We start from the raw sequence: 57430 nt of genomic DNA, 5'->3' as shown, positions 1-57430 counted from the left end.
TCAGGGATGAGCTATACAAAGCTATTTTTGTTTCACAGATATCCAGTCGGGTCACGGAGTTTGAACGTTACAGCCATGCACGATAGGAGAGCAAAGTATAGGAAAAGTTAACAAATAACTTAAAATATAAAATAAAACTAAACTATTGTTTTTATCTTGCCAGGTAAAACCGATTTCAGTTATTCACTTATTTTTTCCAGAAGCGACGTGGCCACAAATGACAGCTCCACAAAGTGGCTTATTGTGTGGAAATATATAGCAACAAAATATTCCAATTTTACACATTATTTATTTAAAATGTACGCATTGTTTACTAACCGTGCATATTATTTACTACAGTAAACAACGCGTAAATCCTACCAGGCAGTGATTCACGTTCGCTCTCAGTGCGTGTGCAGTGCACGAGCCCACGACTATCTGTGGCGGTGCCGCAGCCACCTCGCAAAGATGGAGGCAGCTTCAGTGGTTGCTAGGGATTACGTCATCACTCCCGCCCCACCAACCAATCAGCCGCGAGGAAACCAACCCGACGCAACATGGCCGCCGTTGTGTGCACCGAGTCCCCGGTGCAACATGGCCGCCGTGACGTCTCGCTCCATGCCCTTCGCAGCTGGCTTGCCTGTCACTTCCCCTCGCTCTCCTTTAGATTTGCTCTCTCGCTTTCCTCTCGGTTTCACGGCCTTTAACTCCCTCCCCGCCCTCTCCTCTTCGTTCTTCTCCGTCTCTATACCTGACAACCCCTTCTCAAAGCCTACCTGATTACACACCAATTCAGACCTTATTGGTCACCCCGTGTCCTCATAAATATCAACGTGAGGGTCGCCACACATTTAGAACCGTTGGGGGGTTGACAGCAGCAAGCTGATGGTGGGGGGTGTTGTCACATTGTGGATTGTTTTGGGGGCTCACGTCAGGGACCGCTCGAGAGGTTACCAGGGGCCACCAGTACACTAGGCCATGCCTACACATCTACATTCATACAATTATAGGTTACAGGCACTCACTTGATGAGGCCCATAAAAGTCAAAACCGATTAAGAATGTGCCCGCTTAAACAAATGCTGTTGGAAAACGCAATGCGAGTCCAGAAGGTTCTGAAGTTGATCTCAATGTTGTTTTTAAAAAGCACGTGGAAATGAAACTGGAAATGAAACGGATCAATTCATGAAATGTATTTTAAAAATGCTGTTTAAAATAAACATGTCCTCTTGTACACATCTACATACCCACCCTGACATGTCACGTATAACAACAACAAATAACCACACCTATGACTTACGAACCTTGTCCCCTGCAATCTGACGACACCCAGACACCACACCAGCATGACATTCACATTTAGCTTGGCGTGACGTGACTGTGAAATGTCAGAAACCCCTGGGTCAGAGAAAGAGACAAATAACATTCCTGTTGCCATGTATGACGAAGCAAAGCTGGTCCGTTGCGTACTTTGCAGGCAACTTGAGCATGCATATGTCACGTTGCAATGGCATGCCTGTCAACCCCTTATCAGTGCCCACCTTATTAAAGACCAATGCAGACCTTATTGGTCACCCCGTACCCTTACAACTCTCAACGCTCATGGACTTTGTCCATAAGTAGTCCCATGGACTTTGTAGGTACGCCGAATGGGCCTGAAAACTCAGTTTGTACAAGAATACGGGTAAACCGTATGGGTTGACAGGTATGTAATACACGCATGAGTTATACAGTATCTTCAAGTAACCACATGCACAGTGACATGTCTTATTACATTCCAAAATATGTATTCATCTTGGAGAAATCCGATGAGAAACAAAGCTCTTCATCACATGTGTCCAGTAGGGGCGGGTCAGAAAGTTCCAAACAGTGGACTAACACGACTATTGCTGTTTTAAGTTGGGGCATCGGTCTGGATGACGCTGCTGCGGGGAACACATTCCTGCGGAGGGAGCTGGTAGGAACGTCGGGTTGCCCGGTCAATGGCCTGCAGGGTCAACGGCGGCGTGGTGTATTCCGCAAATATGCCCGACTGTGAGGGCAGGCACAAGCCGGCGTGAGTAGGTGAAACGTTGAGTTTTATAAGGGCACCACGGGGTGAAAAGCCCCTCCCCACCCAGCCTCTCCCCACCCAGCCCCTCCCTCCCAGCCCCACCCTCCCCACCCAGCCCCTCCCTACCCACCCAACCCCTCCCTACCCACCCAGCCCCTCCCTGCACGACGGACACAATAATCCCCTGTGGGCTATTGTAACCAGGAGGTTCAGTACCAGTATAATGTACTTGAGACATTGTTGGTACAAACGGATGGGTTTTCAAAACACATTTTCGTGCAAATTATCTGGTGGTCGAGACAATGGGGCTGGCAGCCAAGTGAGAGAACGCGTGAGAGACCATGGACTGGACAAGGTTAAAATGAACACTCAATCAGGTAGCACGCAGGTGTGAATATGGATACATTTTAATGCAAGCTACAGCTCTCAGATGACACTGGCCATTGTAGTACAACCAAGTTTGAATTCATAACTGTATACATTTGCATAAAAATATGGAAATCTGTATTTAAATCACATAACAGTAACAAAAATAACAGGATAGACTCAAGCTAAAAATTTACATTTACTATAAGGTAAAGTTTAACAAAACTGTTTTTCCATGACCAAATTCTCTAGTTTATACACAAAAAATATCTTCTTAAAAACAACTAGTTGTATTAAAACTGCTAACAATTTTTCTTTTTCATCTATGGTATTGATATTAATAAGTAAAAAACTGTAAAGAACACTTCCACAATCCGACAGTTTAGCGAACCGCTGCGAATTAAAACTATTTAATGAACCACTGCCAATTAAGACCAATCGCTTGCAAGTGAGCAATCACGGAGCATTGTTAACTCACAACACGCCCGAACACGCTTACATCACGTTACTTATTCTTTGGGTCTTTCGGTAAAGTCATCGATAGGTTCAAATAAAATAACAAAAAACTACGACTTTTCGACCGCTTGTGTTGCGATCGAAACGTAGTAATTTGTTATTTTCTTTGAAACTACTACCTACGTGACTTTACCAAAAGAATATGAATTCCTGCAGTTACAAAAGCTTTAAGTCAGGATTCTATCACGTTATTTCCCAACGTGTGTGATTTACAATTGTCATTGAAATTAACTCCCAAGCGTGCCGAGGCTCTGCATTGCAGCTAAACCTCAACGTGTTCTTTGTGAATACATGGGGCTCCAGTCGCTCTTCTTTCTGACTCGCGGCAAAGATGAGAGTACACATATGGCAGACAAAATAGACCAGCTTAATTATCAAGAAAATGGAAACGAATGTATCAAATAAAATCACAATCTCCATTTTTTTTTGCTAAAATATCGTTTTATGGTCATATTGTTTTCCAAAAAATGTGGTAAAACACATCGAATATCGACTTAAAAAAACAATGTATGTTCTTGTTTAGAGTAAAATATGGGTAGTAAATATTTTAAAATGAATGTGACGATTTGAGGAATTCCCCTGTCAAACTAAAAAATGGTCTTCTTAAATTGACTCGAACGTGTTCCTTGCATGATAAAAACTACAAATTACCAACACTTAAAGAATACTGCTGTCACGTTCCTCTTTTCAATTTAAACCATCTTTAAACACTGTACACAATCAACTATGACTTCAAATAAAATGAAAAACAGCATCTCCATGCTGGCTTTTATTTAATTTAAGATGCCCAAGTATGACTCAACATCAATGGCGTATTTGAAAATAATCCTCTGGAAAACACCTCCGCCCAAAAGGTTCCTGAGTCGTTTTGAGTTTGATGTAACGTTGGTTCTCCCCTCTCATTGCTGTTTGTATTCAAACTCAATTTTTTAAAAAAACAACCCGACATTTTTGTACATTTGTACACATTTTTTTTTACTTTTTGTACATAAACTGTATAAAATTAACAAAGTTGTGTTCTACAAGATACCAACAGTTCACAGCCACGTACTTATTCTGGCATGGAAGTGTGAAACAGCAAGTCCGCTGCATAAAACGTTTTTAAACTGGCAGGCTTGGCTGGGTTTTTTGTCAAGCGAGTGTGAATAAAATGCAGCGTCCCAGGCCCCTTCCAGTAAAACGCATCTTAGGGTTGTGTGTGGCCTGATTAAGGTGCTCAATGGTGTTCATTTCCCAAAATAACAAATGTTGCCAGAAGCTTGGGCACCAAGAGCTGGTGTCAGCTCTTTGTGTGCTCGTCACACATGCTGCCAACGTTATCGGCGTCAACTGCATGTGCACTTGCACACACTGGGGGAATTGCACCGTGGTCAACAGGGGAAGACCAATTTTAGATAGCCAATCACCGCAATTCTCAAATTCACTTGTGTACCACCCCTCCATAGGAGACATACACAACCAAACGAGGGTGACTGCACAGCATACACAGCTGCTGAATACAATATCCTGTATGACACTGAATAACACAAGATTTATCAAACCACAGCCTCTGCCCAGAGATGCTGCCATCTAGAGTTATGCTGCTGTACTGTTGGGTCGTATTCTTGAGCAGAGGGCATTGGTATTGTATGTGGAGCGGCGAGCTTAGCATCACTTAACTCTGCTGAACATTAAAGGTTAAAGACTAAGAGGAGGATATCACACCAAATATTCAGCAAAAAAAACCTTACTAGATGCTTAAATTCTATTGAAAATTCATCACATTTTGGACGAAATTTTTTTTTTGGGTAAAAATAAAATAAAAATCCTCCCAAAATCTGTAATGTTCCAAGTAGCTGCCGAAGGTATTTAACAGAGAGCTCGGTATTTATGACATGGAAAAAGCTCCCAAAACTGTGAAACTAAGATGCTCTCACCTGAGTTGTTTACATTTTTTAAGAGCGGTCTTTCGCCTGTCTGTGGCTGAAGAAAGGCCTGGAAACAGCAGTTCTCAGTAGCCACGCGGCAAAGGTTAACAAATTAACTCCACACGCTCGCTACAACCTAAGCACATGCATCCACCTAGTACATAGGTCCACGCCACTGCTGAAATGGTGGCCTCTGCTGATAAGGATGCTGCTGCTGTTGCTGGTATGATTGATGATGTTGCTGCTGGTAGTGGAAGGGTCCAGGCTGGGCCCACTGGTTTCTCTGCCATCCCCAAGCGTCGGAGGGATTCCGTCTCTGTTGCTCACCGACTCCCACGGCCCTGCCACCACCGCTGGTCGACAAACGAGCCTCATTCTCGGCCAGCACGGCCTGCGACGGCAGCTGCTGCTGCTGCTGAAGGTGTTGTAGGGGGTAGCTAATAGCATGTTGCTGCCTGTTGGACTGAGGCATGTTAAAGTTGCTCACCTGGAGAAAAGAAGAAAGGACAACGGTCCCCCAATTAGTCTTGTTGTCAAGGAAAAGTGTTGTTAGCAATGCAAATTAAGACCACACAGTATATCAAGGGATGGTCGAGCGAGAACCATAAATTATATACTCTTGTTAATATCCCCCCCCCTTTGCACTTTCCCTCCCCTCCCTCCCAAATATATTTCAAATGTGGCACTGGTGTCATGTAATGAGGCAGAGAATATCTTTGTATATCTCACAGAAGTGTGCAAACCCAGGTACTTGGGGGTATCACAACACCCTCCACTAGTGACTACAGTGGCAACACCACTGGACCTGGTATTCATTCGAGGCCGTGTCTATGCCATGTTCAAATGCCAATTGGCTTTCGTGTTGTGCGTGGCTAGAACTCTTGATGACGTAAGGATTATGTCCGTGTGCCAATTTGACCATTGTGCGCAACTGCTACCCACAACACGGACAATCCCACACATAGCAGACATACTAAGTCGTTCGAGCCACATAGCCGAGTCTTAAAAACTCAAGTTTTGCAGCGGCATATGAAGGGTACCCAAGTATCAGCAGTTATGTTACTCACCGAAGCCTGCAAGTGTTGTGCAGGGTTTGACAAAGGCATCTGATAAAAGTACGATGGATGCAGCGCATTTCCATTGGCTGGGTTCCCATTGTACCTGGAAATGATAACTGTGTTAAAACACATGAGGCCATTTGTATGAATGTTGAACTTCTTTCGCACCGTACGTAGCCAACCGTGCTAATCGGAGGTGCGGTAGCGGGACAACAAACTAAACACATAAAGCAGTTCTAAAGAAATTATCTTTCAATCTAGATTTAAACGTGCACAGCTCCAATGGCTTCCAAATATCGGAAGAGCGTTCCAGACGGCCACATTAGCGCATTGTCCACGTTGAACATTTCCTGTTGCAAATGTGTAAATGACAACATGATCCAGCAGATATAAGTTGACAATTGTTGGTGTAATGGTCGCTCTTGCAAAAGAACAAACAATATTTGGTTCATATTGTTTGTAATACATCATGTGTTTATTTATCCATTGTTAGATGGTGAGCCTCACCTGTTGAGAGATGGGTTGGCTGCTCCGTTGGTATTTTCCTGCTTGTGACCGGTTCCCCACAGCTCTGCCTTCTCTTCACTGATATGAGTGCTCCCTGCAATCCACAGCCCAAAGGCGGCATGAACCAATCAATGGTGCAAATATTTTCAGGGTCTCCCAAAAGTCCCACCGCAATCAATCACTCCTATAGGCCAAATCCACAAATGGAGATGTTTTGCCGACACAAAACTCGTTTCCCATGTGTTATCACCACCCAATTGAATATTTAAACTGCTTGTCTCGGACACACTAGCAGCCTTAAAATTGGGGAAAATTATAATAAATAACGAGACTACATTGGCTGTCATGCAAAAGCACAAATAAGAAAACTCACAATTCATCAATACCATTTCCTTTCTTATGAAACATTACATAAAACAATACATTTTTTGCAATCCCTTCATAGCAGAGATATTGATGTTGATGAATGTGTTGAGTTTTTTTCACTTTAGAGTAAGATAGAAATAGTTTAGCTTTATTTGGATATTTCTAAGTGCTTTGCTTACCTTTCTTATACTTTGCTGCACTATTGTGCTGTTGCATTGTTTGTTGTTGTATCGTTCTGACTTGCCCCTTAATGGGCATCTGTGAAAAAGAGCTTTATAGCTCATCGGATTCCTCCAGCATAAATAAAGATTCTGATAATTATATAAACTTGCAAAAATTCGCTATTATGGCAGGTTTGAAATTGAGGAGTACGAAGTCCTGCATTTCATTTCCCTCAAAACTAAACTATTAAACTATTATAATCTCTGGTTCTTTCGGTAAAGTCACGGAGATAGAAAAAATAATAAAATAAAACACGACGTTTCGGTCGCAACACAAGCGTCTGTCTTCAGGTGAGAAAACTATCTGCTGTTGTGTGGCTTTACATAGGCAAGGGAGGGGGGGGTTGTCGAGTCGAGGGTTGTGGCGTGCAGAGAAGGGTGGGGGCTGTCACAGGGGGGAGAGGGGGAGGGAAGGATGGGGCTGGAGAAATGATCAAGTAAAGGAGCTCGAATTAGTAATCGGACGACAACCTCCCGTGCCGATATGAAGCCACAACAGATCATTTTCTCACCTGAAGACGGACGCTTGTGTTGCGACCGAAACGTCGTGTTTTCTTTTATAATGTTTTCTTCTACCTACGTGACTTTACCGAAAGAACCAGAGAATATGGATTCCTGCAGTCACGAACGCTTCAAATCTAGACTATTAAGCTATTTTTTATTTCACTAGCTAAGGCCCTCTGAGCTATATAGCTCTTTTGCAGAAGTGACCTGGCCACAAATGATAGCTCATTGAAGTGGTTCATTATGTGGAAATTTATAGCAGCCAAAACACTCTGAACGCGTGATGTTGATTCTAAATGTGGAGGGAAAAACCTGAGGACCTGGAGAAAAATCCACGTGACCACAGGCAAAGAGACATGCAAACTCCAAATATACAGGCGTCAGTATCGGGATTGAACCCACGACCTCCTGCATACCAGGCGAGGCAGCTAACATCTTGCCACCGTGGTGCCCCAGTCCATAGGAGTGAGGCGAGACATCCGTCTGCCTGGGAGACCGTACCTGTGCGATACTGCAGCTTGAGCGCGCGTCCAAAGAGGCGGATGCCGTTCATGAGGCTCATGGCGTATGGCACCGACTCCTCGTGCTTGAACGTTACGAAGGCAAACTGCTTCAGCTTGCCATCCTTGTCCTTAGCAATCCACACCTTGACCAAGGGACCCGCCTGCACTCATCAGAATGCGCGGAGGAAACGCACACGTGATAACATCACTGAACAATATCGCAGCTCGAGTATACGAAAGTAACGTGTTGGTTAATGTCATCAACCCCTTGTCCTCACCACCCCCGAGTCTCTGTATGTCATCATACTGGGCATTTGTGAAACTACTGGACATCTGTGAAAGAGCTTTATAGCTCATCGGATTCCTCCAGAGTAAATAAATATTCTGATCCCGATACAGTTGTCCTATACCCAACACACCAGCATCTCAACTCCCCTCCACTTCACCTCAATCTCTCGTGCCATCACAGATAAAAACGCACACTAACAAGCGTATTATTACTTAGATGATCATGTTCGTGATGATTCTGATCCAAGTGTGGTTTTCTGAGTTAAGTTGTGTGTTGATTAATTATCATCTCAAGTGTTCACCACACACTACTTGTCTTTAACTCCTGTACTTCTCGGCTTTATTTCCTGACGATGCCCGAGGCCTTTTTCCAAACGAAAAAAATGCAGGAAAAATAACACGTTTGTCGATGTTTCATTTTCTCTATGCAAGCCACCCACTTTAATTCAGCACATCAAATGTGATTAATTCCGTGGTCTAAATAATTTATTCTGTATTTTAGAGTGCAAATAAAAGTACGTGCATTGAAAAGCTTTTTTTTGGACTAATTTATGTATGATCCTGTAGAGATGACAATGATGGCTTTGCTACCCATGTCAACCCTTGACCCTACAATAAGTGAAAGCCTGCGCATTGCTACACAACAGTTTACGTAATAAAAGTTTGATATCTCGCATCACGGCTATTACAATTAGAATAACGATCATGCCTCGTGCAAAGTCGTCAAATGCCATTTAAAACAAGGCGATATGTATGTACAACGTGTTTAATTGTCGAATTTCCGATCATTAAGTACTATACAGTATGAAAGACGGGAACACAGAATGAAATTCTATAACAATGCGCGCATATGGACAACAGTGCAGTTCGCGAGACCGTATTCAACACGCACATATTTTGTACTTTAATTCAAAGCATTTACATCACCAATCATCATTAGAAAATTGTGTCAATCAAAATAGGGATAGCGTGAGGGCATTCAATTTTAAATCATGATCACGGTTCTCGACTGCTCACTCAACTTGAGCGTGGCAAAACAAGCAAAAATACTATTTATTACGAGTATAACTATGTACGGTAAATATTTTAGCAATAGTAATTATTCATCATAATACAGGTTTTTTTGCGTTAGTTCGTGTAAGTATAAATGTGTCGTTAAACCCGCCATCACCCGACACAGCCAATTAGTAAAGTTTGTCACGTAAACAGAACATGGCCAAGTCGTTACTCTCCAGCACACCGGTGTGCTGGAGAGTAAATACACAACGTTTCCAATCTGAGTATGACGATTCGCCAGTAATTATTACAACCGGCATCATTGTTAATGTTGCGGGTTTTACTCTGCAACACACCCACCGGGGTGCTGTACTCGTAACGAATTGGCACGTTTTGTTCACGTGACAAACCTTCCAGCAACAAAACAGGTGTTAAGATGATAAAACACTAAACTGAAACCTTTTAAAAGGAAATATGTGTTAGACCAGAGGACTAGGCCAAAAAGAAAGCCGTCTCTGGTGTGAACCAATCAGTTTCAAGGACAATGCATATATTATCAGTGTGTTTTTTGTTTGTATTCTGTCCACAAGTATTGTGGTTAATGCAGACATGATTCCTTGTAAAAGGTTTCAGTTTGGTGTTTTAACATCTTAACACCTGTTTTATTGCCAGAAAAAAGGGGAAAACCCTATTATCATTATTTCTTGACTTAAAGCTTTCGTAACTGCAGGAATTCATATTCTTTGGGTTTTTCGGTAAAGTGACGTAGATAAGTAGAAATAAAATAACTAAAAATAACTAAAAACGTTTCGATCGCTTGTGTTGCAAGCGAAGCGTCGTAGTTTTTAGTAATTTTTCTTTCAACCCATCTACGTGACTTCACCGAAAGACCAAAAGAATATCAATAATATTGATGTTATTCGTATATTTTCTATTAGTTACCATTTAGAAGTTTGTGGTTATTTTGCCAATTTTGATGATGCCGATGATCATTTAATTGGCCATCACCATTAAAGGCGATTATATTCCGAGTTGATTGATGAATCAACTTTCAATAATAATAACTGCCGTTGATATTGTATTTGATCACGTCCGTTGCTTATACAAAGTGTTTGTGTGTTCATTACACACACAGTGCTTTCCACAAATTAACCACTTTTAAATCCAGATTGCAAACTTATTTCTTTACAGCTTTTTGTGTTTAGTTTGTTGTCCTTCTCCGGCACCTCCAATTAGCGCGGTTGACTACGTACAATGCGAAAGAAGTTTAACACGTAGGCTTTCGCGACCCTGCTGCTGCTCTCTATAAGAACGGGAGACACAGCAGAGCCTCACCATTCTGGCGAATTGCCCGATGATACTGGTTGCAATTACCAGCGAAACGTCGTACTCAAATTGTAAATGTTGTGGCTTCAACACACCGGTGGGCTAAAGCAGTGAACTATTTGTCTTTGTCAACGTGACACTTTTTTACTGATTGGCCGTGTCGGGTGGTGGAGGGTTACGACACATTTATAAATAAACGCGATCTAAACCCAAAAACGTTGATTATGAATGCGAAATAAGTTCAACATATAAATAATCATTAGTGTCGTACCCAGGGCGCGTTACCTGCACGCAGAACAGTTGCTCCTATAATTATTGTTCGTGTTGTTATGCATTACTATGACTAGAGTAGAATAATGCGACCTCCGATGATACGCGAACCCGAATGATCGTGGCCTTCGCGGCCGTGTTTTCTCCTGCGCCGAATTCAGTGGCGCGACAACTTTAAAACAAATAAAGCATCAACACCGTCAACACCATCAACAGCGTGTGTATGATGAGTAGATAACACATCAACATCAAATTTCGATTTAAAGCTTTCGTGACTGCAGGGTTCTTTCGGTAAAGTCACGTAGAAGGGAAGTTATAAAATAATAAAAATAAAACATAATAAAACTATTCTCACGACGTTTCGGCCACAACGCAAGCAGCCGTCCTCAGGTGAAAACCAGGTCCGTCGAGGCGACAGAGTCTGAATGAAACAGCACACGAGCTTGGAGCATATATATAAGCTGGGCGCATTGACAAAGGAATTTGCATATCAAAAGGAATTTAGCATATTTATGGGAAATGCAGGAATGTGATTAGTACTGCAGCAGCAGAAACTGCAGCTCCCTTTGATGCTGTTAATCCTGCATAATGCACATGCATATGCAGTACTAATCACATTCCTGCATTTCTCATAAATATGCTAAATTCCTTTTGATATGCAAATTCCTTTGTCAATGCGCCCAGCTTATATATATGCTCCAAGCTCGTGTGCTGTTTCATTCAGACTCTGTCGCCTCGACGGACCTGGTTTTCACCTGAGGACGGCTGCTTGCGTTGTGGCCGAAACGTCGTGAGAATTGTTTTATTATGTTTTATTTTTATTATTTTATAACTTCCCTTCTACGTGACTTTACCGAAAGAACCAAGAAGACACATCAACATCGTCAACAGCGTGTGTATGATAAGTAGGTAACACATCAACACCATCAACACCGTGTGTATGATGAGTAGATAACACATCAACACCATCAACAGCGTGTGTATGATGAGTAGATAACACATCAACACCATCAACAGCGTGTGTATGATGAGTAGATAACACATCCTCAATGCCGCGGCACACCGCGCAGGAGCGGACATCTCCCCCCACCTCTCACGATGATCCGCGCCCGCGGAGCGACAGGCTCGGGCGAGTTGGTTCCCCCTGGGCCCCCCCAACACTACCACCACCACAGCAGCAGCAACAACAACAACGACAACAACGCGGCGGCTTTGTGTAATCGACCTCTCCAGGGTCGTCACCTGCAGGAAGAGCTCGAAGAGGACCTCTTCAGTGGCGCGCGGGTCCAGGTTGCCCACAAAGAGGCAGCGGTCCACATCGTCGCTCGAGCCCATGTTCCGCCTCGGGTCTACCTCGCGTTCTCTCCGGCTTCTCACCACCACCACCAAATCGTCCTCCTCGTCGTCGTCGTCCTCGTCGTCCTCCTCCTCGTCGTCGTCGTCCCGCGCGCGGGGAATCTGCGACGCAGGCCTCACAGAACGCGCGCCGCCATGAGGGTCCTCAGCCTGCCGTAAAGCCTGGGTCGTAAAGCAGCTGCATTGGTCGTAAAGCAATGGCAGTGGTCGTAAAGCGTTAAGGCGGGGGGGGGGCTGTCGTAAAACTAAACACGTGACGTGACCGAAACTTGAGTTGAAGCATTCTATTTTTCGATTTAAAGCTTTCGTGACTGCAGGGATTCATCTTCTTGGCTCTTTCGGTAAAGTCACGTAGAAGGGAAGTAATAAAATAATAAAAATATATATATTATATTATTATATTCTTTTATTTTATTATGTTTTATTTTTTATTATTTTATTACTTCCCTTCTACGTGACTTTACCGAAAGAACCAAGTAGTTGAAGCATTCTCTTAGCTTCTTTCAATAAAGTCACGTAGGGGAAAAAATAACAATAAATGTAAATTTATTTCAAAATATAAATAAATGAAAATTGATATATTTTAATGTAGTATATAATTTGTATTATTATTTAATAAAAAAAATGAAATTTATTTATTTTCATTTATTCTTATGTTTTTTATCAATTTTCATTTTATTATTTTATTTCTATTAATATTTTTTTTACCTACATGACTTTACCGAAAAAACCTAAGAGTATGACTCCTTGCAGTCACGAAAGCTTCAAATCTAGGATTGAGTTGGCGCTTTCGTGACTGCAGGAATGACCACTCTTTGGTTCTTTCGGTAAAGTGACGTTAAAAGAGAAAATAATGAATTAAATAATACCACACGACGTTTCGATTACAACACAAGCAATCATCATCAGGTACAAATGAAAGAGAAAACAAAACCTAGTAAACTTAGAAATATAATGTAATACAACACATATAGTCGGCTAACACAGCCGTCACCACCCTACCTGGTTGATTACGTTCTTCCAAAGATTGCTAAATTTAAGAGAGAGATTAAACACAGAACAGGAGACACCAGAGCCGGCCCAGCCACTAAGCGACCCTTGCAATTGCAAAGGGCCCCGTGGCCAGCAGAGCCCCCCCCCCCTAGAGTCACTGCTAGCTCGTGGGTGAAAAAAATCATACATCAAAGGGGCCTCCAACCAAATTTTGCTTAGGGCCCCCAAAGGTCGGCTCTGGGAGACACACAGACAGACACACAAGTAGAGAGAGACACACAACATAGGCACACAGAGAGAGACAACACAGAGACACAAGCAGAGAGACAACACAGAGACACAAGCAGAGAGAGACAACACAGAGACAGACAACACAGAGACACAAAGAAACGACGCCTCTGTGTCGAGGCCTTAGATATTATGTTCTCTCTCTGCGTGACTTTACCGAAATAACCAAAGAGTGGTAATTCCTGCAGTCACGAAAGCGCCAAATCAAGTTTGAACCACCTCTACGGTGAGGTTTTAAGTTTGTTCTCTCTCTGTGTCTCTGTGTGTTGTCTCTCTCTGTGTGTCTCTGTGTGTGTCTGTGTGTTGTCTCTGTGTGTCTCTCTGTGTGTGTCTCTGTGTGTGTCTCTGTGTGTGTCTCTGTGTGTCTCTCTCTGTGTGTCTCTGTGTGTGTCTCTGTGTGTCTCTCTCTGTGTGTCTCTGTGTGTGTCTCTGTGTGTGTCTCTCTCTCTGTGTCTCTCTCTGTGTGTCTGTGTGTTGTCTCTGTGTGTTTCTCTCTCTGTGTCTCTGTGTGTGTCTCTGTGTGTGTCTCTGTGTGTCTCTCTCTGTGTGTCTCTGTGTGTGTCTCTGTGTGTCTCTCTCTGTGTGTCTCTGTGTGTGTCTCTGTGTGTCTCTCTGTGTGTCTCTCTCTCTGTGTCTCTGTGTGTTGTCTCTGTGTGTCTCTCTCTCTGTGTCTCTGTGTGTGTCTCTGTGTGTGTCTCTGTGTGTGTCTCTGTGTGTTGTCTCTGTGTGTCTCTCTCTCTGTGTCTCTGTGTGTGTCTCTGTGTGTGTCTCTGTGTGTTGTCTCTGTGTGTCTCTCTCTCTGTGTCTCTGTGTGTGTCTCTGTGTGTGTCTCTGTGTGTTGTCTCTGTGTGTCTCTCTCTCTCTGTGTGCCTGTGTGTGTCTCTCTCTGTGTCTCTGTGTGTTGTCTCTGTGTGTCTCTCTCTCTCTGTGTGCCTGTGTGTGTCTCTCTCTCTGTGTCTCTGTGTGTTGTCTCTGTGTGTCTCTCTCTCTGTGTCTCTGTGTGTGTCTCTGTGTGTTGTCTCTGTGTGTCTCTCTCTCTGTGTGCCTGTGTGTGTCTCTCTCTGTGTGTCTCTGTGTGTGTCTCTCTCTGTGTGTCTCTCTCTCTGTGTGTGTGTCTCCCTCTCTGTGTGTCTCTCTCTGTGTCTCTCTCTGTGTCTCTGTGTGTTGTCTCTGTGTGTCTCTCTCTGTGTGCCTGTGTGTCTCTCTCTGTGTGTCTCTGTGTCTCTCTCTGTGTGTCTCTGTGTGTCTCCCTCTCTGTGTGTCTCTGTGTGTGTCTACCTCTCTGTGTATCTCTCTCTGTGTGTCTCTCTCTGTGTCTCTCTCTCTGCCCGTGTGTCTGTCTTTGTGTCTCCGTGTCTGTGTTTGGTCTCTCAAATTTCACACTTAACTTCTAATTTAGCAATCTTTGGGAGAACGTAATCAACCAGACCATGCGTCAATTGTGTGTTGACCGATTCTCTGTGTTGCATTGCATTACATTTCCAAATGTCACTAAGTTTGTTTGATTTAGTGTGGTTTCTCTCTCTCTGTCTCCCCTCGTGTTGTTGTTTTGTTTCCTGCTGTTGCGCCAGGTCTCTCATTGACATGCTGATTTCTCTAACCCCCCCCCCCTCTCTGCTTACTTGTCTATGTCCTTTTTTACAGAAAAATATTGGAAATAAATTGAGCGTAAAGTCTATTGATGTTTACATCGACCTAAATGTTTCATTCATTTTTTTTCTCCGAGAGAGAAAAAAATCCAATTGACAGTTTCGCCAATTTCAGAGCTGCAAGCGATGTGCGGAGCTCTCCGCAGCTGACAGTCACCACGTGGCGCGCGACGCGAGGCCGTCGATTCCGAATCGCTTCTTTTTATTCAGCGAGGAGTCGCCGCGCGCAGGATCGACTCCCGCGGCAGCGCTCCCCCCTCCTCCCCCACGAGCCGCTCGGGCCGCACTCGCTAACGCGGGGAGGAGTGGGCGGGGCCGCGTGGCGTGCTATCGATTCTAGCGCAGTCGACTCCCGGTAATCGATTCCTCGCCGATGCGTCCTGCGGTGCTGATGATGACTGCGCGGGCCGCGGCGGCGGCGGCGAGTCGGAGTGCTCCCCATGGCGCCCTCTCCACCTCCTCCACCTCGTCCACCTCCTCCGTCTCCGCTTCGCGTGGGCAGGGGGAGACCCAAGCGCCTCCATTCGCGCGCCACGCCCGCAGGAGCGCGGCCCACTCCGCTGCGACGGCGGCGGCGGCTTCCGAGCTGGGGAGTCGCGTGGTGTGGGTGGACCTCGAGGTGAGAGGCCGAGATGGGGGGTCGTGGTGTGGGTGGACCTCGAGGTGAGAGGCCGAGATGGGGGGTCGTGGTGTGGGTGGACCTCGAGGTGAGAGGCCGAGATGGGGGGTCGTGGTGTGGGTGGACCTCGAGGTGAGAGGCCGAGATGGGGAGTCGTGGTGTGGGTGGACCTCGAGGTGAGGGGCCGAGATGGAGGGTCGTGGTGTGGGTGGACCTCGAGGTGAGGGGTCGAGATGGAGAGTCGCGTGGTGTGGGTGGACCTCGAGGTGAGAGGCCGAGATGGGGGGTCGTGGTGTGGGTGGACCTCGAGGTGAGAGGCCGAGATGGGGGGTCGTGGTGTGGGTGGACCTCGAGGTGAGAGGCCGAGATGGGGGGTCGTGGTGTAGGTGGACCTCAAGGTGAGAGGCCGAGATGGGGGGGTCGTGGTGTGGGTGGACCTCGAGGTGAGAGGCCGAGATGGGGGGTCGTGGTGTAGGTGGACCTCAAGGTGAGAGGCCGAGATGGAGAGTCGTGGTGTGTGTGGACCTCGAGGTGAGAGGCCGAGATGGGGGGTCGTGGTGTGGGTGGACCTCGAGGTGAGAGGCCGAGATGGGGAGTCGTGGTGTGGGTGGACCTCGAGGTGAGGGGCCGAGATGGAGGGTCGTGGTGTGGGTGGACCTCGAGGTGAGGGGTCGAGATGGAGAGTCGCGTGGTGTGGGTGGACCTCGAGGTGAGAGGCGAGATGGGGGGTCGTGGTGTGGGTGGACCTCGAGGTGAGAGGCCGAGATGGGGGGTCGTGGGTGGGTGGACCTCGAGGTGAGAGGCCGAGATGGGGGGTCGTGGTGTAGGTGGACCTCAAGGTGAGAGGCCGAGATGGGGGGTCGTGGTGTGGGTGGACCCTCGAGGTGAGAGGCGAGATGGGGGGTCGTGGTGTAGGTGGACCTCAAGGTGAGAGGCCGAGATGGAGAGTCGTGGTGTGTGTGGACCTCGAGGTGAGAGGCCGAGATGGGGGGTCGTGGTGTGGGTGGACCTCGAGGTGAGAGGCCGAGATGGGGGTCGTGGTGTGGGTGGACCTCGAGGTGAGAGGCCGAGATGGGGAGTCGTGGTGTGGGTGGACCTCGAGGTGAGAGGCCGAGATGGGGAGTCGTGGTGTGGGTGGACCTCGAGGTGAGGGGCCGAGATGGAGGGTCGTGGTGTGGGTGGACCTCGAGGTGAGGGGTCGAGATGGAGAGTCGCGTGGTGTGGGTGGACCTCGAGGTGAGAGGCCGAGATGGGGAGTCGTGGTGTGGGTGGACCTCGAGGTGAGAGGCCGAGATGGGGGGTCGTGGTGTGGGTGGACCTCGAGGTGAGAGGCCGAGATGGGGGGTCGTGGTGTGGGTGGACCTCGAGGTGAGGGGCCGAGATGGAGGGTCGTGGTGTGGGTGGACCTCGAGGTGAGGGGTCGAGATGGAGAGTCGCGTGGTGTGGGTGGACCTCGAGGTGAGAGGCCGAGATGGGGAGTCGTGGTGTGGGTGGACCTCGAGGTGAGAGGCCGAGATGGGGGGTCGTGGTGTGGGTGGACCTCGAGGTGAGGGGCCGAGATGGAGGGTCGTGGTGTGGGTGGACCTCGAGGTGAGGGGTCGAGATGGAGAGTCGTGGTGTGTGTGGACCTCGAGGTGAGGGGCCGAGATGGAGAGTCGTGGTGTGGGTGGACCTGGAGGTGAGGGGCCGAGATGGAGAGTCGTGGTGTGTGTGGACCTCGAGGTGAGGGGCCGAGATGGAGAGTCGTGGTGTGGGTGGACCTGGAGGTGAGGGGCCGAGATGGAGAGTCGTGGTGTGGGTGGACCTGGAGGTGAGGGGTCGAGATGGAGAGTCGTGGTGTGTGTGGACCTCGAGGTGAGGGGCCGAGATGGGGAGTCGTGGTGTGGGTGGACCTGGAGGTGAGGGGCCGAGATGGGGAGTCGTGGTGTGTGTGGACCTCGAGGTGAGAGGCCGAGATGGGGAGTCGTGTGTGTGGACCTCGAGGTGAGGGGCCGAGATGGAGAGTCGTGGTGTGGGTGGACCTGGAGGTGAGGGGCCGAGATGGAGAGTCGTGGTGTGTGTGGACCTCGAGGTGAGAGGCCGAGATGGGGAGTCGTGTGTGTGGACCTCGAGGTGAGGGGCCGAGATGGGGAGTCGTGGAGTGGGTGGACCTCGAGGTGAGAGGCCGAGATGGGGAGTCGTGGTGTGTGTGGACTTGGATGGGAGAGGCCGAGATGGAGAGTCGTGGTGTGTGTGGACCTCGAGGTGAGAGGGCGCCCGGGGGCCTCATTCACGCCTCCCCCATCGCAGGGACGAACGCGCGTGGAAGAGTAGGCCGAATACAGAGCATGAGGAGAGGGGGGGGGGGGTCCTCCCTCTTGTGGAGGAGCTTCACACGACAGTGGTGTGAGCAGGCAATGTCCAGCCCTGCTGCAAATTTACCTAGGCGAATACAGGATCACGAAATCACTGCAGTTTATAATTACAACGATAAACCCCGACGTTATTTGTATTTGACTGTCTCTCCCGATTTAGCCAGACCTTTCTTTACAAACACAATTCTGCGTCGTACGGTATGAGTATGATATAACATGTTCCACAGATTACAAATACCACCACGACCACCAGTGCTTTATTGCAGCCGGGGCCGAATTCCGGAAAATATATCCCCCTCCTTCAGGCTGGCTGAAATCAATCTTGATGCTATAATAATAAGAACTAAGCCATAACGCTGCTGGGGGAGAGAGGCAGCCCTGCACATGCTTGCGAAAGATTCTCCACTAGGGGGAACTCCGGCTGAATAGACAGAGCCTCTGGCTGAGTAGATAGAGCCTCTGGCTGAGTAGATAGATAGAGCCTCTGGCTGAGTAGATAGATAGAGCCTCTGGCTGAGTAGATAGATAGAGCCTCTGGCTGAATAGATAGATAGAGCCTCTGGCTGAGTAGATAGATAGAGCCTCTGGCTGAATAGATAGATAGAGCCTCTGGCTGAGTAGATAGATAGAGCCTCTGGCTGAGTAGATAGATAGAGCCTCTGGCTGAGTAGATAGATAGAGCCTCTGGCTGAGTAGATGGATAGAGCCTCTGGCTGAGTAGATGGATAGAGCCTCTGGCTGAGTAGATAGATAGAGCCTCTGGCTGAGTAGATAGATAGAGCCTCTGGCTGAGTAGATAGATAGAGCCTCTGGCTGAGTAGATAGATAGAGCCTCTGGCTGAATAGATAGATAGAGCCTCTGGCTGAATAGATGGATAGAGCCTCTGGCTGAGTAGATAGATAGAGCCTCTGGCTGAATAGATAGATAGAGCCTCTGGCTGAGTAGATAGATAGAGCCTCTGGCTGAGTAGATGGATAGAGCCTCTGGCTGAGTAGATAGATAGAGCCTCTGGCTGAATAGACAGAGCCTCTGTACTCGCTACGTATTTGGCCCACGCTGCTGGCCAGACGTCTTGCAAGAGGTGGGGGGGGTACCCACACTTTACCCCACCACTTGTGAGCTGTACTATGCCCATTCATACAGTGTCTCGGGGCTTTACAGGCGCTTGTGTGCACGTGGCGGTGTGGGGAACTTCTTTCGCGCCCTGCGTAGCCAACCGTGCTCATCGGAGGTGCGACCAAGTAGTTGATGAAACATGTTTAAGAATGGGTCGAAAGAGATGACGATTAACGAGGTGAAGACGAGAGCCAAACGGAAGGGCAGCAACTAGCGACAGATGTAGGTGGCGGTGCGATTAAACCAACCGCGGGGTAACAGTGCAAGTCATTTTATATTCAATACCCGGGTGAGTTGGATGTGTTGAAGAGATGGAGCGAGGAAATCCGTTCGGGATGCGAGGTGGATTATTTACGTCGCAGGAGCATGTGAGAAGGCGGCTTGGGGTTGGCTTCATCCAGCAGTGGATTGACCATGGCTAATGATGGTGATGGCCGCTGTATTGATTGTGTGCGTGGCATCGTACAATCCACATCACCGAAATGCCAACGTGTAACGGGTTGTACAGAGAAGCCGTCACGAATTGAGACACTCTTTAAACTTCAGAGTCATTCTGTCTTGATGTGAAACATTTCAAATATTTGTGGCTCATGGAAATTCCGAGGAAACACACAGCGAGACAGTGTTCGTTGTTGTATCAATGTTCTCCATTTCCCAAGTGTAATTGCAATCATGCTGTCGGCATCACGTCATGAGAGGATAGGTATGAAATAATGTTTTCAAATATTATTTTGTTTTTATTACCTGTGCATTTTGTGTTCCAGACACAGATGGAGCTAAGACGACTAACATCAGAATGTGACATTTTATTCAGCCAGCTGGCTAGTATCATGCGGTCTGGTGACATTTCTGCAATAGGCAGGGACATTCCTGTCAAATGAAGTCAGCTAACCAGGAATCAATAGGATACATTGTCGGGGAAAATTACTACTTACTGCATTCAGTTAAGTCTTTGAAACTCATTGCACCGTCAGTTTGAAGCTGCTTCAATATATCTAATTCGTCTGAAATCTAATCCATTTTTAGTGAATTAGGACTGGAGGTGTTGATGGATTACGGTTTATATTGCATCACAGAAATTCTAGTGTATTGGCTTTAACTCAACTTTTGATGGAAACGTCAAATTTTACCCGTGCAGTGTGCATCGCTTTAAATAGGATTCAGGGTAATTATATTGCATGTCACTATTGTCGGCTGGGATATTTTCAGTTTTTTAAGTAATCGGAAGCAAAAAAAAATGTTCCAACATCAATAATTATTCCGCTTAGAAATCCGCATTAGCTTTATCCAGCACACTTTTATGAACAATAAAAAATAATATCTTTATCTAAATGGTCGAGACTAATGACGGAGTGGCAGTCAAGGGTGGGAACGTGCCCGAGATGATCCGTACTGCGGAGATGGAGCAATGAAATCAGCTCGAGTTCACAAGCTATATTGATTGTTACATCATGGGACTGTGAGAGATGATAACAGCTGGCGGAGGCCCTCATCCAGCAGTGAATTGACCATAGCTGATGAAGATGTTGTTCACCACACGCATGAGTAGCAGCAACATAGTACTCGATATCATCAACTGACTAGTAGAATTGAGTACGTTCTGTCGTTCTTCAGTCGTGACCTGGCAATTCCACAATCTGTCAGTGGGGGTCAGTGTTGCCCACCAAATGCTGTTACTAAGCAGCCTTATTTCATAGCGCACTGCAACTGAAGATCCGCTGTGTTTAGATGTATCATTAATTTTCCCATGAAGGTAACCATCGACATTATCTGTGTGTATGATGTGAGCATATATGAATTAGAATAGTGCATCCATGATTATACCAACTTGAACATTAGTTGCATTGGGAAACAAGAGATTAGTGCTTCATCTTGATTTTAACCTTTTGTCAATCCACTGCTGGATAAGAACCCTTTATACCGTGTTTGTCATGGTTTTTCATATCATACTTCACCATGCAGGTCACTACGTGTTGATGAAAGGGGCCACAGAACAGTTAAAATATCGCTCGCCAGTCACTGGGTTTATAGTACGGTGCACTAACCACTCTGCCACGATGCCCCCTGTAATTATTTACTGTGCGTAAAATCAATGCTGCATTAACGTAACTCGTTAATGCGACATTGATTGTTGTGGCCGGCTTTCAAAGGGTCCCGACTGCTTGCCTTGGTAAAATCTCACTCTTCATGCTCGAGTAGCGTTCATGCCAGAACCCAGCAGTAATGGATAGCTTCGTGCACGCTCAGGAGCACGATGTGCGCGGCAGGCTGGGCTTGACGGTTATGAGACTCGTCAGCAGTGCTGCAGTGGCAGCACTAAATAAAAACCTTTGCCATCGTAAGCGGCACTACATTAAACACAAACTACAAGAACATACCATGCTTACTGGAAATATTTAAACTGAAATATACTCGAGAATAAAAGCCTTGCTTATTCCGACTGTCACTTGCCTCCATTGTGAGTCATAGCGTTTATAAGGCCACTGTTAACAATATATCACAACATTCCCTCCAATGTCGTTGATGAAGCAGTTCCAATGGCCGATCGCGAGAAGTCTGTGTGGACAGTGTTGTTCGCGAATGCGTGGGCCGCAGATAGGGAGGTTGCGATATCGCAGGACTATGATAAATCAAGCGATGTAATATCCGCGACATAATTGTGCCATCCATTTTCTAAATATCTTTGGTAATTGTCGTGGAGAGACGAGGGAGGCATTGACACCAGAGATGGTGCCCAGGTGTCTTGGAATTATCCACAAACAACGGCACCAGCACGTGGCCACCACCCTTTGAAACCTGCAGCAACCTTCACGAGGGAATGATCTGCTTGCAGCCTCGTTGTTGATTCCATCGTCTGCTGCAGCTTGAGAATAATCTCTCGGTCCCTTGTTTATAGTGCTTGTCACAAATTACATCTTGTTGTGTTTTTTTTTATTAAAACTGCAGCAAAGCTCCCTTTCATCCGGCAAAATATGTGAGGTGTTTTAACTGTTTGCATGAAATAAGGATATCCCCAGTATAAAACACATTCCTGCGGAGGGAGCTGGTAGCAACGTTGGGTTGCTCGGTCAATGGCAAGGGTCAATGGCCAGGGACAATGGCGGCGTGGTGTATTCCGCAAATATGGCCGACTGTGAGGGCGGGCACAAGCCGGTGCGAGTAGGTCAAACGTTGAGTTTTATAAGGGCACCACGGGGTGACCAGCCCCTCCCCTCCCCACCCAGCCCCACGCCCCACCCTCCCCACCCTCCCCTTCCCTCCCCACCCTCCCCTTCCCTCCCCACCCAGCCCTACGCCCCACCCTCCCCACCCAGCCCCTCCCCACCCTCCCCTCTCCACCCAGCCCCACCCCTCCCATTTTTGGGTGCACGACGGACGGACACAATAACCCCCTGTGGGCTGGTGGAACCAGGTGGTTCCTACCAGTAAAATAATAATATTCAACCCATTGTTGATACAATGGATGATGAAGGCCTCCCCATGCTATGGCGCTCATGGGGATTTTTGTTAAATCTTCACCATGCCGGTCAGTACGAGGAGGTGAATCTGGGAGAGGGCAGGGACGATCTCATATCGATTGCGAATGATTTTGACCATGGCTGGGAATCCAATACGGATTTCGTGGTTCATAACACAGCACGGTAACCACTGCACAATCACTGGAATTTAATTACCAGAACCAGAGCAGGCATGCATCAGAATTAAGCACAAGACGAAGTTTCACATCTCGGTTTTTGTGCGATGGTTGGTTGACTGAGCTGAGACCCTCAGCTCGCTGCCCTTGAGAACTCGGTTAAATCACGGGCAGCTGCCAGGATTCGAACCCAGAATCTCAGTGGTGCCGGCTCAGCACTGACCTCTGGGCCACCCGGCCACATCATTATCATTGCAAATTTTGTTAACTTCCAACTCATGACCACTAAGCCATTAATCAATTTGGCGTGAAGTCTGTTATTATTAATGTATCATCTTGCTCTTTTATATGATGCATTACAGTCTGTGGCCCAGGAGTGATTAATTATACATTGGTTGTTGCAGTAATGCTGGTTAAAGTGATTCGTGTTCTGTGTTTAAGTCAGGGTGCAAAGCCTGTTAACTCTTACACATATGAATGAATGCATATCTCTGATTCACATAGATGGGGCTGCATGAGACCCTTATCTGCTGGGCAGTAAGGTACCTACAGGGGTATTAATAATAAACCCGCAAACAAAAACCTTGTAAAAGACCCAATGCAGAAGATCCCTGGTTTTGATCTTCCGTAATGCTCATGGTGCACCCGAAACCGCATCCACACACAACCTGGCAGATGTGGATACCTGATGCACAAAATGAAAACTCTCCAGTAGTGTGCGACTGTGGTCATCCAGAACAGATCGTACAACGTGTAACGATGCATGGCCTGGTCCACAAATACGAAAGAGGCATAACAGGGATGATAGACTCCGCTGCTGCTGACGCAGTTACCTCGCTTGACCGCCTGAATGTGAAATTGTAGTTGCTCTGCATCTACATAAACTGTATGAAAGAAGGGATAACACAGCAAATAGGTCAATGTGTGATCCACTAGAAGTATTTGAAAAGCCTATTTGGGCCTCGGGAAACTTTTTCCTGTCTGTCTTAAGACGATAATGTGTAAAAATAACAGAATCTTTGCTGGGGTTCTGGTCTATAACCTTTGTATTCAATGCCTGTGCTACCATCTGGGGTAAACAGATTGTTATGGCATCAGCCCAGTAGCCATTGATAAGTCAAAGCCCCATCCTCAATGTTTCTGTGCACCTAATTTATTCTGGCCCAGTTTTGGACTGTGCGCAATAGATGAAAAGAATGCATTAGCCCTTTCAACTCGGTAATGTGTGCTGTGGTTCGAGCGCAAAATTACCTCCTATTAGGCACTCTTGTGATCTTTATAGGACTGCATCAACATATTGCCTGGCTTGAGGAGTATTTTCTCAATGATTGGTTCAGTTTGAGTAATTTACCAAAAACTAAAGCATTCTACATGCTTTCAAAATAACCTATGTCTCTAATACACTGTGCATAAGGCCAGTATAATTGACAGTAATTTCTGTACTTTTCTAATTTGGTGCTGCTCCCCCCTAATAGGGTGACAATCCGCAGCATCCCAAGGAGGCGGTGTCTCAAGGTTTAGCCTCCTGGTGAGCGGCTTCCATGTTGCACGGTTGCAATGTCGGTGTTGCCAGGGTCTACAGGACAGGAGTGGACGTGCAGTTTGGCCCGGGTTCAAGTGCCCGTGATGAATGTGCATTGTGTGTGTGTGTGTTTCAGATGACAGGGCTGGACATCGACAAGGATCAGATTATTGAGATCGCTTGTGTCATCACCGACTCCAATCTCAACATCATTGCGCAAGTGAGTTAAGGTTTCTGTCTACTGCGATGGAAGACCACAAATTGTTTTACTGCTTTTTGTGCCAATGCAACATTTAAGCCATCTATATGTTATGCATTATTGACAGTAATTGCTGCTACATGCATTTAAGAGCAGCTGTCATTTGGCATGTATGTTCTGTTTTGCATTGCTTATCCATTATACTTGCTTAACATACAAGCCAATACCTTTCATTGCAACCACAGTCTAATGTATCCCTCTAAAACCGTCCTTGTTTGAGCAGTTGCTGTTAAAATGTCTGCTCATTACAAATCCACAGTCTCGCCATGACAATATACAGGTATTATGCAGAATGGATTAGTGTATCATGTGTATGCAATTGCTTCCAAGGGAGACATTGCAAAGGCGGGCGATCGTGTAGGTGTCAGCGGTGTTGTAGCGGTGCTCGAACCTTGTTGAATTTATAGTTGTTCCACTCTGGGGGGCACTGTTGCTCACGCCACAAATGGGTTATGTCAATGGGACTCTGCCATGAATTATAAAGAGGGCTGTGCCACTCATTAAATTTTTATCCGGTATTCTAAATCAGGAAACCCACACTAAATAATGAAATGAATATTAAAATATAGAGATCTGGGCTCGCCACAGCAGAATTGTTAACTCCCTTCCCCATTGGCTCATTTTCAGCATGGTTTATTGACGATGAGTGGGGTTTTCCAGAAGGCGCCCTGTTTGTACCTCGTGATTCTTAGCACCCCCTGCTCCTTCACATGCATTTCCGATGCCTCCTACAGACCCACGGACTCGCACAGAGACCCACGGACTTGCATAGAAACCCATGGACTTGCATAGATGCCCATGGACTTGCATAGAGGCCCATGGACTTGCATAGAGACTCACAAACACACTCAGAGATACAGACTCACAGATACCCTCGGACTCCCATCGAGATTCACTCACTCGCATATAGACTGACAGATTCGCACAGACACAATGGCTGGTAGATAGAGCTGCTGGGAACTGGGGGCCATAGTTTTGGTACATCAGCCATGATGGGGGTAGTATGACCATACTTCACCACACTGGTCAGTGTGGGTTGGTAAAAGGAAATTCAATTGGCTGCTCAGCCCTACATATAATGAATTGTATACAAATATGAGTACATTTGAGTTGATTATCACGATATTTGAAATAAAGGCGAATACTGCATACAACCTGACATTTATTGGTTCTGCACTGTAATAAGTAGCCTGATGAGTCTCCATTATTGCCACACTCACCTCTTCCGATGGAGCTCAATGGACATGACGTCTGTGCAGACATTTATTTAGCACGTCCCATAGATTGGTTGTATCTCAAAAAGGCCAGATCATAGCAGCCTTAAGATCACATTTGCAAATGAACAAAAATGTATAAAACTGGCAAGACCTTAGCATACTTATATTACATTAATTTGAAAAAAGAAACAGTTTTTCCACCAGTGCATGAAGGCTCCCGGAGACGTTTGTCTTTGCCACGAGCGTGATAATATTTAAATTCCGTTAGTATCGCAGTTGGGTTTAAAATAATAAAACGCAGAAATGCTTAAAGAAGACGGCACACATCACGTAGGCAGCCATGCTGAACTCCGCCACACAGGAGCCTCTTTAGCCTCCTGTGTTGTGCCGAGCAGAGGGCACGCTTGTACACGCGCACACGTCACATCTCATTACACAACGCGGTTTTAAAAAATTGCTTCATTAGTATTTTGTGATTGAGTTAACGCAGACTCTTACAGAACCTGTCTTGTTAACGGGGCTTTTATTATTCGTAATAAGAGGCTTGATAACACAAATTTCGATAGAAACAACTCCGTGAAAGGAAAAGCATAAGTCGTACAAATACAAAATAGTGTTGTTTTGCTGAGCCTATGGAAAACATCATTAACTTTAGTAATGTGGTGCTTGTACCATAATTTCGTAAATTCATAGAATTTAACAGTGCCGTCTATCGACCCAGAGAACCCACAGGCATTATGAGATGAGGCGTCAACACTTAAATATTCATACGGATAGGTGAGGAACCTATTTCCCGGACTGGCGTCTGCTGATCACCTTGTGGCCTTGCAGGTTGGGCTTCTCGTGCACACGGTGCTGTGTGCGTGATCCACCAACTGCATAGTGCTGATTACAGGCATGCACGCCACTCCAGTGTGCTTAACACACTCCGTCATATCAGCCCCAGCCCTTGAAGACATTTATTATACAACACCCTGACCATAGGAACGTGGAATCTCCACCACTGACTCAGGCCTGTAAATGGAAGATTAGCATCACCTCAATGCTCATTTGAGCATGAAATCACTTGACTTAATACGTGGTTATACAACAGACGAAACTTCTCACATTTTTTGGAACACATCTAATATTCTCCCGTGAATACTGAAGACGAGACAATGCTCGAGATGTAAGCAAACTCGCGCTTACTTACGCAAGTGCTGACCCGAGACGTGCCGTACCCTTCTGTGTGTGACGCATGTGCAGGGGCCCAGCCTGATCATCCACCAGCCGGATGAGCTGCTCGACGGCATGTCCACCTGGTGCAAGGAGCACCACGGCAGGGTACTGGGCACTGCCCACACGTGCATGCCTCCCAGCAGCTGGGCGGCGCAGTGGTAACACTTGTGCCGCCCAGCAAAGAAGGGGCCCTTGCTTCGATTCCTGACACGAGTTTGGGGTGCCATGGACACGAGATGCTCACTACCTCGCCTGGTATACAGCAAGTAGTGGGTTCGATCTCAACCCCGAAGCCTGTATATTTGGAGTTATCTCCGTGGTCGCATCGTTTTATCTCCTAGTCTTCTGGTTATTCCCTCCATATTTAGCAACATGCGCTTCTATAAATTTCCACATGATAAGCCACTTCGTTGAGCTATCATTTGTGGCCAGGTCGCTTCTGAAAATGGGCTATGTAGTTCAGTGGACCTTACCTGGTAACATTTTTAAAAATTGCTTCGTATAAAAAAATAGAAGTAATGTCCTTCCAGAGTCGCTATTTAGACAGTGTGCCTGCGACAAGTGTAGATATGTGTCTGTTCTTTTTCGACGTGAGACGTGACTACCGCTGAATGTCACTGTAGAGGTTACCACAAGAGGTTCACAGTCAGCTGTTTGGCTGGGAAAGCTTCAGTTCTGATTATTAGTGAGTCACGCTCATGAAGGAAACTGTTCAATATCTTGGTGCAGGAATCTCATGAAACAGATTCTTCAGATTTAGAAAGACTTTCTTGGAGAGATAGCAGGTTATTTTACTGCAACAGCTGGAAATGATAAGAAATCTTCATGCTTCAAGGTTTTTAAGGCGTCAAGAGTGTAAAGTGTGATTTGTAAATGAGATACGTCAATCTCAACGCTCTCTCCACTCTCTCTGAAGGAGCACCTTTCCCGTAAACATCGGCACGTTTAGTTATTCCACCGTTTTATCCGCCCGATGCTTTTCCAATTGTTGTGAGCACCGCTAAAGCAAGCTCCACGCAACTTACCCATCTGTCACGGTGGCGAGATGTAGACTACCTCGTCTGGTGTGCATGAGGTTGCGGGTTTCATTCCGACCCTGACGCCTGCTGTATATTATGAGTTTGCGTGTCTCTCTTTCCGTGGTCATGTGGATTTTTCTCCAGGTCCTCCAGTTTTCCCCTCCACATTTATAATCACGCATTTTAGAGTATTGGGCTACTTTGATGAGCCACTTCATTGAGCTATCATTTGTGTTCGGGTCACTTTTGAACAATAAGTTAATAGCTCAGTGGGCTTTGTCTGGTAGGATGGGGGGTGGTTCAGCGTTGTATACTTGTATGTGTCCGTGTGATTTATTTACCTTTCATCTTCTTGGTTCTTTCGGTCAAGTCACGTAGAATGGAAATAATAAAATAATAAAAATAAAACATTAATATTTTATAAAATAATAAAAATAAAACATAATAAAATATTTTATTATGTTTTATTTTCATTACTTTATTATTTCCATTCTACATGACTTTACCGAAAGAACCAAGAAGATGAATCCCTGCAGTCACGAAAGCTTTAAATCGAAATTTTGTTTACCTTTCTTGTACTTTGCACCACTATGGATATTGAGCTTCATTCCAGTGAAGGCATGAATTGTGTTTATATTTGTGAAAACAGTGAAGAGAGCTTAAGTAAATAACCACCAACGAAATCGGGCACAGCTTTGAAATAAAATTTTGGGACAACCATCGGAATGAAAAGAATGAGGAGCGGTAAATGCACAAAGCCATCACAAACTTGTGGAAAGTGCGACAGAGTGAACCATGTCCAGGGAACATATTACATGATTTTACTACAGTATTCCCACGTTATTCATAAACTTGCTATCCCTGATTTTGGCTATCTGTGAATCGCATCTGGAACTCGACACGACTGCATCGAGAGAAAGTGATGAGAGAGAATGTGATGTGATGGGAGAGAAAGTGATGATAGAGAGAATGTGATGGGAGATATCGTGATGAGATAAAGTGATGAGATGGTAACGTCATCATAACGATCATCATCACCATCATCATCGTCGTTGTCGTCAACATCATCGTTACTGATACTGCGCGGCATGATCGTAATTTAAAGTAAGTTAATTTATGAACTGTTATTTAATAATTTTATATTAGTTTTATTACTTTAAGTTTATTATAGACAATTTATATTTTTTGTATTATGATCATTTTTATATATGTAATGGCTTATTTACATATTAATTTAAGGTAATTCATTAAGATAGGTTTTTGTCGGCCAATATCATTATCTACGAAATTTGCTATTCACGAGCATATCCGGAACGTAACCCTCGTGCATAACGAAGGAATACTTTACCACCATTCAACGTTGCACTATCTGCACTGATACAAGAATTGTAGCTTGGAGTCATAAATTAAACCATTGGTGTCTATAAGCAGAGGGAGGCTCGTTGATTTAGTAACGTGTTCCTGTAATAGTTTTGCTGGTGACCTGAAATTGTGGCCTTCAGCAGCAGAGCGACACTCTTATGAACACTTGCTGATGATGAACTGCTCCGTAGATTTTGGAAGCAGTTGCCATTATGTGCTTGGACTTAATGTTTTCAAATTCTGTGAGAGGGAGGGGGAAACTCTCGACGCATGAAAGAAGTTATATTTTATGTTGACAGAAATAGAACTCTTGAGTTATGGTGGAGGGAAATGTTTCCCTGCTTTTCTGGAATAATACATAAATATGAGTGCCACCGAGAACGGTTTTGTGGATATATTACACCGCCTAAGGTATATTTGTGTTTGAGTAGCAAGTGGCACATGGAAATGCAAGAAGTGAAGGCAAGTGTCTCACCGCTGCATCAAAATACCACGCTGAGTAATGGATGAGGTGTAGGTTGCACAACCAGGAGTGTGTGTGGGGAAGTTTTGTTCGGTGGTTTCACAGTATTCACAGAATTCCAGTGGGGGAGACGACGACGAGGAGGAGGAGGAGGAGATGGTGGTGAAGGAGGAGGAGACAGAAGAGGAGTAGGATTGTAATGGGCGATGAACACGTCCCCATTTGCTGGGAAATGAAAATTGTATTTTTATGCATTCTTACATCAGTTTTTAAAGGGGAATTTGCAAAGGTTTACATATCGATGCACCCAACTTGTAATTGGCTTGTTTCGTGTTTGTTGTATAAACATTACTTTCCAGGAGCATAGAAAGTGGACATTTATTTGAGCATTGGGTGTAAAATCAATATGATGAATGTGTTTATTATGGAGCTGTGGGATGAAGTCTGAGAGAGATGGTAAAGGTAAATTGAATTTAGAACCTGGCCACGCTCCGATGGCTTGAAGCTAATATAATTGCGAAGCGATCCGCGTGCTTTTTTGAATAACCATTCTACTCCAGAGGGTGCACCTACGTTTATAAAGTTACGCAAAGACTAGTGGTTAACCATTTGCTCGGAGGGAATGTGCATCGACACATGGGCTTCACTTTTCTTCGGCACTTTCCCCGATCCACCATGGAGGGGCACTCGACCACGGGTCGTGAGATTGAAATCGTTAATGGGAATCGCGTCGGGCTCGTTGAAAGCCATAAGTGCTACGCTCTGTGTCGGAGGCCATAGCTTGTCACTTGAAGGAGCGACAATGGCAGGTTTTTATGATAAACAAAATGAAGATGGGACATCTGCACGATATCAACAACAGTGCATTTTATATAAAACGATAGACGTGTTTATATATACACAGGCTTCAATGCGTGCTCTAATTAGCCATCTCGTTTGTCAATGACACAGACATCACAAATATCCTCAACACAATCCAATAGCTACCTTGGGCAAGTAGTATAACAGTGCTAATTATATGGTTTCAGCTGTCAAGGAGAATGCTATTGTTGTAATTTTAATGACGGTGGTTTTCTTGTGATATAATAATCATGGCCTTTATATAATTTAAAGCAGTTCCAACAACTTGTTTTACTCGTGAATAATGTGGCACTGATGTCTTGGACCATTTGAACCATGATTTGTGTCCGTTATTATGCACATGCATAGTCAGGGCTTCGAATTCACTGGTCACATAAACCTTTACTGGATAGCCACGGATCTATTGGCAGTGAGAACGCAAGGGAGCATGTTCAAGCTCGACCTTACATTTGGAAGCATTGAGATCATCAGAAGCAATTACAAAACCACCCCCACTGCCTCTGTCCACCCAGAAGTCTAAACGGGGTACACCACATATTAGTTGATCTCGTGTGGTGGGGCAAAGTGTGGGTGCACCCACCTCTTCCAAGGCATTTAGCGACTGTGGAAGAGTAGGCCAAGATACTTTCTTGAGCACCCTTGGTCAGTGGTGTGATGAAGCATATGCCGGGCTGCACCGACACCCCATGAATTCCTCTTACCCTGCGTTGCAATTTAACACTCGTTAATGGCGTTAATTGATTTGGCTGAACGTGAAACTATAGGACTACAGAGGTTGGCAAATTGTTGCTACGGGTTTTGGCCGCCTTGCAGCTCTTTTGTGGTATCACACACTTCTGAATCATTCTGTCTGCGAGAGTGAATGGAAAACTGTGCGCGTTACAAATTCTATAATAATTGTTGTCATAACGTGTCGCCTGTATTCAGGTGAATGAACACTGTGAGCCTCAGGCCCAAGGGCACGAGACCTGAATGCTCTCACTGCGGGACCTGATTGACTGATTGCACATCATGCAGTGCGTGCCGACAGCAGCCACATTGCAAGCCGCCCTCTGTTCACGCGCCGCATGTTAAAATGTGGGCATTTGCACAGCGTGCGGTGGTCGTTTCCACGTCACCACCCCGTGGGCACTGTTAACACGACATACTGCCGCTGATGTCGCTTTAAAATGCAGGCTGGTGTGTCCTGCCACTGCTGCGGTGAGTGACCTTATTGAATACAGCTATTCAAGGCATTACTTGATTATCAAGCCAGTCACACAGCTCTCTCTGCCTGACCTGGTTATCATGGCAGGTGCTTGCCACGGTTTGCAATCACATTCTTACGTGTGCAGCATGCAGAAGTTACTGACGTGGGTAGAGCCTCAGAGGGAGAGTTATCTCTCTCTCTTGCCTCTGTATGTTCGTACGCTGAACTTATTGCGCAACCCAGCCGTGCTAATTGGAGGTGGGGGTGGGAAACAACAAACTAAATACAAAAGCAGTTTTAAAAAAAAAATTGATTTCAATCGAGATTTAAAAGTGCTTTGCTCCAGTGGCTTCCTAATATGCTGTGAAGAAGGGCGATTGCCAAAAAACGTTGCCTGTTATTTACTTTATTTTATGTCGTTTTTATTGAACCCGTTACTATGATCATGACATAGGGCAGACATACATACAAACATGCATGTATGTATGGTTCGCTAATCCCGAGTTGCGCCATCTGGGTTACTTTATATTTTTAATGTCACGGTGTTATTGCCGATTGTATTGAGGTTTATATCTTATCACCAAATTTGTAACCATTTATTGGTTAAAATCAAATCTTAGGTAAATTAATCGACTCGTGTGCAGGATAATGGAATGAGTGTAGCAGCACAGATGTATGTATGTTGAACTTCTTTCACACCGTTCGTAGCCATCTGTGCTGAGAGAATAAATCAGACTGGTAAAAAAATATGTAGATGTTATAAACAAGACAAAATATAATCATTCGAAAGTTGGATCGTGAAAACAATATAAGTTTTAGCGAGTCAATGGATTGGATTATTCCTTGTTACATTATCCTCCATTTGTCACTGTCATTGACATTATTACGTGATCCTTTACGGACACTTATGCCAAATTACACCGTTCCATCCGGTGTGTTTGGACTAAATACAAGGAAGACCACCCACAGCATATTGGTCATGTGGTTTGTTTAATCACACTTTACCAGTGCCGGTCAGTGCCGGTTGGCGAAGGAGGAAAACCTGGACCTTTCATTATCACTCACCATGACCTGGAATCACGCTGGGGTTAGCAGGTTCATGGCACAGTTCGGTAAGAATTGCGTCACCGCTCCGTCTTCTAATTTGGCCTGTTTACTACGACTGTAAATTTCCACACAGCCTCTTTGTTCAGCTGTGTTGGATACACGAGTGATTTTACACACGCATTGCCCAGGTTATTTTTGCCCCGTTGGTGGTGGTGGTGGAGTCTCACGGCGCCCGCTCGTGGGACCGAGTGCCACCCTGGAGATAATTATCACGTGACTCCGTTTCTTTACTCCATAAAGGATTTTAGGGACAGCTACAGGCCGTATAGGATGCTTACATGGTGTAATGGTTAGTGCTCTTGCCTTATCCACCCAGCTTTTTAAATTGTTACACTGTAGGTAGTCGGCCACCTCTTCCAAGATATCTGGCTGGTGTGGAAGAGTAGGCCAAATGCTCTCGAGATGTTCTCTCTCGAGCTTCCTCTACTGGGGGCCCCGCTGCCAGCAGTGGCGTGAGCGTGCAACTGGATGCGGCTACTGTGCGTTGCATCGCTTTATCCACAGGGGAAATGACGCGAGCCTTGAGACCTCCCACTGAGCCTTAAGACCTCCCACTGCGCAGTGTCGTGGAGTGCAGGAGGCGCCCGGTGACATCTGTATCCCAGAAACACTTGGCATGGACGTTGTACGTTTATCATCGCTGTGCCCATGTTCCAATGATTAAATCATTATGGGAGCCTGCCCAGCTGATGTCATGGGAGAAATCAAACGAAATTAAATCTTGACTTAAAGCTTTTGTGACTGCAGGAATTCATATTCTTTGGGTCTTTCGGTAAAGTCACGTAGATAGGTTCAACATAATAATAAATAAAATAAACTACGACGTTTCGATCACAACACAAGCGATCGTCATCCTCGTGATCCTCTTGATGACGGTCGCTTGTGTTGTGATCGAAACGTCGTAGTTTTTATTAATTTTATTTTTTATTAATTCGAACCTATCTACGTGACTTTACCGAAAGACCCAAAGAATAGAAATAAAATATCTTCGGTCCAATATGCGTTATTGCGTAACAGCCCCCCTGCTCGTCAAATTGCTTGTAACGGAGTGTGGGCACCACGGCGGAGAGTGAGAGAAAGCCCTGCACTCGGTGATGGTGGCGCTCACTTCACCTCCCTCGTGGAAATATGGGGGCGAGAGTGCACATGCTGCCGAGTCGAGGCAGCATCGGCAGTGTGTGTCGTGATGACGCCGTCTGTCGCTGCAAGCAGCTGTGCGTACAGTGAGGGAAAAAAGTATTTGATCCCCTGCTGATTTTGTACGTTTGCCCACTGACAAAGAAATGATCAGTCTATAATTTTAATGGTAGGTTTATTTGAACAGTGAGAGACAGAATAACAACAACAAAAAACAGAAAAACGCATGTCAAAAATGTTATGAATTGATTTGCATTTTAATGAGGGAAATAAGTATTTTATCCCCCCTCAATCAGAAAGATTTCTGGCACCCAGGTGTCTTTTATACAGGTAACGAGCTGTCGTTAAACCCGCCTCCACCTTACACAGCCACTTTGTCAGTGGGCAAACGTACAAAATCAGCAGGGGATCAAATACTTTTTTCCCTGACTGTAGGTCTGCCCCTGTCAAGTACAGCCACGGATCGTTTGAAACAATTCCCACCAACATATGCAAATTCTAATATCTGCTGCACGGCAGTGCTGATGAGATTTGACCTACCGAGTGAAGAAATGTGTGCAAGCAGCGGACATGTGTATATGGCTCCCTTCCTGTTATCATCGGTCATGCTCAATCCACTGATGGGTGAAGGCCTCTCCAAGATGCCGCTGTCTCACGACGCTACGGTGTAATAATCCACCGAGCACCCACACCTGAGATAATTTCGCAATTTATTTCAACGCAAATATTTCCCCACAAATGAGCAGACGTGAACAAATGATGATTTGCAATATGTGGGTAAATATGAAGCAATACGCTGCGAGCGGTTTTGCCAGTAGAAGTTCAGTGTTAACTAATACACTTGGATTTAATGTCTTTCTTATTGAGAAATATGAAACTAATTATTCATGGTCAGTGGCTTGAAACCTACTCTCAGACAACGGGCAGACTAATTTTAGGTCATTACTATACATCATATTGAGTTAAAAATTGTAATCACACAGCGAGGAGACTTTCCCCGCTTTAACTAACACTATTTCAGGGTCTCGCACACGCCTATTAGGTTGGCCAAATGGCATCGGCAAGTGTAAAGCGAGAATTATTTTCATCAATAAATCAAAGGAGTCAACGCAAATTGGCAGCTCGGCATTTAAATGTACTCCCCATCAAAAGCATCTAAATAAGTACACCGTGAATTAATGCATGAACCCATGCTAACCGTTGGCATCGCCGACCCACTGCATGCCACAGGGAAATAAAAATGTAAAATGCTTTTTTTCTGATGCCACGAGGTCTCCCTGCAATCCATACTCGAGTCTTATTTGGGTTAAATGGCGTAAATATAAATGTGTCGTTAAACCCGCCTCCACCTTACACAGGCACTTAATAAGGCTTGTCACGTAAACAGAACATGCCAATTAGTTGATAGTATAGCACACCGGTGTGTTGGAGAGTAAATCCACAACATTTACAATTTGAGTACGACGTTTACCAATAATTACAACCAGCATCATCAGGCGACAGCCAGATTTGTGAAGAAATCCTTCTGTTTCACTGCTATGTCTGCCCCCCATGACCTACATACCCGGATTCCTGAAACTGGATATTAGGCCACCAAGTAGACTCTTTAGTTGTTGTTGTTGCGCTTATTCTCTAACGGTGATCCGTGTCCCTTTGTCTCTCATTCTTGCCCACCAGTCTGGACTGACCAAGGCGGTCCGAGAGAGCGTGGTTTCGCTCCAGATGGCCGAGTACGAGGTGCTGTCGTTCGTTCGGCAGCACACGCCCCCCGGAGTGTGCCCTCTGGCAGGTGAGCGTCGGGGGGTTGCCGCTGCCGCCTGGCCGTTGTCGTGCCGTACGGTTCTCTACCCCGATGCGTTCTCTCTCTTTACCGTGCCGCGAATACCAAGTGCAGCACGATGCCCGACGATTCGCTCCGTTTGCCAGGAAGCTTCTTTATCAAATGAGCCGATTCTTCATCAAATGAGCCGATTCATTTCCCGACGAAGACTCGCAGCACGTGAGACGATTTCGGTTGCCGCAGCGGCTCTCAAGCACGCGGAGCGAAACTTGTGACGTATAGTGCCTTCCGACACGCGGGACAATCCGAAGACGCAGTCGGAGAGCAGCTGTCTGCATAGCCCTGCCCTGTGGGAGGGCTTCTCACGAGCACAGACTAACGAACCTGGCCCCCGGATGTTGTGAGCTGTGTTTCACGTCCTCCGGTGTGCCGGTAAAACTTGTCCCAGCTGATGTTGGTGGTGTCGCAGGTAAGATATTTTTTTTTCAGGTGAGAAGAAATTGCTGTGATGATGGTTTAGGGGCCTGTCACGTTTATCTGCAATGCAGAGCTGTCCATGTTTCCAGGGCATGACACACGTCTCGTGTTCCGTGCGCGATGCATGTGATGCGATGCTCGACATTTGTGTATTTAAAACAATAAGATTTCGTACTGCTATCACTCTGCATTGAAAAGTATATATTCCCTAACCTTGTCACATATTGTGTCAATAAATACTATTTTAGGACATTTTGTATTTGCGCCATTATAGCGCAAGGCTGTCACAAATGGGCTTTGTTTTGCAGACATAGTCCAATAGTTTTACAGTAGTGGCCAATGTTCCTATGTATAATCCCAATTGAGTAGTATGAATTTAGAAAATTCGGACCAAGACCCCTGGCACAAAATGGCTTACTCTTGTTGAATTCCGTAACGGGATCGCTAACTTCCACTGTGCAGCAGCAGCGGGCGCGTAGTATTTACGGTTCATGAATCCGCAGTAATAACCAGGGCGGCTTGTCGGAATTTGAACCAAGAACCTCTGCAACGAGTTTCTGCTCGTCCGAGCGCCCCTTGCCGCCGTGTGTTTTGACGAGCTCAGCGTTCAGCTGATGCCGCCTTCCTCTTCGCTTCAAAGACGTTCGGCTCGACAATGAGCGGAGCGTCGCCAGACAGGCGATGTTGTCGCCAAAAATCCCAGAGAGGAAGGATGTGAAATAATAGCTCCACAGTGTTGCAGTGAACCTTAATGATGATAGGTTGTTACTGCATCGCGTGCTTTCACATGCGCTTCTGCGGCCGTCTGGAACGCACTCTTCCTTACGATATTAGGAAGCTACTGGAGCTATGGCTCTTTTAAATCTCGATTGAAAACTCGGTTTTTTTGAACTTTAGAACTGAGTTTTGTGTTTAGTTTGTTGTCCTTTCCCCGCACCCCCGATTAGCGCGGTTGGCTACGTACTGTGCGAAAGAAGTTCAACAAAAATTCATACAAACAATGCAAGATCTGCGGTGATATGGCCCAGCGCTCGTAGGTCCGTGTGCCGCTTGTTGCAGAGGTTTGCGGTTTTGAATCCAACAGCCCACCCTGGTGATCACCAAGGGTGTATTGACCACCAAACACTCCCCGTCTGCATCACAGACGTCAAATAACCCTCGAACGTCATAAACACGAGTAGGCAATTGCGTTCTGGCATCACGGTCAACTTAAAAAAAAATCACCTGCAAATTATTCACCTGGGGATTACACAGCCATCGTTTTCCCCCGACTGGAAGGCTACTGCCGCTTGCAGGCCAGGTGCTAAGTCACCTCGCGTCCAGACAGGGACTGCTGCTGCTGCTGCTGCCGCCCCTGGGGGTGCCCTTTCAAACATTTACGATGAGATGCGATGTTTCGGACGCTCTATCAAAATAAATCACCATTATTACTATGGAAACTAACTCCAGCAACTATACACAGTACCTTCATAGCACGTCTAGATTTCATCGCACGGCCAATTTGTACTTGTGTACTTTATTTATCTTTATTTATTTGAGTGACTTTCTTTTCTCTATTTTGCACTTGTATCGTTTTTTAAATTGTCTATTTTTGTAACTTGCTGACCCCGCCCCACGTGGACATCTGTGAAAAAGAGATTCATAACTCATCAGATTTCTCCGTCAGTCTAAATACTGATTCCGATTCTCTATGTTGATCACATGCTTGATTAATAGTGTTGACGTTAAATGCCTTGTAATTTCTGGAGCACGAGATTGAGCTGTTTAATATTAATCTCGTTACTTGAAGTTTGCTGCTGTCAAGCTGCAGTACAAGTGTCGTGTTTTATGCGTGTAAATATCTTCCCTGCTTCTCGTTTTAAGTCGTGTTGCCCTTCAGCTGTCGCTCATGTGCACACTAGTCATACACTTAAGGCCATTTTGCCTTCTAATATGCCTTGAGATACGGCTACAGTTAGATTCTTAAGTACAGACCGGTGTTGTATTGTATGTTCCCATTTAGTCACAGTGGAATACTGTCAGATAAAAAGAGAGATTTTCCGTCTTCCCCCAGGCCATCAAATTGTGTGCATGTTGCTAGGGGCGCTCGCACGAGTGTAAACTCATTGCAGAGGTCCGCGGTATGAATCCGACAGGCCACCCTGGTTGTTACTGGCGGGTGTACGAACCATAAAATACCACGCACCTGCTGCTTCATGGTGAACATTAGAGTTCCCGTGACGTAATTCAGTAAGAATAGGCCATTGTATGCCTGGGGACTTTTTGTCCGAATTTGATCAATTCACTTGTTGAATCTAGCCAACCGTGCTAATTCGAGGTCCAAAAGGACATTCGGCAAAAAGCACTGCCTCTAAATACAGATGCTGCGGTGAACGTTTGTGCGTCCTGCCGTAGGTACGTGCTAAGTTCTAGTAATATGCCCATGTGTATACTGCGTGCGCAGAGACACATGTGGTCCCATCAAAATGAGAACGGAGCGGCACAATTATTACACAATGTTGACTTCTCGCATTGCTCTTCCTTGATGAATGGCAAAGGAGCATTTGTCAAGATTGAGCCCAATATGCACCCACAACCTGGGAGCATAAGACGGTGAGAGGTCTCTGATAAAAATGTTGTTTGTGTGCTTCAATCATTGCCGTTCACGAGGTGAAACTGAGGTCAATGCATGCTCCCTCCCCCCCTGCCACGCTAAATGCCCTCCACCCAACTAAAAAATAAACAAAAACATTTACCGGCTCTCCAAAATTGTTGGGTCAGGGCCAGGGTCCTGTTGCTTTCTTGTACTTTCAAGTTGTGAATCCAACTTTTAAGTTTTTACAACAGTGGCTTTAAGCAAAAATAATCACGGTTGCTGAGCACAGGGCCCCATGACCAGTAACCTGCAACGGATAGCGCTATTTAAAGTGTACTATGTAAGAGTTAATACATTTCTATTTTTTTAATCGAGGCAGTGTGCGGGCCCGTTACATCACGTTGTGACGCACGTACACACTGCCAACATAAACCAAACCGGTTATATAAAGCAGGGGATCGATGGGGAACGAACACGCTGCCCCAAACCAGACTGGTCCCCACCGAAAGGGGTAAGGGGCAGTTTTTTTAAGTAAGGGAGGGAGGGCCATAACGAAACACGCCTGAAATAAGGAAAAGAAAAACTTGAGAGACGACGTGGATGAGAGTGTTTACCTTCGACCCCTCCGAGCCCGGCTCCCGTCTCATCTGCAGGGGTTTTACCCCTTATCCTCGGTCCCTGCCTCCCGACCCTCCATCCTGCTAACTTATTTGAGATGTATGAAAGGGGACCATCTGGCCTCGAATTCCCCCTCCAGAGTTAGCACATTTCTTAAATCGAGCACGGCTGTAAACACTTTGTAAGAGAGATGATGGGGAGGGAAATCTAAAGTGGAGTGGTGCGAGGGAAGAAGCCGAAAGTGAACTGTTGTGGCCTGCAGGGTCTGCCTGGCGAACTGACACTTCGAATTTGGTGGAGGAATCAGAGTGACTTGTCATTTATCAGGATGGAACACTGCATTTCACGTTTTGTCTTTTTTTACGTCACTCAGCATTTTTTAATCTATCGCAAAGACAAAGGTCCCACGTTTAGAGTTTTAGACCATTGGGGCAGTGCTGATTGCGCACACCTGTTCGGTCTTTTTGGAATAGTTACTCAATCCCCAAGTTACCACAATGCACCTCGTACTCATTTAATGCTTAACTGACCTCGGGAGAATTAGCTTAGGTCCATATTTGGTGGCCTACATGATATTTAGAAGTTTGAAGACAGAGTTGGTGGGTCACAGAGATATGTGAAACTTGCTAACTCCACGACGTGCGAGTTTGGCAGGAGATGGAGTTCAGCTAATTAATTCTGGAATCCATCTCGGCACACTTTGAAGTTGGTATCCCCGAGTGCCTGGATTACCCGCCACATGAAACAGGAATTCTGTCAAACATTCAATTGCAGAACCCTCCTGAAAATGCCGTGATACTCATTGAGGCTTTGCTGGATAAATACAAAGGATTATTCACTATTATTCTTATGCACCAATTGCCAATCCCTGGATATGCACAATGTGCATTGTGCATATCCAGGAATTGTGCATGGGTTGCTGGAATAGTAGCTTAGTGCTGTAACCCAGTGCTCGCAGTTATTCACGAGGCTACCACCTGCACGCACACATGCAGGCTACGTCCGTGCTTGTATGTGTGCGTGCATCTCTTGGCAATTAATGCAGTTGTGCCCTTGAAAGATATAAAAGTGTATTTATGGCCAGTCCGTTGGAGGATTTTGATATGCACTCTCTCCAGATGCCCTTTACAGTCTCATTTTATTTATAAAATAAAAATGAGCAGCCTTGCATAAATTAGGAGGATGCTCGTGAGAGAATGCAATCACGTTGTGTGCCGGTGCTGGGTGGAGTATTCCATTAGAGGATCGTGAGAGGGGGCAGTGGCTTGGGGAAGGCCTTCATCCAGCAGTGGATTGACCATGGCTGATGATGAGGATGAATGAGAATTCAGAGAGAATTTCCTCTAACACAATCATATTATAATGCATCGTATATCTTGATGACAGTGGTATATATGATATAATGCACTATGAACCTATAAACATATCCTAAATTTAAAATAACAACGACATGAGTTTAAAAATGTTCATTTTGATGAACGTTGATAATAGTGGCTGAACCAACCTGTTCTCGACATCTTGTATATGCTACAGTTGTCCCCTAGAATCAAGTATATTTGTCATTGAAAAAAATTGTAAATGATAACATCACAGGCCGGATTTTAAATTATACCCTGACCCTGTTGATTTAAGAATTCCAGATTAATAGCCTTGAGCGATGCTGTGCAGTGCAGCGGAAACAATTTTGGGACCCCGCTGTAACGGCGGACAAATTGTCGTTGTTCTGACGAGACAAAGCGTGCACGTGATCAATGGTGCACTTTAAATTACACGAAGGCGGAGAGGCGGCGGTCCCCGGCGACACACGGGAGGGAGAGGCACGGTGGGCTAGCGAAGCTGCGTGCCATTGCAGCGTGCTCACCGATCTCGCTTGCGTTGCCTGCCGCCCCTGCACGCGTGCGTCGAGGTGGCTGTGTGGAGCCGTAGCATGGTGGTTACGTATGTATGTTGTACGTATGTTAAACTTCTTTCACACCGTACGTAGCCAACCGTGCTTATCGGTGGTGCAGGGGAAAGGACAACAAACCAAACACAAAATGCAGTTCTTCAGGAATGAGGTTTCAATCTAGATTTAACATTAGTGTGATTATCTGAACCAGTCTTGGGTCTTGCCTAGGTCCACTCGGTCATAATGAGTCTTATCTTTATTGTTTCAAGGTTTTTGAGCATAGTCGTGAATGCCCAAAATTCCATGTAAGCCAGATACAAACTGCGCTATTAAAGTTGGATAGATGAGCGTTTATATGTTTTGGTATCTGGTGCTGTGTGTAAACATCAGCGCTGGGGAAGCAGAAAGGGCCCGGGTGTGGTGGTGTTGGCCACATCACCCCCTCGAGTGGTGATCTGGCCTTTATAAGTGCTTGCCAATAGCACTTGCCCCAACAGCCTGTGTAGGCTCTATGGGGGATCTCTATCTTTGCACAGACCGAATGCTGCCCGGCTGAATTGTGTGTTCTGCATTCTGCACGGTGCATGCCTCGACAGAAGAAGCACACCCTGCCTCGGTAATGCACGTTTGCACACAGATGTCACGATTATCGTCAGCCACGATCAATCCACTGCTGGATAAAGGCCTGCCCAAGCACTTTCTCGGCTTAACCCAGTACTACCTCTGACATCTGATGAGGAACATTTTGACTTGTGTGTACTTCATCCCGTTTGCCGTTTTGAACGGCGTTTGTTGCACTGATTGTTTCCGTTTTAATGGCTCTTAACCGATCCAGTGCCCAGAACGACTTTTTTTTCCACGGGCACTTCCTCCCGCACTATCATTGAAGCTCTCAATATGTCTCTCTATTTTTATCTCCCATTTTGCCTTCTCTGGTGCCTGTGACAAGTGCAAATACGTACTGGGCAGTTTTTTGAGCAGTCGCAGACACCGCCCATAAAACTCTCCCACACAACAGCCCCGTCTCGCTCCAGGAGACACCATTCTCTCTTTCCTTATTAAGAAACGATTGAGAGCTCCTCAAGATACTTGGGCGCTTTTTTTCAAGGAAGAGCTGGTTTGGAGTTTTTTTCACATTTATACTTGCTCATTGACCCATAAAAACAAAGGTATCACTTTATAGTGGAGGGATCAACGTTAAAGTGGGGGTCATATAAGACAAAACGTGTGTAACGTTTTACGTAAAATTGTCAAGGGCATGTTTATTTGTTGATACTAGAGGACTTGTTACTGGGCAGAAAATGTGATTGATCTGTATGAAGGAAGCTGGCACGGTGTTGCAGAGGAGAATGCCAAGACCGGCCGACATCAATTCGTGAGCACGTTGTCAAGGAAGGGCTGAATAAGCTAAAGTTAGACTGAACGTCATGTCACCGCATTACGCTCACATTGAACGTTGGCGTGAGTGAATAATACGCTTGTGCAGCAAAAGGAAGGAGTACGTTTCTATTTTATTTTGCCCATGAACAGTCCGGAGGCAAGACGCCAACAAGGGTCCGTGCCAGCGCGCGTTCGACACTTTCACGTGGCCTTAAAATGCATATCGCCTGGCACAAGCGCCCTGGCGACGTCACCGCCATTTAGTGGCGAATGGCGGTTGTTGTTGCAGTGTAGGGAAGAAGTAGATATATATTTTATTTTTCCCATGAATAGTCTGGAGGCCGGACACCAACAAGGGTCCGTGGGAGATGGTCGAGAGGAGGCTGAGTCAAGTGGTTCTCCAGGGTTGAGAGGTCAGCGTGGGGGGGCACGGGGTGGCGCTGCGTGGGGGGGCACGGGGTGGCGCTGCGTGGGGGGGCACGGGGTGGCGCTGCGTGGGGGGGCACGGGGTGGCGCTGCGTGGGGGGGCACGGGGTGGCGCTGCGTGGGGGGGCACGGGGGTGGCGCTGCGTGGGGGGGCACGGGGTGGCGCTGCGTGGGAGGGCACGGGGTGGCGCTGCGTGGGGGGGCACGGGGTGGCGCTGCGTGGGGGGGCACGGGGTGGCGCTGCGTGGGGGGGCACGGGGTGGCGCTGCGTGGGGGGGCACGGGGTGGCGCTGCGTGGGGGGGCACGGGGTGGCGCTGCGTGGGGGGGCACGGGGTGGCGCTGCGTGGGGGGGCACGGGGTGGCGCTGCGTGGGGGAGGGACTGAGGGAGCGAGGCGAAGTCTGGTCTCGTTTTGCGTTGTCGGTCTCCGCTTGAATGCGCAACTGCGTAAAGCAGACGAGGCAGTGGTGAAGGATAAACAAAAAACAAACTTAAAACCAAACTTTTTATTTACCAGGTAAGGCCCACTGAGCTGTATAGCTAATTTTAGGAAGATACTTGGCCACACATGATAGCTCAACAAAGTGGCTTATCTCGTGGAAATTTTCAACAACCAAATACTCGAACGCATATTGTTTCTAAATGTGGAGGGAAAAACCAGAGGACCCGAATAAAAATCCACACGGCCACGGGGAGAACATGCAAACTCAAAATATACAGGTCGGGATCGAACCCACGACCTGGAGTTAACATCTAATCACCGCGGTGCCTACCACTAGTTTTGTGGCCCACCACTGTGTTTTTTCACCACCCTGCTGTGCTGTGTGGAGCCCTGAGGAGGCCCGTGCAGCCACGCACCACCTTGGAGACGGTGTCACAGATGCCGTGGACTCTTGCGGTGCAGAATTTGCTGAACAGGGACTCAGTCCAGGCTCAACCTGGTCATGGTGGTTGATGTCTTGGAAAAAAAAATGTCCTGACCATTGCCTCATGTATACTCTGTGGTAAAATAATACATTCGGTCACGACCACGACACAAGTCTTGTGTGTATCCAGTTGCAGTCTCATTGAAATCTGAATATTTATTTATTGTGGTGGAATCCGATGAGCTATAAAGCTCTTTTTTCACAGATGTCCAGTAGGGGTGGGTCAGGACATTACAACAACAAACACGATAGGAGGCCAAAGTGCAAGAAAGGTAAACAAATCACCCCAAGATACAAATACAAACTAAACCATCCCCAACCTACCAGGCAAAGCCCACTGGGTTTATTTGGCAGATCTCGGTGTGTCCTGGTAATGAGTTCCCCTTGGCTCAGCTTTCCATTGTAGTCGTACCTCTTGTAGGAGTCACATTAGAATGCAATGTTCCGTCTAGAAGTAAAAGCTGTGCCCTGCTGCTGTTTTGTGTGCCTACAGGGAATTCGGTGCATGCAGACAAGAAGTTTCTGGACAAGTTCATGCCACAGTTTATGAGGCATCTCCACTACAGGATCATCGATGTCAGCACGATTAAGGAGCTATGCATGTGAGTGAAAACTCATTTCTTTAGAATTGCTTTTTGTGTTTGTTGTCCTTCCCCCGCACCTGCTGATTAGCACGGTTGGCTATGTACAGCGCAAAAGAAGTGTAACCTACATACATAAAGGTCCCTGAAAGGCTCGTCATATAAAAGGTAAAGGTGCAGCCCTGCAATAGCAAGCCCACCCAGCTGCTGGCTAAATTACTTCCACCCGAGGGACCTGGAGAGGGTATTTTGCCCTGCCACGTGGAACCTCACGATCAACTGTGCTGTGCCCATTTGATTGTTGGGTGCGAATTTAGAAACTTGCCATTAGTTTTCAGTGCCTTGTCGGGAGATCAGTCGACCCAGCGACCTGGATTATATGTCAACCAACATAGCTTTGAAAGTGGAAATTGAGTTTCCTTACAAAGTAAATTATTCCATTTTCTGTCACACTGCTTCTGACGGCGTGTGTGAAAGGCAGCACAAGGCCCCTTTGCGTCTCATCCACCTGTACCTGCCCTGTCAACGGAGATTGTAGACACCGCTTATCCCGATGTTTTTGCGATACAGCAGATCAAGTGATTGCAATGGTGTGTCCCACGATAGGAGGCTCGCCACAGCGGCTCCCTTCCCACATGGAAACTCTTATGCGGGCGGGCGGACGGGTAGGCGGGCGGGCGGGCGGGCGGGCAAGGAGCGAGCGGGCGACCAAATGCCGAAATGTCACGTCGGCTGAGTGCTTTCACTGGGTTGTCCAGGGCAGCATTCGCAGTCCATTTTACAGCTTCATGTGGTCGCTGTCACTGCTGAAGTGATCAGCGCTGACAGCTCCAAGCAATTCATCACACGCGCATCATTGTCCTCACAAAAAGGGGGCATGGCGAGTGGGTGCAAGGAGCGCGCTGAGAAAATGGTCGTGAAGAGCTCGGCGGCTCGGCATTTTCGTTTTGCACAATAATGAGGGCTCGAGAATTCCTGCGCAATTATCCCCATCGCCGCGTTACCCTGTGGGAAATGCCTTTTAGTGCGTTAATGTATCGTACGGGTGGCAACGTGAACCATCACTTGGAGCGAGTACAGTCATCGCGTCCATCGTTTTATACCTCCCCGATATTAAATAGGTAATGACCCACAGAATTAGAATTTATATATATTATAATCACGCGAATTGCACTGCATGGGACACAATCAACGGGTGAAATTGGAAAATGTATGTTTTTGCAGTGACAGTTTTATGCTTTCTTTGCTAGCTGTACCCAAATGGTTATCTGTTATCGGGTGATTAAAGGCTGGCTGGGTTCATTAAATGCTGCCGATGTGTTGCCCGTTGCAGGCGCTGGTATCCTGAAGAGTATGAAAAGACGCCCAAGAAAAAGGCAACACACCGGTAATGGTCCAAGTCCACAATGTTACTCGTCGAGACATCAACACGTGCACTCGTGCATGGTATATTTAATACAGTGAATCGTCAGCGGTTTCCGGCATAGATTTATTTTCTCATAATTACAATATGAGATGTTTACATTCATTTTAAATTGAAAGATATATCTTGTTATTTTAAACATAGAATATTAGTTTGTATTATTATTTAACATAGCTAAGTTTTACTAGTTAGTACTGTGTCTCTTGGTTGCCTGCGTAGAAGGTATTCTTAATGCTGAACCTCAAGAAAACCACACGGTGCCTCATAATGGGGCCGTGCGCGTTGCGTCTTGACTTGGAATTATAATGTCCCTGTCTTCTCATCATCTTTACCACCATCATTTATTATTTATACCGCACATCTCATGCAGTACACGTCGAGGCGCCAAGACATTGATTTAATTCGAAACATCCAGAGGCTACCTTCATTTGCTATTTGAGCCCAGGGCATAGACACAGAACCCCTTAAACCCCAACGCGCATTATCCAGAGGGTTCAACATGAAGCTGAATACTACCGTCTCCGAACTATCCACATGCCCACCTCTATAAGCTCAACATTTTAGTGATCAGCAATAACCGGTCTGAGGATCCACACCTTATCTTACTACAAATGACTTGCCCATTGACTGCAGTGCAACCCATTTATCCTGCTTGGTGTAAATGGTGGGAGATCGAAACTCACGGTGACCAATGGATTTGGCAAGCCCAGCGTGCTAGCCCGTCCCAATGCACCACCACGGCAGCATTTGACATTAACTGCCGTTGAATCGTCGGTGTAGAGCAAGAGCTAACACGCAGCCGGGGTGTGTTCCAGCGCGCTCGCCCCGCGCTGTGGCTGCATGCGGCTGAAACTGTCGCTGTCGCGCACGGTTCGTGAACCTATTGGCAGGACCAGTCAACACTGTGTCAACAGCGCGCTTTGATGTCAGCTCCCTCCCTCTCACCGGCGGTTGACGTCTCTGTGATTTGTCGTGATGATGGTGTCGCAGAGGCAGACGGAGCAAATTTCCATCCTTGCGGAATTGGCTAGAATTGGCACTCTCACACTTGTTTCCTACCGCTCTACTGTCCACCCACGTGGAAAGCCACCTTCTATGATGACCCAATTCACTGAGATCAGCCACCGTATATCTGGATTTGTCTGTGTTTGTTAGTCTACTTGTTTTTACGCTTACGGATACATTGGATTACAGTGATTTTGTGTACATGGAGTATATTCTCGAGTCTTGTTCTGATTGTGTTCATTTTCCTTGGGAAGTCTACATCCCGCTTCTTTTCTTCACATGCATCTTGACTGGTTATCCCATTGTTTTGGCTTAAATACCATCCATACGATGAAGTAGATCAAGATGTTTTCCAGAAGGGGAGGGGGATGGCAGGGCTTGGCTCCATCACTCCTCACCCCAGATCTACCACCGTCGCCAAGTAATGAAGTTGGTGTTTAACACGTAGGCTTTTGTGACCAATATCCATAATGGAGGCTTTTTATGGGTTAGATCGCGTAAATATGAATGTGTCGTGAAACCCACCACCACCCGACACAGCCAATTAGTAAGGGTTTTCACGTAAACAAAACATCCCAATTCGTTACTCGTTCAGCACACCGGTGTGTTGGAGAGTAAACCCACAACATTTACCATTCCAGTACGACGTTTCGCCGGTAATTACAACCAGCCTCGTCAGGCGACAGCTCTGTCGTGTGGTGGCGGGTTTAACGACTCAGTTACGCGATCTCACCAAAACACCTCTGATGGAGCTTGGTGTTGAAGACGACGATTATGATGACGACCATGGTGTTGTTGCTTCCAGGGCCGTGGAGGACATCAACGAGAGCATCAAGGAGCTGCAGTTTTACCGAGGGAACGTCTTCAAGCCGAGCCCGGCGAGCGCGGCCACGCAATCGCACGGCACCGACGAGCCACGCTCATCCTGATGACCCCCGCGTGGCGGCCGACCGACCCACCGACCCAAGTCAACAATCCGCACGCTGCACAACGCAGCAGTGGCACCAACACGGATTAGGATGCCCTCGCCCATGCCGTAGACAAAACACCGCACGTGCATGTTGCCCACTGCCTGGCACCCGCACCGATTACAGCGCTCACCCATGCCGTAGACAAAACACCGCACGTGCATGTTGCCCACTGCCAATGCCCATTCTTTCAGCCCTTACAACTGTGTATCCTCAAGTAGGCAATGCAGACGTTGGCGACACGCGTCATTCCTTTACACACAGGTCGTGAAATGGTTTGTTTTACGTGTATTTGTGTCCCGTTTGATTTTGTAACGGAGTTTCAAATAAAATGTAGAACGCTGAATTGGCATTCGTGCATCTAAAAGACAAACTGGAAACATTGCGCTGGTGCCCACGGACGAAAGCACCTCACCACCGCCGTCACCATTAACACTGCCTCGCACACATATAGATGCTGTACGTGAATATTTAAATGTCACGGAGTGTGCGAGAGATCCTTTAGAGCGAGCAGAAAGAAAATGTCCTTGCTATAACAATGCTGGTGTATGCTCTATTTCTCGATAAAAGGCCCCGGTAATGACTGGAGTGGAGAGGCGTTGTCAGCGTAGCCTGTGCCACACCGGGCGACTTTTGTTATTTGGATTCTTAAAATTGTGGGAGAAATATATTTCGGCGTTCCCTGTTGCATGCAACAGCTCGATGTTTGACGTTTTGGGTTTTGCAAAGGACGATGCGGTGCGAACTTGGACCAGGTCGAGCTCGACCTGTCGACGAGCTGCAATGGAAAGGCACCGTCCCGCAAGTGCCCTTTCGTGCCTTGGCCGAACCATACACACGCGGCTCCTGATCGACGTTCCCCAGGCAGTGCCTTCGTTATCACGTTTGTGCCAAGGTCTCATGATTTAGAGGTGTCGCTTCAGGTAAGGGGAATTCAGAATCTGCGGAAGCTTCGTCAACTGCAAAAGCTCCCGGCTCGTGGAGCGAAATGTCGGGCATGGTGCCACACGACGCCGCGGTACAACCCGGCAGGCAGCACGTTGGGAGGAGAGATTTGCGGCCCAACCATGAAAAAGAACCCCCGTGCAGTAGCAACGTACATTTCTCGAGCAAAATTAGGACCGGTGTTTTTTGTTATTGTAAAGCATTGCCACGATGCGCACTCCTGTGCGCTGTGCTGTGAGGGTACTCGGGCTGAAGTTGACGGCATCGGAGCATTGCCGAAGTGTGCATACGATGCACAAGTGGGACGCATGGCAGCGAGGGCTCGTCCTGCTGCAATTGTATTGATCCTGCGTGATGATAGGCGAGTGCAGGTGTGCCAGCAATTGAATGACATTACACTCCCAGGGGCCCCTCGGCAGGAAAGAACGTTCCACCAGTCGGGGACATCATCATGCTTTGTGTTGCTACTACTTTGCATGGCCTTGTATGAATCTTACTTAAATACATTTCCTTGTGCAGTTGTAGATTATTGGCCAAATGTGTTGACACAGTACGAGTAAAAGTGACTTGCCTAAACCTGTCAATGCAGTAGACGGTAGCCCTCGGTGATTAGCTGACACTTGGGTGTACCGTGATTAGGATTTGCCTAGCACCCTGCTCAACGTTGTGGCTAGCCTGTTTCTCGGCAGGTATACGTGGCGACAGCCGCGTTACTGCTGCATGGCATTGAAACGCACGCACGCTTGAGTCAAATGTCGCCCAATGCTGATGTCTTTAAGCACCACCTACCAACACCATTGTTTATTTGTATTTTCAGCAATGCAGTAGTACACTGGCTTTCCACGACTTGTGGGGTTGGTGTTTTACGAGAGCAGTCAAGCTTGCAACACGATAGTAGGCATGACGGAGAGATGGAGACGTTCTCATTGTAGCATGCTACTGCTTACAACTCGTGATGGGCTGGACTAAATGCATAGTAGCCCTGCATCGTGATATATGTGAACTTAAGAGCTTTCGAGAGGGTGATTTGATTTGTTAACATCTTAGCCACATAAGGGGAAATGTTTTGATACCAAGGGCAAAATCGCAAATATATATGTTTTAATGTTCCACGTATCAATACATTCTGAACTTCTGTAAGTCCGTTGTTGTGTATTTTTTGTGTATCCATGCAGCATTCCGTGCAGTGTATTTGGTATGTAAAGTAATATACCAGAGCTGGGATCGATTGTAATTACAAACAGCAGCGTTGATGAAAAACAATAGATTTTACCTTTTCTGGCAATGCAACAGGTGTTAAGATGTTCAAAGACCAAATAGATAGATTTTACAAGGCATCAAGGACAATGCATCTATTTTCAGAGCATGTTTGTTTGCATGTTTTGTCACAAGCACGTGTGGTTAGTGCAGACTTGATGCCTTGCGAAAGGTATCTACTTGGTGTTTGAACATCTTAACACCTCTTTCATCGCCAGAAAGGGTAAAACCTCTTCTTGTTTTTCATAATTTTTTAATGCGCGCAAAAATGTCCCATAGATACAGCTGCATTGTTAGCTGACATGGTTACATTATGTTTGCAAGTCATTACGAATGACCCGATTGCAAATGTCAGTACCCAAGTCTACAACAGACATCTCACCTTCATTCGAGGGCCTCCATGCCTCCTTGCAACATGCATTCTACTACAGCCCATTGCTGTGAAATCTAAACGAGTCGCCCAAACCGCACTGGGAGGGATGACTTCAGATGTGACGTTTGTATAAGACGGAAAGCTTTTTTGAATCGTTACTGTATTTTGTTTTACATAATCCGTATTGAAAAAATATATCATACAAATTTGGAATGGTTCATTGCAATAAACTATGTAGGTAAGCTGAATAATAATTCCAGCCTTAATATAGCCATGTGCATTTGTAGTAATCTTTTGAACGGCCTTAAGTCTAGTATTTAGACGTACATCGTTTTATAACAGGATTCAGATAAAAAATATTTTTAAAAATTACTGTTTTCTGTGCAGGTGTAAATTTAATAAAAAAAATGGGTTTACCTCTGTTCCTCCCATTTTAAATTGCCTACTTTCAATCAATTTGGAAACTATGTCAACAGGGACAAAATCGCTTGTTAATGTTATATCTGAGTTTTGGACTTGTAAAAGTGTACCCTTGAATAAACTTGTCTTGGGTAAGAGGAGTTTGGCCATCACGTGAAATGTGTGCTTGGAATCATCTTCAAGAAGGAAACAAGTATGGAGGGTCCTGTGGGGAAATGTTTGGCCAGTGTCTGTTAATGAGTAATATGCATTTGGAGGGTAGTGGGCGCATGTGGAGTGTCCAGGGAAATCTCACAAGAGGATAATATGCATGCTCAGTATCACACTGACAGCAGAGGAGCACGTAGATCATGGAACGAATGCAAATCGCATGTCATCCCGATTGTAAAGAAAAGTTCGCTTGGCCAGGACGCATCACGAGATGTTAACTCCCTCGCCTGGTATACAGGAGGTCGTGGGTTCGACCCCGACCCTACGCCTGGATATTTCGAGTTTTGCATGCTCTCCCCGTGGTCGCGTGGATTTTTCTCAGGGTCCTCCGGTTTTTCCCTCATTTAGAAAGTGCGTTTAGAGTATTTGGCTACTATAAATTTCCATACGATAAGCCGTTTCGTTGAGCTATCATTTGTGGCCAGGTCGCTTCTGAAAAAGAGCTATATAGCTCAGTGGGCCCTACCTGGTAATATAAGAAGTTTAGTTTAATAGATTGACAGCCAAAGGAGAGGACACGCCCGAAGGTGTAGTTAGCCCGGTGGTCCACCACCACAGGTTGTTATCTGGTAAAGAGGCAGTTACCCCTTTGTGTTGGTATCAATACATTTGCTGCCTCCAAAGAGTACGACTGCGACTCGGTTGAACTCACTACACATTTGTAAACTTCTCTGTTGATCGTTGCATCTCAAGACTTTGGCTTAAGTGAGCCAGCCAATCTCCGAGTTTTGAGGAAGCCACTAATGGGCATGATGGATAAGGAGGCATTGCCCTTATCTTGAACCTAGCTTGCCAGGCGCATGCTATTTCTGCTCCAAGGGACGTGTTTATGTTATTGTGTTTACACAATTTAAGCTTTACTTATATATATATATAAACCTTGCGAACGTGAACACACTTATTTGTACTCATTAAAGTGTCTAGGATATTTAATTAGAAGACAACTGGAATTTTTCTAATGCATTTTATCCTGTACATTAGCTCCATCTCTGCCAAGGTTGTCCTCCAGGACATATTCACACCTTTGGCTGCCACTCCATCATCCGTCTCATCTATCATCCCTTCTTGTGAAATATCTTCCTCAAGCCCACTCGCTCTCCTTAAGTCCAAAAGGTCCACTTTTGGAAGGTTCTCTTATCTTCGATTGTCTTGGTTGGCTACGTACGGTGAGAAAAAGTGTAATGTACATATCTGCTCAAACTTGATTTGAAGCATTTGTGACTGCAGGAATTACTCTTTGGTTCTTTCGGTAAAGTCACGTAGAAAGAAAATAAATTAAATAATAGAATACAGATGTAATGCGGGCGTAAACGGCCCTCCGGAGGTGACGTCATGAGGGGAGGAGTTAGGTCACGTGGGGGGAGAGGGGTTAAGCTATAGAGGGAGGGGAACCGGAAGAGGAGAGGGAGTGACGGGGGACCAGGAACGAGAGAGGCCACGAAGGGCGAAAGCGGAGGGTGGCGAGATCGCCACGGGTACGAGGGAGCGAGGATCGGCACCGTCGGCCAGCGGTGACCGACCCGAAGCAGCGAGGAGGCTGCAGTCAGCAGCGGGGCTGCATACAGAGTCAGCAGCGGGTCTGCACACGGAGTAGCAGCCAAGAGGGTCTGCATATAGAGTAAGCAGCGGGGATCTGCATAGGGAGTCAGCAGCGAGTCTGCAGGGAGAGTGACGGAGGTTACAATAGAGAAAGGAGAGAGTCTGCGGGGAGAGGAAGGAGGCTACAATAGAGTAAGCAGCCGGGGGCTACAAATACAGTGTCTACAAGAGAGTGCCGTGTGGGAGAAGACAAGAACCCAATAAAGGACACGAAGTCAGAGAGAAGCGTCTGAGTCCTTTTATTACACTGGAGTCAGAAGTGAAACGGCATGGCGAAACAATTGAGGAAAAAGAATATTCCATCTCCGGCGTCGGCTTCATCTTCCGACGACGACGATCTTCATCCTGCAGTCGGCTTGACTTCGGCAGAGGAAGAGATCCGTGAGGGTCCGGGTGTCGAGGAGGTTGCCGCGTCGTCGGACCCATCTGCTCCAAAGGACGCTGATTTAAGATGGACCCAGATGGCGGAGCAACTGGCAACTCTCAAAAACGTCATCACACAGTTGTGTGACCTTGTCACGCCAAGGGCGGCGTTGGAAGGTGATGGTGGTGATCGGCAGGAGCCCGGGTCGTCTTCGATGGCGCCGCCATCGGCCACGCGGCGCGAAGACGCCATCTTGGGCGTGGCGCACCACGGAAAGCGGGAAGCCGCCATTTTGGGACCGCCGCGACGGTCGTCCGCCATCTTGTCGACACCGCGTTGCGACGCCTTGTTGAATTTACCACCGGAGGAGTCAGCGGCGGAAGGAAGCAAGCCAAGGAGTCGCAGTCGTCACCTAACAACCGTCAAAGAATTCTCCATCGGGGGCGATTGGAGTGCGTTCGCCTGTAGATTTTTGGCGGCGGTACGTACAGCAAGGTGGACGGACGCTGAGGCACTGGAGGTGCTTCCGACTCTTCTTGATGATGAGTCCGTTCGTTTTTTTCGCTCTATAAAAGCTGCGTAGAAGAAGACTCTGCGAGGGGTGTTCGATGAAATGGCGGACGCGTACGAGCCACCGGATGACGCCCATCGCCGATTCGTGCAACGGCAACGCACACCTGAGGAGTCACCAGTGGCGTATAGGGGCGCCGTGTTGGAACTCGCTATGGCCGCTTACCCGGAGACGGAGCCTGACCTGCTGGAACCTCTCATCCTGGGGAAGATGTTGGAGTTGTCCCGAGATCTTGGCATTCCTATGCCGGCGTGCGGTCATGAAAAGCTCACGTCCCGGGCCGCGGCCAAGTGTCTGGACGCCCAGTTTAATCTCCGCCGCTGGAAACAGGTCACGGCGTGGACGGGCGGTCCTGTCGTCGATGGGGGTGCCGTAGGGTGGGACCCTACAAAGGCCGTGTATGTGCCGGATGGGAGCGGCCAGAAGGAGTTGTCGGCTGCCTCTGCTCCGTGGCCGGCCCGAAGCGGGCCGGGGCCGCGGGCTGCGCCGCTGGTGCGGCCGCGTCGGGACGGGGTGCCCGCTGCGCGCCGCTCCGACGTCGAGTGCTTCCGCTGCGGCCGTCGGGGCCATTATGCCAGGGACTGCTGGGCCCGTGTTCCGGGTCCGCCCCAGCAGGAGGCCTCGACAGCGGACGCTCCAAAGAAAGATCCTCCAGCACAGGCAAGTCGGTGCGCACCAGACACCCGGCAAGGCCCGACACCTCACTCATCGCCGTTGTTGTGCGACGCGGATGTTGTTAAATACGGGAGGCCAGTATCTGCGCCTTGTCGCTCGATAACGCAGTGGCGTAAGCTGGCTCGGCGGGTTGTCGCGGCCGCTACCGGTTCGTCCACTGTACCTGGGTCGATCCAAGGGGTGGACGTACGCATTTTGGTAAATTCCGGTGCGTCCGCGACCATTATTTCGGATGTGATATTCCATCTTTTGAACATCCCACCGGGGGCCGTGAGGCCGGCTTACGCTTCCTGCATCGCTGCAAACGGGGGTAGTATGGGCATCGTGGGCCAGGTGGACGCTAACATTTCTATCGGGGGAGTCTCGGCCTCGGGCGTTGTGTTAATTTCGAGGTCCCTGGCGGTTCCTTGCCTGTTGGGTACTGATTTTTTGGCTAAGATGCCCATTCTAATTCGAATCAATGAAAATTGCATTGAACTACCGGGGGGCCGGAAATTGGCATTTTTACAGTCTGCCTGGGGGCGACCGGCTCCTGTCGCCCAGGTGCAGGCGTTATCGGAAGTTTCGGTTGATATTCCACCTGGCTCGCAGATGCTCATTCCCTTACGATATCGGAAGCCGGTTCCGGGTCGGCAGGGTGCTTTTGGGATTTTGCTGTCGCCGTCCGCCGCTGTTACGGGCGGATTGGCGCTTGTGGGGGCGCAAACTATTGTCCGTCCAGATCAGCGGCCGTTTTTGTAGGTGTTAAATGCGAGTACTGAAAGCGTGTGTGTGCCGGCTGGTACCGTTGTGGCACATGCCACTACGGCGTTTACGGCTCAGAGTGATCTGCCGGATGGAGGGCTGGTGGGTGGTGTTTCACACGATGGAGGGGTGGATGATCGTTGGATCGCTGAATTATGTGGGGAAAATTCGGCCCTTTCCGCCGAGCAGCGTTGTGCGATTCATAAATTATTATCGAGTTATTCGGATGTGTTTAGCTCGGACGATTTGGACTTGGGACGCACCTCGCTGCTTTATCATCATATCGACACAGGGGACGCTGCCCCTATCCGCTTGAACTCGCGTCGGATGAGTCCGGCTGAGCGTGAGCATGTTCGAGGGGCAGTGGATGACATGTTGAAAGCGGATATTATATCTCCGTCTAATAGCCCGTGGGGCGCGCCTGTTGTGTTGGTTAAAAAGAAGGATGGTAAATTGCGATTTTGTGTGGATTTTCGGAAGTTGAATAAAGTGTCGGTGGCTGGTGCGTATCCCCTGCCGCGTATGGACGATTCTCTCGACGCCTTGTCAGGGGCTAAGTTTTTTTCAACGCTAGATCTCTCTTCGGGCTTCTGGCAGCTCCCCCTTGACGAACCCTCGCGAGAAAAGACTGCTTTCCGTACGCCGCAGGGGTTATTCCAATTTAACTGTCTTCCGATGGGGTTGAATGCGGCCCCTGCCACTTTTCAGAGGTTGATGGAGTTGGTATTAACGGGGTTGCAGTGGGAGACATGTCTGATTTATTTAGATGATATTATTGTCTTCAGCCGCACATTTGATGAGCATTTACTGCGGTTGGAGGCTGTATTCACCAGAATGCGTTCTGCTAATTTGAAATTCAAGCCAAAGAAATGTCACCTACTGCAACACTCCGTTCGATACTTGGGACATATTGTTAGTGCGGACGGGGTGGCCACGGATCCGGAGAAAACTGCGTGTGTCCGTGATTGGGCAACCCCGGCCACGGTGGGTGATGTGCGTCGGTTTTTGGGGTTCGCCTCGTATTATCGGAGGTTTGTTCCGAATTTTGCTACTATCGCGAGGCCTTTGCATCTCCTTACTGGGAAGGGACATAAATTTGCTTGGGGACCGCCGGAGGAGGCGGCGTTTCGGAGCCTGCGCGATTTACTGGCTACTGCACCGACGTTGGATTATCCGGATTTTGAACATCCTTTCATTCTGGATACTGATGCAAGTGACACTGGTATTGGGGCGGTGTTGTCCCAGTCGAAAGGTGGAGTTGAGCGCGTGGTGGCGTATGGGAGTCGGGTTTTGTCTCCCGCGGAAACCCGCTACTGCGTCACTCGCAGGGAACTTTTGGCCATTGTTTCTCCGCCAATTTCGACCGTATCTGTACGGTCGGTCGTTTATTGTCCGCACGGACCATGCGGCCTTGCAGTATGCTCTTAAGATGGACCAGCCATCCAGGCAATTGGCGAGGTGGCTGGACACGCTGCAAGAATTTTCCTTCCAAATTCACCATCGGAAGGGTGTGCGTCACGCTAACGCGGACGCACTTTCCAGGTTGCCGCAACAATCCCCTTGTGCGTGTGCGTCGGGGACGCATAGGTGTGGACCGATTCAGCTCCCCCCTCAGCCTGTCGCGCTGGCGGTGGATGTTCTTGAAACTCCGCTTACACCGGGACCGGTTGATGGGGGACCGGCTGATGGGATTTTGCGTCTCCCGCGGTCTGTGTGGATTCGGGAGCAAATGTTGGACGATTCCTTGGTGACGTTACGAAAACGAACGGAGAAGGCAAGTAAGGGACTCGGTGCGGGTGGTGTACCGGAAACTGCTCTCCGAGATGGGTTGCTGATGTGGAGGGAAGGGATACAGGAACACTGGCGTCTCGTTGTACCTGCGTCATTGCGGTACGAATTGATTAGATCTCTGCATTGTGACACACTTTTACATCTGGGGGTGCAGAAAACCCTATTGACGCTGCAGCGAGACTATTATTGGCACGGCATGACGACAGATGTC

At 47.1% G+C, this 57430-nt stretch overlaps 2 protein-coding genes across 2 annotated transcripts; one reads left to right on the top strand and one right to left on the bottom strand.

Moving 5' to 3' along the window:
• Nucleotides 1-2420: 2420 nt before the first annotated feature.
• Nucleotides 2421-12375, bottom strand: RBM7 (RNA binding motif protein 7). The gene is made up of 5 exons (XM_061550855.1): nt 12102-12375; nt 7978-8140; nt 6386-6479; nt 5888-5981; nt 2421-5307 (listed from the first exon to the last, which is right to left on the bottom strand). The coding sequence occupies exons 1-5, from the start codon at nt 12192-12194 to the stop codon at nt 4975-4977; spliced, it is 777 nt and encodes a 258-aa protein (XP_061406839.1). The 5' UTR covers nt 12195-12375; the 3' UTR covers nt 2421-4974.
• A 3118-nt stretch (nt 12376-15493) lies between these two features.
• REXO2 (RNA exonuclease 2) lies at nt 15494-51419 on the top strand. The gene is made up of 7 exons (XM_061550854.1): nt 15494-15764; nt 24528-24611; nt 27113-27190; nt 35901-36012; nt 44787-44895; nt 46208-46261; nt 48108-51419. The coding sequence occupies exons 1-7, from the start codon at nt 15519-15521 to the stop codon at nt 48229-48231; spliced, it is 807 nt and encodes a 268-aa protein (XP_061406838.1). The 5' UTR covers nt 15494-15518; the 3' UTR covers nt 48232-51419.
• Nucleotides 51420-57430: the final 6011 nt, after the last annotated feature.

The sequence above is a fragment of the Lethenteron reissneri genome, chromosome 13 (genome assembly GCF_015708825.2).
Source record: "Lethenteron reissneri isolate LAM-NWPU_2019-01 chromosome 13, ASM1570882v1, whole genome shotgun sequence".
NCBI classification, from domain to species: domain Eukaryota; kingdom Metazoa; phylum Chordata; class Hyperoartia; order Petromyzontiformes; family Petromyzontidae; genus Lethenteron; species Lethenteron reissneri.
Note: the sequence above shows the minus strand (reverse complement) of the source record. Positions and strands in the feature narration are given on the sequence as shown.

What these genes read in the sequence shown, in the direction of transcription:
- RBM7 (XM_061550855.1), bottom strand. Translation starts at nt 12,194, where the DNA reads ATGGGCTCGAGCGACGATGTGGACCGCTGCCTCTTTGTGGGCAACCTG. An exon ending in TCTTCGAGCTCTTCCTGCAG is followed by an intron (nt 8,141 to 12,101) that starts GTGACGACCCTG and finishes TGATGAGTGCAG; the next exon opens with GCGGGTCCCTTGGTCAAGGT. An exon ending in GCCAACCCATCTCTCAACAG is followed by an intron (nt 5,982 to 6,385) that starts GTGAGGCTCACC and finishes TATCATTTCCAG; the next exon opens with GTACAATGGGAACCCAGCCA.
- REXO2 (XM_061550854.1), top strand. Translation starts at nt 15,519, where the DNA reads ATGCGTCCTGCGGTGCTGATGATGACTGCGCGGGCCGCGGCGGCGGCG. An exon ending in CGGAGTGTGCCCTCTGGCAG is followed by an intron (nt 36,013 to 44,786) that starts GTGAGCGTCGGG and finishes GTGTGCCTACAG; the next exon opens with GGAATTCGGTGCATGCAGAC. An exon ending in AAGAAAAAGGCAACACACCG is followed by an intron (nt 46,262 to 48,107) that starts GTAATGGTCCAA and finishes TGTTGCTTCCAG; the next exon opens with GGCCGTGGAGGACATCAACG.